This window comes from Ceratotherium simum, chromosome 21 (assembly GCF_057802395.1).
Source record: "Ceratotherium simum simum isolate JZ-2026a chromosome 21, ASM5780239v1, whole genome shotgun sequence".
Taxonomy (NCBI): Eukaryota; Metazoa; Chordata; class Mammalia; order Perissodactyla; family Rhinocerotidae; genus Ceratotherium; species Ceratotherium simum.
This window is the reverse complement of record NC_141920.1, coordinates 49,462,691-49,534,779: the sequence shown is the minus strand read 5'-3', so window position 1 is coordinate 49,534,779 and position 72,089 is coordinate 49,462,691.

Here is a 72,089-nt window from a genome sequence, read left to right as displayed (position 1 = left end):
AATTCTACTCCTAGGTATTCCTCAAGATATAATAAAATTTCTTTTATTTACAATAAAATATGTATAAGAATGTGGATAGATGCTATACTCAAAATAGTAAAAAAACTGGAAAACCCAAATGTCCATCAAAATTGTAGTGAACTCATACAATGGAATTCTACTTATCAATAAAATGGAGTGAACTAATGATGCACACAACCATATGGATCAATTTCAATATCGTTATGTTGAGCAAAAGAAGCTTGACCTAAGAGTACACGCCAGAGCACGATTCCTTCTGGACAAAGTTGTACAAGAGGAAAGCTGACCGATGGCGACAAAAGGCAGCTGCCTGAGGTCAGGTGGCCCGGGACAAACTGCGAAGGTACACAAGAGAATTTCCTGCAATAATGGAGATATTTTTAAAATATTAAACAAAAATAACCAAGAAAATCATACAAAACATAAAATAAAATAGTATGTGTGTACTACCTGGTATTAAAACATATTGTAAGGACATGATTAAAATATTTGCACAAGAGGACATAAGAATCAGTGGAATGGATAAAGGCACAGAAATAGAATCTAATATTTACACATGACAAAGGTAGCATTTCAAATTATCGTATTGCTCAATAGCAATCTCTAACATAACTGTTTAACTTTGGAAAAAAGTTTAACTGCCCATGCAATTCACCAGAAGAAATTCCAAATGATGACATCAATTTGTCCATAAGGATGTTGATTAGAATGTTATTTATGTGAGAAAATGTAACAAACATCCAAGTGCCCACTAATACACTTGATTTAAGAAACCACAGTAGAGCTAGCAATGGAGCTCGGTTTGTGTTCTGGGGCACCGTGGGAGAGTGCTTGTGTGTTGTAGCCAGTGAGTTTGACCTTTATTACCAGCACCAGGGTGTTAATTTTGGAAGGTATCTGAGATGTGACCTGCTCAATGCCCTCATTTTACAGAGGACACTGAAGCTCCAAGAGCTGTCACTTGTTCTAGTTTACAGCTAAAAACAGATTCAGACCAGGATAAAAATTTTAAATCCTATTCTCAATATGTTTTATGATAGTCACATTAAAAAGGAATTGTTTGTTGTAAAAGAGAATTTGCCATAACATTCTTTTAAATATGTGCTCCTATAGAACATTTAAAAGAAGATTTATTTGTAACCTAATTAAGGGGGAATATTGCAGGAACACAACTGCCCATACACATTCTTTTTACAGGATTACACACACACTCAGCAGCATGGTAATTATTTTTCATTCTAGTCTTTCCAATGTAATCGCCAAGAAATCTGCTGAAATATATAATTACATAGCATTTTTAACTTTGCTACAAAGTAAGAGTCCTTAAGTAAGAAGTAACATTTCCCAGTTTTCTCCAGCATGAAGGAGAATCCTGATATTTTGTAAAATCAAAAGCCTGCAATCCAGGTGATTTCTGCTTGACTCCTGGGAGAGGACTGCCTCATTGCCCAGGACCGTCCAGTCTCAAGGTGATTGCTAGGGGTGAGGCCATGCTGGGGCAGCTGCCTCACTCTGTTTCCTAGGGGGATGGCAATGCTGTCCTTCCGGCATGGTCCTGCCCTGGTGGGTGCTGCGTCACATCTGTGCCTTGTTCTCTCTTCTGCTGAGAGGGCAGTGTGGGACTCGCGGGACTCTGTACTACTTACCTGCAAGCTAGAGATGCTGGTTGTGGGCTCCCTCGCTGGTTGAATAGGTAAAGCATAGGTGAATTTTTAGGGCAGTGAAACTCTTTTGTTTGATACAGTAATGGTGGTTACATAAGACTATGCATTTGTCAAAATCCATAGAGCTTTACAATGAAAAGAGTGAAACAATGTATGAAATTTAAAAATTATTTAGAAAGTTGGGAGAATCCTAGGATGGAATACTGATGTGATAAAAGAATATAAGTGTTACAAATGTATGAAACAACCTCACTGAAGCCAGGGTGGTAGGAAAACGCTGACCTAGGTAACAGGAAGTGAGTGGAGTCTATGACACTAAAGGTGAAGGAACTGCACACACACCCTATACTCTAGCTGATCAAACTGTTTGCCATGGGTGTGGGGGTTAATATTTCTGATACTGCTATGCGTGTGTACCAGAATTGAGCAATTAGGTAAACAGATGGTGAGTGGTGGAAGCCGCTTCCTCGCCGTTGGAGTGGGAGTTCACAGATGAGCAAGCAGAGAGGCGAGAATGATCCACATGGTAACAGATTCAGTTGGAATCATCGATATGAACTCATGTGTAGCTTAATACAGATACAGGTGGCCACATATAAAATGTTTATAGGTATGTGTATATATATGGGTTAGTGTCCATGCACACATATTTCCTTGCTCTGTCACCTGAGACAGCTAAGAAGAAAACATACCAGCAGCAAGGAGCACACTTAGAGCACAGATCTTGGTTTCAAATACCTTCTCCAATAAAAGGAACCAGCGCTTCTTGAATGTGAGCTGTGCATTACTTCCTTCCAAGAGGACAGTGTGGAAAGGGGAGAAAAAGTGTCACTTTACAGTGGAGAAACCTGACACATAGGACCTCGCCAGGTCAACATCTAGAGTGATATGTCATGTTGATAGAGTGCACCTTGATAGATGTGATAAAAAGGCATTTTAACTCATGGAAACAAATAACTCTAATTTAGTCATGAAAAAAACATCAGATAAATCCCAATAATGGAAATTCTACAAAATACCTAACCAGTACTGCTGGTCAGGAGTAGGGACATGGGAGAATAGGAAAGATACTTCAGGCAAACACTAACCAAGTGAAAGGCAGCATTGCTATGACAACATTAACAGAAGAGATTTTACTACAAAAATTTTGTGGTAAAATGGAACATTAAATATTGACAAATGTTTAAATAAGAAATATACAATAAATCAAAACTTTTAGGTACCTATAAAATACCTTAATGTGTTTACGTATGTATACGTATGTATGTATGTGTGTGTGTAAAAAACATATTTGATAGGTCTCCAGGGTAAATGGACAAATCACTAATATAGTGAGATATTTTGACCCACATTTTGCTAATTATTAAGGGGTTACCTAGACAGAGAATTAGTCGGGATTTAGAAGATTTGAACCATACAACAAACACTCTTGATGTAATGGACAGAGAATATGTGCTTCTCTCAAGCAAGTATAGATCACATTTTTAAAAAAAATAACCACAGATTAGGCCATAAAGACATGTTCAACAATTTTTAAAAAATTGGTATCATAAAGTCTTTCTTTCTGAGCAGAACACAATTAGATTAGAAATCAATTGCAAAAAGAGAAATGAAACGTTATAATCTTGGTAAATTAACATACTTCTAAATAACCCATGAGGCAAAGAAAAAGTCAAAATGAAACTTTAAAATTAGTTACAACCAGACATTGTAAAAACACTACATTCTAAAACTTTTTTGAAAAAATATTTAAGAATGAGGAAGGAACATAGATGCAGCAGAGATTAAAACAATAATTAAAAGATAATAAAAAATACAATTTACAACTCTGCCAATAGAACTTAGATCAGACGGAAAAAAATCTAGAAAAACAAACTTTCCAAAAGAGATTCAAGAATGAATAGAAAACCTGAACAATGCAGTAACCACAGGCAATTGAATTAATATTTCAAAAATTTCCCATAAAAGAAAACACTAGGCCATTCTACATAAAAGTTAAACACACCTCTCAAAGAACAGATTATCCTCACATGACAAAACTCTTCCAGAGGAGAAAAAAATAGAGATGACTGCTGAACAATGGCTACCTTTATATCATAATCTAAATAGGAAAGGATAAGAAAAAGAAACTGTGGGTTAAACACAACCATGAATGTAGACGCAAAAATCCTAAACAACATATAAGATCACCAAATAGAGCAATTTATTAAAAAGTTAAAATATCATAATCAAGTTGAAGCTTATTCTAAAAATGCTGGAAGTTGTTTAACGTTATAAACATTTTTAGAAGGAATTCACCCCATGAATATATTAAAGAAGAAAATTCTAATAATCACCTCAATATGTACTGAAAAAGCATTTAATAAAATTTGATATTTCTTCAAGATAAAAACTCTTAGTAACAGAAAAATAGAAGGAAACTGTCTTAACTGATAAGGAGTATCACCTGAAATCCCCCAGGGAACATCAGTTTCAGTGGAGAAACTTTTCATGCATTCCTTTTAAAACAAGGAGCTGGATCAGGATTCTTCCTAATGCCACCTTTATTCAACACTGTATCTGAGGTTTGCATAGGCATAGTGATGAATAGAAGTTAAGAACTAGAAAGGAGGGAAGAAAACTAACACAATGTAAAAAATGAAAGTAGTGGAAGCAATTTACAAGAGTTACTAATAATCAAAGTGTCTAAGAATGATGAATAAATAATAAATCAATTGCATTTATATAGATAGTATGCAATGGATAAAAATGAGGAAGCCTTGACCTACTAGTTATCAAGACATTACAATATTACAGAAATTAAGACAGTGTGGTATTAGCACATCAAGGCATATGGCGATCAAGGAAACAGAACAGAAAGCCCAGAAATGTGTGCATATATGGAAATGTAATACAGGATAGAGATGGCCATGCCTATTAGTCAGGAAAGAATGGACTATTTTTAATAAATTGTACTAGGAAAATTATCCATATAGAGGGGGAAAATAAACCGCACCCTACCTTACATGACACAGAAAAATAAACCATGATAAGATAAAAGATATAAATACCTAGAGTAAATTTTAAACACTTTTAGAAGAAAAATTGAGAATACCTTTAAGATTTGGGGATAGAGAAGGGTTTCTTTTAAAAAACATATACAATGCTAACCATCAAAGAAAAGATTGCTAATCAAGCTAAATTAAAATTAATGACTTCTATTTATCAAAAGACTCCGCAAAGAATGTAAAAATACAAGCTATAAGCTAGAAAATAATATTTGAAACATACAATAACAAAGAATTGATATCCAGAAACCAGAAAGAATCTCTAGAGGGCAATAAGAAAAAAAGAGCAAAAACTCAAATCAAAAAATGGCAAAACGCATGGACTTGCCTTTCAGAAAATGGATGGAGTGGTGGTCCAAGAACAAAAAAATGACCAGAGAAATGCCCTTGACTGCCACACTGAGCTCTGGGTTGCGACCACTAGATGGGCACAGATTCGTGGAGGTGGAGCCCCGGGCAGCAGCTGGAGTTCTCATCCAGTGCTGCGGAGCATACACACCAGAACAGGAACTTCGCAAAGCAGCTTGGCGTTACGTTGTAGAGTGAATCTGTGTGCGCCCCGAGACTCAGCAAATCCGCCACAACTCTGTGTTCTAGAAAGACTTCCCAGTGCATCAGGAGACAAGACCAGAGTGTTCATGACAGCATTATCCATAGAGTATTGTAAAAACGCTTCAACAACCTATTTTTTTTAAAGGGGAGCTAATTCAGCAAATGCAAAAGAAGCTTTCATCCTTATTGTAATCACTTCCAGTGTTTCTTTCTCAATTATTCCTTCTTTTAAAAATTTTTTAAAGGACTCATTGCAATTTCAAGCATAATTTCTGCTGAATTTTTTAAAAGGAAATTTCCTCCCCTTTCTCGATCTTCAGAAGTTTTGTTTTATACAGGGCAGACACCAGGCGCTCTCAGAGAATTTGGGCAGGATCTTTCCCCCTCAGATGTAGGAAGCTGAACTTCACCTTCATCTTTAAAACAACAGTGTTAAGTGATTTTGCCTCTTTGTTTCTATTCTCTCCTCTTCAGTTGCCTATATGTTCACCAGAAATTTTGCACACATGGGTTGAGTCGCTTAAGAAAGCACTACTTCCTCTCTGTTTCCTCAAACGGCTGACTGATTATTTTTAATTTCACACAAATAGTCCTATGGATGGGATCCAAGAAGGCACTGTCTCAGGGAAGCGACCACCTGGCTGGGCAGAATGGGGTACTGCAGTGGGTGGGTCCCCTGGAGTCATACAGGCACCTGGTTCTCTGGCCCAATCTCCTTGCCAGTCCTAGTGGTAGATAGTCAAGCACGGGGTGAGACGTCTTTGCCAACAGCAGAGGAAGGGGAAATCAGAGAAGAAAAGCCAAGGCAGTTGACCTCCTCGAAGTCATGTAGGAGTCACTATTATGAAGATTTTGTAAGACTATGACTTTCCTAATATTATCATGATGGCAATCTTGTGAAAGGGGCAGAAGAGACCGCTGGATGCCCTCCGGTGGAATTCTGCACAGTGTCAGGCAGGACCCTCCACCTGTGGGGGTTGTCTGATTCGGTGGGTGAGTGCCTCTTCCTGTCCTTGGTCAGGCGATTTTGCAATTCCGTTCAGATAGAAGTGGGTGAGTGGAAGGCTGCTGGCAAGATAGGTGTTTCGTGTCCATTATGACGCAAATGGTTCATTTTCAGAGCAATGCAAATATTTTTTCCCCTTGGGCAGTTGGAGTTGATTCCTGGTGTGAAGAAAGGATTATCCAAACATTCTGTTGTTGTTTTTTTTTTCCTAACATTAATATTACATTTTAGCACCTAAAATATTACCCAGTTTTGCATCTATTAGTGAATTCATCTCAGCATCCAGATTGCCTATTAGCTGTCTGTTCTTTAGATACTCCTTTGAACCTGTTTTTGTATCTTACATTATTAATTCATGAACCAAATAAAATTATTAACACATGTTTACATTTGCACTAAAATCATGATTTTGCCTTTTTGAATATTATCCTTTAGGAATTTCTAATCATTGCAAGTTAAAAGAACCCAAATATTGCAAACCTTAAGTTTTATCAAGGATGTTTACAAATGTTCCACTTGGTTCTCTCAGAAAACGTTAGAAGGATTAGTTACCATGCTCCATTTTGCAGATGTGGAAAGTGTGGCTCAGATGTTCTAAGCTACTGGCATTGGCCTCAGGTTTTCTCAACAGGCTTGCAGTCTTGCCTCTAGAGACTGTGATCTCCAGACCAACAGTGGATTCTCAGCCCCACTCCACCCCTAGTCAATCAAAAACTGGGGGTGGGAGGGAGGGCAGCAGTGTGTGCTGTGCTAACTCCTCCAGGTGATGCTGACGCCCACACTCCAGTCTGAAAACCACCACCCTAAAGCTGCACGGGTGAAGCCCCCAGGAGCTTTAAAGAGCTGCTGACACCCGGGTCCCCAGCTAAAGGTTCTGATTTAATTGGTTTGGAGTGTGGCCTGGGTACCTGGAGTTTTATAAAGCTCCCTGAGTAGTTCTAACGTGCAGCCAGGGTTGCAAACTGCTGCGTTTTAGAGTGGTAACTCCAACTCAGAAACACACCTTATGGTTTTGGAGCACTTTCAGCTTGCAATGTCTACGAAGTTTGGCAGATCGTTACTGGACAGATATTGGATTAGGTGGGATAGTTCTAAATGCATTTCATGAAGAGATTTGATTTCCCTCTGCACCAATCATAAGGATCCTTATCATAAAAGAATAGGGCATGCCCCTCTCACTGAAGAGAATAAATGGAATGTTCTTTGGGTTGGAGAAAAAAATAAAAAGAATGTCATTTGGATTGGCCCCATATGGTTCAGTTACTTCTCAAGATAGCACAAATTCGTTTTAATTTAATGGATTTGTTACAAATTTCCTGAAAAGCTTTTTCAGAAGGAGGTTGTGGATTAGCAGCTCAGCATCCTACGGAGGAAGTCATTATGTAGCAAGCTCCAAGCTGAGATAATCAAATAATAACTGACAATTTATAACTTTCAAAGTAATATTCTCAAATATGGAATCGTGAAAGGGAACGTTTGCCAACAGCATCACTGCTGTGGAGATGATTAGTTTCTCAGACAACAAACAGAGCACCCCCTTCTCTGTGGCCATCTGCCCTTGCCTCTGAGATATTTGGGCAGTGGGCACCAGTCCAAGTCATTTCTCCCGCTGTAGCTTCCCCTACTGTGCCCCACACCATGATGCACAACTTCGGGGACCCTGTAGGAATATTTCATTTACTTAATTGGTAACGAAAACTAGGAAAGAGATGTGCTAACTTGAGTAACACCAGAGTGGGAGAGTGTAAGAATGTCCCATATCTGAGACAAGAGATGGCTCAGGAAAATGTTTGTTTGGGTCAGAATTAACACAGTAACTGAGTCAATCACTTCACTCATCATGGTGATTTTCTAAAGAGGTTCTAAGCCAAAGGATCTTCTAACAAACCCCAAAATGCAATCTTGGAATTTTGTTACCACCCCAAATTCTCATTACTTTCTGAGTAATATTTTAAGATTTGCAGTTCAAAATATAAGTAGGTTTTTTTCCACGTCAAAATTTTACAGGCATACCTCGTTTTCTTGTGCTTCACAGATAATGCATTTTTTACAGAATGAAGATTTGTGGCAATTCTGTGTCAACCAAGTCTATCGGTGCCATTTGTCCAACAGATTTGGTCACTTTGTGTCTCTGTGTCACATTTTGGTAATTCTCACAATATTTCAAACTTTTTCACTACTATTATATTTGTTATGGTGATCTGTGATCAATGAGTTTTTATGTAGCTATTGTAATTGTTTTGGGGCACCACAAACCATACCCATTTAAGACAGAGAACTTAATAAATGTTGTGTGTTCTGATTGCTCCACTGACTGGCTGCTCCCCCATCTGTCTCCCTCTCCTTGGGCCTCCCTGTTCCCTGAGATGCAACAATATTGAAATTAGGCCACTTAATAACCTTACAATGGTCTCTAAGTGTTCAAGTGAAAGGAAGAGTCGCACATTTCTCATTTTAAATCAAAAGCTAGACATGATTAAGCTTTAGCGAGGAAGACATGTTGAAAGCTGAGATAGGCCGAAAGCTAGGCTTCTTGTGCCAAACAATTAGCCAAGTTGTGAATGCAAAAGAAAAGTTCTTGAAGGAAATTAAAAGTGCTACTCCAGTGAACACACAAATGATAAGAAAGTGAAACAGACTTTTTGCTGATATGGAGAAAGTTATAGTGGTCTGGAGAGAAGATCAAACCAGCCACAGTTTTCCCTTAAGCCAAAGCATAATCCAGAGCAAGGCCCCAACTCTCCTCAATTCTATGAAGGCTGAGAGAGGGGAGGAAGCTGTAGAAGAAAAGTCTGAAGCCAGCAGAGGTCGGTTCATGAGGTTCAAGAAAGGAAGCTTCACCATAACATAAAAGTGCAAGGTGAAGCAGCAAGTGCTGATGTAGAAGCTGCAGCAAGTTCTCCAGAAGATCTAGCTAGAATAATTAATGAAGGTGGCTACACTAGACAACATATTTTCAGTGTAGATGGAACAGCCTTATATTGGAAAAAGATGCCACTCAGGACTTTCATAGCTAGAGAGGAGAAGTCAATGCCTGGCTTCAAAAAATTCAAAAGACACGTTGACTCTTTCGTTGGGGCTAATGCAGCTGGTGACTTTAAGTTGAAGCCAATGCTCATTTACCATTCAGAATATCCTAGGGCCCTTAAGAGTTATGCTAAATCTATTCTGCCTGTGCTCTATAAATGGAACAACAAAGCCTAGATGACAGCACATCTGTTTACAATATGGTTTACTGAGTATTTTAAGCCAACTGCTAAGAATTACTGCTCAGAAAAAAGATTGCTTTCAAAATATTACTGCTCATTGACAATGCGCCTGGTCACCCAAGAGCTCTGATGGAGATGTGCAATGAGATTAATGTTGTTTTCATGCCTGCTTACACAACATTTTGCAGCCCATAGATCAAGGAGTAATTTTGACTTTCATGTCTTATTAGTTAAGAAATACATTTTGTAAGGCATAGCTGACATAGATAGTGATTCCTCTGATGGATCTGGGGAAAGTAAATTGAAAACCTTCTGGAAAGGATTCACCCTTCTAGATGCCGTTAACAATATTCGTGATTTGTGGGAAAAGGTCAAAATATTAACATTAACAGGAGTTTCAAAGAAGTTGATTCCAACCCTCATGGAGGACTTTGAGGGGTTCGAGACTTCAGTGGAGGAAGTTGCTGCAGATGTAGTGGAAATAGCAAGAGAACCAGAATTAGAATTGGAGCCCGAAGATGTGACTGAATTGCTGCAATCTCATGATAGAACTTTAATAGATGAAAAGTTACTTCTCATGGATGAGTAAAGAGTGTGGTTTCTTGAGATGGAATCTACTCCTGGTGAAGATTGTTAAAATAACAACGAAGGATTTAGAATGTTACATAAACTTACTTGGTAAAACAGTGGCAGGGTGTGAGAGGATTGACTCCAATTTTGAAAGAAGTTCTACTGGGGGTAAAATGCTATCAAACAGCATCGTACGCTACAGAGAAATTGTTTGTGAAAGGACGAGTCAATCAATGTGGGAAACTTCATTGCTGTCTTATTTTGAGAAATTGCCACAGCCACCCCAACTTTCAGCAACCACCACCCTGATCAGTTAGCAGCCATCAACATGGAGGCAAGACCCTCCATCAGCAAAAAGATTACAACTTGCTGAAGGCTCAGATAATGGTTAGCATGTTTTAGCAATAAAGTTTTTTTTCTTTTTTTGGTGAGGAAGACTGGCCCTGAGCTAATGTCTGTGCTCATCTTCCCCTATTTTGTACATGGGATGCCGCCACAACATGGCTTGATGAGCTGTGAGTAGGTCCACACCCGAGATCCAAACCCGCAAACCCCAGGCCACCGAAGCGGAGCATGCATACTCAACCGCTATGCCACTGGGCTGGCCTCATCACTAAAGTATTTTTAATTAATGTATGTACATTGCTTTTTAGATATAATTCTTTGCACACTTAATAGACTACAGTATAATGTAAATATAACTTTTATGTTTTGGGAAACCAAAAAATTTGTGTGATGCCCTTCAGTGTGATATTCCCTTTATTGCAGTGGTCTAAAACCAAACCCACAGTATTTCTTAGGTACGCTTGTATGGGGATATCTGACAGACTGTAACTGGGTGTTAAGAAATTTTATTCTGTTGAGGAAAATTTCTCTCATTCTCAAGAACCATATCATCCACCATGGTTGCTGTAGCTTAATTCTATCTTGCAATAAGTTCTTTTTATAAGCAATTATATCTTCATACCATCAGATTTTAAATATATCTGTGGAATTCACTAATCTATGCATATCTTTAATTCCTAATAATAATGTGTATGTTCCCTGACAATAGGGCAGGGCAAGGACAATGTGGCTTATAGTTTTAAATCCATCATTGTTTCTTAGATACATAGTAGGCACTTTACGCATATGACGGCTCTGATTAGGGAATCTGTATGAATTCACCCACTGTGGTCACACAATGCCTTAAATTCTGGGGCAACTTACCTTCAAAACCTTGCTCTTCTACAAACTACCTATGTATCTTAGGCAAATTGCATGACTTTTGACTCAGTTTCCCCATCTATAAAATGGGGATTATAGTTGTATCCGTCTCACAAATTTGTTTTGGGAAGATTAGGTTATTTAATGTGGTTAAAATACTTAGAACAGAGCTGAACACGTGTTAAAGAATCAATAAATGTTAGCTAATAGCAGTAGCAGGGTGGCAACTCCATGGGGAGATTTGATTTCTGGGATCCTGAAGGATACTTTGCCACTAAATGTCTCCTGGATCTGCTTGATTTGGTGTCTGAAATGAAAATTATTTTATTTTCTCTTGTGGACTGAGTATCAACAACTACGAGGATCTGTTGAGGAGCCCCTAAGTCCTGTGCCCCTACCATCCCCACACAAGGTTTAATATTTAAGCCTGTGGTTTGGGCTGGTCTCACCAATGAGACCAACTAAAGCTTCATGTGGTTTGAGTTCCCAATACCTTCCCTGTGACCAGTAGAGGGCCTGGGAGAAAAGGGAGCTTAGTTTAAATGGAGAAAGGAGGGGAGAGTGCTGAGCAGAGAAATGGGGCCCAGAGTCAGGTGGTGGAAAATCATGGCTTCATGATGGAGCAGGTACCTAGGAATGTGGAATGCTGGCCCCATGTTAGGTTTCTCACGGACACACGTTAAAGGTAAGAACAATCGAATGTATCAGTAAAATAACTAATTAAATAGTAATTAAGTTAGGATGCAAACACCAAATGCAAATGCACCAAATACAGTATACCAGCATCCCAGCAGGGAACACACGCAATGGCATACTCAAATTAGGATCACTTGAGCTGAGACCATTAAAGGGAATATTTACAAATTGTAAGCAAGGTATTTCTTTGGCCACCAGGTTCTGGAAGTTTCTGGCTGGCTGTCCTCACAGTGCCATTTGAGTCCCCGCCTGCTGAGATAAGTTAACGCAGTTAGAGAATGAGCTATGGGCACTGTCACATGACAAGGAAGTTCTCACCTGCTTCCGTTTCCTCCACTGTAATGACATTTGGGTAATTCAGAAAGGAAGTGCAGGATGGATCTTGAGGTTTCTGATGTCAGATCTTTGACACTGGCCCGATGTCTCAGTAAACTCTGTCTTTGGAGTTTATTTTTATCAAGCACCAATTGAGCAAATAATGCATGCATCCAGTCATTCACTACTTGATGTCATTTCTTCTTCCTCAAGAATTTGTAATCTTACGGAAGAGATGTAACACAAAACAGCCATTTATGAAAGCAAATCTTTATGGTCCGGCAGGAAGAGGGTTGAGATGGGGTACAGAAGACCTGAGCATCCTGTCCCGGCCAATGACACATTTTTGCCCTTATTCTTTATCCTCTTTGAGATTCATTTTCACTTACCTAGGTGAGGGCAGTGGCCAGAGGACAGAGGATGGGGACAGTTGGGAACATCCTGGAGGGACTATCAATAATTTTGAGAAGAAGCAGAATGACTAGTGGAGGACTGTGACCTCTGAGACCAGTCAGACCTGGTGGTGCTTCATGGATGAAAGAACACCAGTAAATTAATCTTGGAATAATCGTTTCCTCAGTTGCAAAATGAGGGAACTGACAGCTGTTCTTCAAGGTGACCATAAAGATTAGACATAGAGCAGGTTACCGATTTGCTGACCTGCAGTTTCCACAAAGGCGGTGGCTGTATTTCCTTTTCCTTATCGGCATGTATTCAGCACCTAGGGATGGTATCTCACACAAATGAGAATCTGGTAAATATTGCTTGAATTTACTAAAAAGGTAAGCATGTAGACGTAGTAAACTCTTAAAAGTAGTAGACAATTTATTTTTTATTTTACTATTGTTTAACTCACCTCCAGCTCTGAAATTTTGTGATTTATTGATAGAATTCAAATGAAAACTAACAATAAAAGGAAGGTCTTCTTTATTTCCCAATGCATTGTCAGTCATCTGTTGTGCCAGATCAGTCTCCGGAGTTGAAATCAGTGTCTCTTCATGAGAGCAAAGGCAGAAAGAATGGGACAGAGGAGAGGCGGGGAAGTGCAGAGCTTTAGGAGACTCTTAGAAATGGGCCTTGGGGCACGAGCCTGATGGTCTTGGAACAGTCCTAGGACCCTAGGTCCTCAAACAATGTTGTAAGCGGGATTCTTCCAGCATCCAGTCCTGAGCCAAGGGTCTAGCTGTGAGTGAATTATTAAGGGTGTGCTTCCAGGAGAAACTGTAATGTGATAAGGTATGATAGGGGAGGGGTGCAATTTCAAGTGGAGACCCAGCCTCAGCCTGATCTGGTGGGAGCTCTGGAACATAAATTACACCTCAGTGCTTATCTGTTCCATCTCAAAACCAGGGGTTTGGGATTTTATACTTCTGCTCCAGTCAGTCACTGGCTCTCTCCCAGAGGTGTGGAGAGGCAGGGCTGTAAGCTTCCGGTCAATTCCACCAGCTCAAAGGAAGTCCTTTGGAGTTGTGAGCAATCTGTAGCAAAGCACAAGAACTTGGGGCATGGGTGTACAAAATCATTAAGGGACCCATAGGGATGTGGGTGGGGCACCAATAGTGTCTGATACTAAGGCAGCTGCCTTAGACCGGAGCTGTGAGAGCCTGGATTCCTCACCAAGTCTCCATCTCCAATCGTCTGTCTGGGAAAAGGCACTGAACGCATGATGCCAACACATCTCCTCTTGGTCTAATCCACCCCGCGGAATACTGTAGCATGGGCACAAGGGGCCGCTTGAGCAAGCAGCCTCAAGGGGATGAGGGGGCTCTTGCAGCAAAAGCAATTTCTCCCGAGCCTAGGAGAAGGAGTGAAGATGCCTCCTCAGGGATAGATTCCGGAAAGATGAGGCGTAAAATATAGAGGAGGAATTGTTTCTGAAAAAGACAGAAAATGCATCACAAGGGGGATCAGCTACTGGTCCCATGAGTCTAGGTTTCTTTCTGAGAAGCTCTCTTTAGGGACCTCTTTCACCATCTCTGAGCCTCCAAATAGAGCCAGCGTTAGTGATGGGATGGGGAGAGGAGCTTGCAGGATATTGCAGTTACTGTCCAACTTCTACCAGCCGAGGTCTGTGCGGGGCTCTTCACACAGTCTGTCTCTCTCATTGCCTAGGGCATTCTTGTGAGATAAGCAGCAACCTCTGTGACAGGTGAGAACGCTGTGATGAAATAGCCCAGGCATACCTCAGCAGGTTATTGTAGGCAGGATTCCAAGGGCAGTCCATAAAATTCCAAAGCCTGAAGCCTTCACCTCAGCTCAAGAACACTTTTAAGTCTAAAGAGCTTGTCACAACAAGGACTAAGTCATCCTTACAGTAGCAGTTTGAATTAAAAAATAAACTTCAAATGTCAATTCACATTTCAATTTTTAGGCAATTTCTGGTAGCAAATCCAAACTCTGGTAGCAAACCAAATCTGACATGGGTAGATATTTTTGGTGAGGGCTGAATATGGGATGATTTTTATATTAAAGTGGTTGATCTCTACTCAGTGGCCAGAAAAAAATGCATTTCTCTGGAGTAGCCTGTTTTCGCATACCATGTAAGAGCTGGTAATTGCATAAGCAATCATGTCACACTAAGTGATGAAAAGCAGAATCTAGTGTGTGGCTTATCTGCAGCAGGTGGACAGGTGTTCAGGATGTGTCCTTTGTATATTAACATCGTCTCGGGCTGTGTCTGACGTTTTATCTTTGCCTTGATTACTAATATAATAATAATTTGTTTTCTAGCTTCAACCCTTTCTTGAATAATTATTTCTTTTAATTATAAACCATAAATATAATTTAGCCAGAATGTTCTAATGTTAACAATACCAAGGGCAGTAGATGAGCCCTTGTTCCACCCCTTTGTCATTGGGACATATTTCTATTAGTGCATGTATCATATTAGAATAAAATCCTCCTATTGTAGCCTGTTTCCCACTAACTCACAAGCGCTTTAATAGCAGGAGCCAGATTTTATGCGAATCTATATCTTTCTGTATTACGTGCAGAGCACACGCCTAAATAGCTGTTGTTCAGTACACAAATGGTCACTGGGGCATGGCTCGTGCCAGTTGATCAGTCTAGACCAGGCACTAGTGATAGTTGCCACTTCAGGACAAATTATCCCTGTGGCTGAAAACCTGCCAGTTATTATTTTGGTGTATAATAGGATAAATATGTATTTAATTAGTAGAAAAAAGAAGTCACAGCAAACACCAGCAATGTTGTCTATGTATAAGACAACACATACATTCTTCCTTCCTTAAAAAGGAGGGAGGAATAAGCATGAATAGACATAGAAACACAACAGGAAGAAGAAACCAAAATGATAATGGTGGTTATCACTTGGTTCAAAAATTATAGAGGAATCTCATTTTCATTACACCATTCAACTATGTCCAACATTTCTAATAATAAAAACATCAGAGATACAGTAAAATATCCAAAAAAATATGTAGTTAAAAATGAAAGAAAAAATACTTAAAAATAAGAAGGAAGAAGGGAAAACTTGTTGCAAAGGCATATGCATTTGGCAAGATGTGTATCTCTGTAGTGAACATTGTTTCCTTGACAGTCCAATGGTAATTAAATATATCGTCCCCCCAGAGGTACATGCAGCATATTAAATTTTTACATTAGTCATTAAAGATTTAGTTTTAGAGTCTCCCTCTTGACAAAACAGTCTTCCAAGTATTAAATTTTACTTTGTAGTTTAAATTATTCTCTTCTCTTCTTTCTCAACTTAAGTCACTTATTTGCAACAAAACACTGAGTGAAATGTAACCATTTTAATGAATAAAGCATGAACTCTGGAGAATGCAGCCCTCATGCTGTGCATGTAATGAAATCTATTTCTCTTTGATGATCTCAACTGAAAAAAGTTAAGAATTGGGGATGTGACTTTAAATTATTTCTTGATGTATCTGTGCTATTTGCCAGGGAGGAAAAGTAAACAAGATCGTCTATCAGGGTTTCCCAGGGTTGTCCTCGGTGTCAGGCCCCTGGAATGGATGGGTAGGAATATTTCAGGGAAGATGACTGAGTGCTAATCTTAGAAATGAAAGGGGGGAAGTGCTTTGTTCCTGTTAGCTATTGTTTTAGAATAAAAAGGCTCAAAATCTAGAGAGGAAACAACAATTGCTCTACTTTGCTCTCAATCAGCGGGTCAGGAATTCTGGTTTGGCCCAGTAGGGTGATTCTTCTGTTCCATATGGCATTGACTAGTGTTACTTGACAGCATTCAGTTCATTAGTAGCTGGCCTGGTCTGGAGGGTCAAGGCAGCTTTCACTTACTTCTCTGGTTCTTTGCTGGAGATGGCTGGGAGACTGGACTCAGCTGATCCCTTCTCCATCTCCGTTTCATCTCAAGGTCTCTCTGTGTGGTCTCTGTAAGAGTATAGTTGGTCTTCCATGACAGCGCAGGACTCCAAGTGTGAGTGTTCAAAGAGATGGGAAATGGATACTACCAGCTTCTTAAGATCTGGTCTCAGAAATTGGTGCAGTGTCACTTCTGCCATTACCTCTTAACCAAAGCATCCATAGAACCCACTCAGATTCAAAGAAAGGGGCATAGACTCCACCTCTTGATTGAAGGAGTGTCAAAGAATGTATGGCTGTCTTTAATCCAGCATATTCTCCTATAGCAGCATTTCCCCTATAAATAGGATGTCCCATTCTTATTGTCTCTAAGCTGATACATCAGAAATCCTTATTCCTTCTAGAGGCTGGCCAGAGTCAAGTTAACCCACTTTTGCATGGGGCTGGATAACGAGAAAGATTAGAGTCAAGGTTTGACATTTGCCTCTGTTTGTTCCAGGGATATCCTTTAAAATCCTTAATTTAAAAAAATTGTTTAGATACTGTATATCAAGGTCTATGATAAAAACATATTGCCTCCATATATGTTTAAATATAAGCAAAACTGAATGACTATTACCCTGTTTGAGATAATTCATCATATTTTCTGGAGAAAAGTTCTACCGGGTTTATCTTGAAAAGAAATAATGCAAGGTTGAATTATTTCAATATGTATCTAACGTATACTAGTTGAGTCTTTTTTTTTTTTTTTTATGTGCCAGGCATTGTTCTAGCTTCTGGAGATCTGTTGATAAGATTTTTGAAGTCATTGCCTTCATGGAGCTTACATTCTAACAAGAGAGACAGCTAATAAGTAAGTAAATACATAGACATGTAGTTTCAGGTACAGTAAAGTGCAGTAAAGAAAAGTAACAAGGTGATGGGCTAGAAAATGATATGGAGGCAGGAAGAGGGCATTTTTTCTTGCACGGTGAAGGGGGCTGTCCTGGCATGTGACATTCAAACAGATATGTGACTGAAATGAGGGAGTTAACCATAGGGCAACACTAGAAGAGAAAATTTTCTTTGATTTGGAAAAAACAAGAAACACAAATCTCCTGAGGCAGAAATAAACTTTAACTGTTTGAACAGCACAGAGTGGGTGAAGCAGAGAATTAGGAAACTCTTAGTTATTAAGTGCCACATAAAGAATCAGCCCCAAACTCCGTGGCTTAAAACAATAACAATTATCTATTATGTCTCATAAATTCTGTTGCTCAGGAATTCAGGAGTGGCTTGCCTGTGTGGTTCTGGCTCAGAGTCTCCCAGGAGGTTGCAGTCAGGTCATTCAGGGCTTCCACCATCTGCAGGCTTGACTGGGGCTGAAAGGTTCGCTTCCAAGGTGGCTTACTCACATTGATAGCAAGTCTGTGCTGGCTGTTGGCTGGGAGCCTCCATTCCTCACAACGTGGTAGCTGAGTTCTAAAGGAGAGCAGAGAGAGAGAAAGGATCCAGGAGGAAGCCACATCCTTTATATGACATAGCCTCAGAACTCTCATGCAACATCAGCTCTATTCTACTCTATTGCTCAAAGCCCAGGTTCAAAGGGTGGGAAGAGAGACAGGGATGGGATAAATATGTAGGTTGGACCATCTTTGGAAAATACAGTCTACTCCAGGTGGCTAGATAATTTGAGGTCTTGGGGGCCATAATAAGTTAGGATTTTAGGGCAAGTGCAATGAGAATTCTTAAAGGTTTAGGTGGGGAAGTACCATGGTCAGATTTACACTTTTAGAAGTTTGCTTTAGATGATGTGTGCAAAATTGACTGTAGAGTAGGAAGACAAGCGGTTTCTAATGTTGTCCTGGAAAGAAAAGATCTTGAATCAGCCTCCATTATACCTGTGGCTGTGGCAAGAAGTTTCAAATTTCGGAAATGTTTTGAAGTTTGACCCAGTAAGACTTGCTATTGGATTGGATATGGTATTTGAGAGAGGAATTAAAGACTATTCTTAGGATTTGGGCTGGAGCAAATAGGGGAATGGTGCATCCTTTACTGAAATAGAGACGCCTGGGTAAGGAGCTGATTTAGGAATGGTGTGGGAATTCAAATTTCCAGGTCGGGCATGTCTAGTTTTATGTCTATTGACAGGATGAGAACAAGGAGTTCTAGAAATGGGCAATGCAGTGTGCAGTGGGAAAGTCTTTGGTGATCCTGATAAGACCTTAAGAAGACATGATTGGAATAGATTGAGGAAAGAATAGATAAGAGAGAGAAGACACAGTTAGGTATATATGTCATTAAAAACAAGACAATTGAGAAAAGTACAGAGTTTTACTGAAGGATTAAAAATATTCAAGGAATTGAAATCATGCAATCAACATGCCGTGCTTTGAGACCAAAGGGCAAAGTGATAATTTTCTAAGTAGCTAATAATATCAAATTACCTACATTAATAGTCTACCTACAGTATGCACACCAAAAAAGTCATAACATTCCCATATCATTGAAGATGATTCTAAAGAGGACGGACTTGTTACTATAGTCAGGAAAAGTCAGAGGAAGAGCTACAAATAAGATTCTGCTTGGGGCCGGCCCAGTGGCATAGTGAAGTTCATGCGCTCCACCCGCTTCAGCGGCAAGGGGTTCACAGGTTAGGATCCTGGGCATGGACTGATGCACCACTCATCAAGCCATGCTCTAGAGGCGTCCCATATACAAAGTAGAGGAAGATGGGCACAGATGTTAGCTCAGGGCCAATCTTTCTCAGCAAAAAAAAATAGGAAGATTGGCAACGGATGTTAGCTCACCGCCAAGCTTCTCCTCACAAACAAAAAATAAATAAATAAGATTCTGCTTTCCCATCTCCCAATTTGAAATCCTAGGGGTGCCTGTGTGCATGAGTGCATGCACACACACGTGAGGGAATCATGTTTCCTGGCATTTTATGCTCTGTGAAAGGTGATTGAGTACAAGATTTTTGCCATAAAAATCCTTCCTAGGTCTTGGGAAACTGTGATTACCCAGCATGTGGCTGTCTTTTAGCTGTGTGACAGAAGCTCAGGAGGCCCCCACCCCAGTGTGTTCTACTTCTTAGTTGTATATCGCTTACAGGGATCATTCAATTTATTGTTATTCTTGACCTAAAGTTTTAATGCACATAGACCCCCACCCCCAAACGCTGATACATCCAACTTAAATTTACTGAGCACCTATTGTGTGCCAGGCACCGCTAAGTATTGGCAGTCAACATCGATCGTGTCCAGCAGAGAAAGAAGGATGTGCAAAGGCCTCAAGGTGGGAAAGAGTGTAGCCCAGGGTTGATTACTAGATACAAAAGAGGGTCTCATCTTCAATGTACATGTGTTTATATCCTTCCAAGCATTGTGGACAGCCCTGACCAGAGTAGGGTGAGTGAATAAGAGGCTGCTTTTCTGACTGGCCCGGAAGGAGCCTGAACGTCCAGAAGTTGCCCATAAACACCATTGGGGAGTCGGGGCAAAGAGTGCCAGGCAGATGTGTATGCACCACAGACCCAAACAACTGGTACCTCTGTGCAGGCCCGACTTCTTTAAACAGGAAGTTCCTCTCCTGCTCCTGACTTTGCTGAAACCTTGGAAGCCCTGCATTGGGAAGATGCAGAAGGCACATGTGCTCTGGGCACCAGACTCTGGGAGACCTTTTCCCCAGGTCCAAACCATGCTGACTTACAGTTGCAATCCTTAGCAAAGAAGGTCTTGAGTGGAACCTTGACTCCTCGATTGTTTGTTTTACTTAGTCTCAGTGTTAGTTGCAGGAGAACAAATCTGGCCTTGTCCCTGTTCATCACATCTGTCTCTGAGCTCATCATCACCATCCAGGCCTCATAAACTCTGTGCTTCCTCAGAGGCTGCATCAATAAAAGTTTATCTATTGAACAAGAATTTAATTTCAGAGAAGACAAATTCTGCTCCCCTTTAATTTAGAATAGCATTGACATTTTAGAAATAGATAGATAGCTACCAGAATCAAACTTTAACAAAATGTTACTAACAAAATTGGATTTTCTTAAGGCTCCATAAAATGTTCAAACTATACAGCTGTGCAGTCTCTGAAAAATCTATGCTGAGCTCCCTGACATCAGGCTCCCTAGGCGAATGAAGACTATTGTGGCTGCTCTTGGCGGAACTTCCTACCCTGCCCTGCCCAGATCATTAAGGTGATCGGCACACAAGTTCAGGTTCCTTCAGAAATAACAAAGACCAAAACAGCATGGTACTGGCACAAAAACAGACACACAGATCAATGGAATAGAATCGAAAGCCCAGAAATAAACCCACACATCTATGGACAGCTAATCTTTGACAAAAGAGCCAAGAACATACAATGGGGAAAAGAAAGTCTCTTCAACAAATGGTGTTGGGAAAACTGGATAGCCACATGCAAAAAAATGAAAGTAGACCCTTACCTTACACCATACACAAAAATTAACTCCAAATGGATTAAAGACTTGAATGTAAGACCTGAAACTATGAAACTTCTAGAAGAAAACATAGGCAGTACGCTCTTTGACATTGGTCTTAGCAACATCTTTTCAAACACCATGTCTGACCGGGCAAGAGAAACAATAGAAAAAATAAACAAATGGGACTACATCAAACTAAAAAGCTTCTGCACAGCAAAGGAAACCATCAACAAAACAAAAAGACAACCTAACAATTGGGAGAAGATATTTGCAAACCATACATCTGATAAGGGCTTAATCTCCAAAATATATAAAGAACTCATGCATCTCAACAACAAAAAAGCTAACAACCCAATTAAAAAATGGGCAAAAGACCTGAATAGACATTTCTCCAAAGAAGATATACAGATGGCCAACAGACACATGAAAAGATGTTCAAAATCACTAACTATCAGGGAAATGCAAATCAAAACTACAATGAGATATCACCTCACGCCAGTCAGAATGGCTATAATTAACAAGAGAGGAAACAACATGTGTTGAAGAGGATGTGGAGAGAAGGGAACTCTCATACACTGCTGGTGGGAGTGCAAACTGGTGCAGCCACTATGGAAAACAGTATGGAGATTTCTCAAAAAATCAAGGATAGAACTACCATATGATCCAGCTATTCCACTGTTGGGTATTTATCCAAAGAACTTGAAAACACCAATTTGCAAAGGTACATGCACCCCTGTGTTCATTGCAGTGCTATTCACAATAGCCAAGACTTGGAAGCAACCTAAGTGCCCATCAAGGGACGAATGGATAAAGAAGATGTGGTATATATACACAATGGGATACTACTCAGCCATAAGAAACGATGAAATCCAGCCATTTGCGACAACATGGATGGACATTGAGGGTATAATGCAAAGTGAATAAGTCAGAGGGAGAAGGTCAAATACCGTATGATTTCCTTCATTAAGTAGTAGATAATAACAACAATAAACAAACACATAGGGACAGAGATTGGATTGGTGGTTACCAGAGGGGAAGGGGGGAGGGAGGAGGGTGAAAGGGATAATTCAGTACATGTGTGTGGTGATGGGTTGTAATTAGTATTTTGGTGGTGAACATGATGTAATCTATGCAGAAATAGAAGTACAATGATGTACACCTGAAATTTTTACAATGTTATAAACCAATGTTACTGCAATAAACAAAAAATAAACAAACAAACAAACAAAAAAGAAATAACAAAGACCAGTAAACGTTCCCTAAAGTAAGTACTTTCTCAAGTTCTTTGTGTTTTCTTAGCTCTCAACACTAAGGCACTAAAATGCACCTAACAAACATATCTCCTTAATATCATTGTTTCACAGATGGAGAAACTGCTCTCTAGAGCACATGCATGACTTGCCCAGGGTCACGCCTCAAGCTGGAGGCAGAGTTAGGGGTACAGTATCCCTTCAGCTGCCACATCACCCATTTCAACTGGCCATCAGAGCTGCAATTTAAAAATTGCCAATTACAATGCTACTTCAAGTGCTTTGAATTTCATTAATTTAACCAACATTCATTGACAGCTATGGGCTGGATACTGTGCTGGGTGCTGGGAGCCTCAAAAGGGATTAGACACATAACAAGACGTACTATCTGCTGTGGACTGAGTGTTTGTGTTCCCCCAAGTGTGTGTGTCCTAACCCCCAATGTAATGGTGTTACGAAGTGGGGCCTTTGGGAGGTAATTAGGTGTAGATGAGGTCCTCACACTGGACCCCCCATGATGGAATTAGTGTCCTTAGAAGAAGAGGAAGAGAGAAGAGAACGCCTTCTCTCTGCCATGTGAGGCACAGCAAGAAGTTGGCAGTCTGCAAAGCAGGAAAAGAGACCTCATCAGACCCCAACCATGCAGGCACACTGAGCTTGAACTTCTAGCCTCCAGAACCATGAGAAATAACTGCCTGTTGTTTAAGTCACCTAGTCTGTGGTATTTTGTTACAGCAGCCTGAGTGGACTAAGACATTACATTTCTGCAAGTGCCTCATGGTTCAAGGAAAAGAACAGTGCTTAAATTTTAAAGACCCATTTTAGCAAATGATGATCCATGTAGCATTCCAACCCAGGAAGGGTGTTTTGATGACTAAGAGACAGATGATGAAGGTAAAGCACTGAGCTGGTTTTCCTGGTTTCTGTCTCCCTGCAGGCCATTTTTGCAGTAAATAGTCAATAAACTTTAGCTGGCAGTAGCAGCTGTGGTTAGTTGGTGTAGCAGCAGCAGCAGCAGCCCGCCCTCCTCCCCGGAAGTGTGAGTACTATTAGTAACGTTCTATAGAAGGAAGGGTGCCTCTACCAGTCTGCCTTGGCATACCATCTCCAGTGAATGCCTTTGTTAGGCCTGACCAAATATTTGAAAATTTCTGGATTTCATCAAGAGTATAGAACATGTTTATTGCTGTGTCATGCTGGGATCTTCACTAATGACGATTTTTTAAAAATTCGGTACTACCATGCTACTTGTGTCAGTGAAAAATGAGACTATGACATTAAAGATGGCCACAGATTCTCTACCATTTCTCCCATTAAGAAGTGGAGAACATATGTGCAGCTATGACATACAACTATCTACTGGGGCTTTGGGGGGAAAATAAGTAAATTAATTAATTAAAAAAAAAAAGAAGTGGAGTCCAATTCCCCTCTCCCCTACCTGAATGTCTCTGGCTTCAGTGACTTGCTTGACCACTTGAATGCTTGCATGCAATTGAAGAGATGTTTTGGTAGTTGTATGGCTAGATCATGAGAAGCCTTGCAGCTTCCACTGGGTCTCCTGGCATGTTAGGTCTTGGATGCCTGGGTCTCCATGTAAGAAGTCCAACCTCTCCCCTAGAGATATCAGGAGGAGAGACCATGGGATGACCTGGAGGGAATCAACAGAGCTTGGCCTCCCAAACATGTGCACCAAGGCAGCAGGCATTGAATAAACCTGTTTTAGACCCATCAGACCACTCAGTTCACCAGCTGAGTACCACTGAGTGCCCCAGTCACTTCACTTGCAGCAGAAGAAGCTCTCAGCTGAGCCCTGCCTACATTCCTGACCCCCAAAAGTGTGATGTATAATAAAATGTTGGTTAGAAGATGTAAAACACTGAACAGTGCCTTGTTTTGACACATTTAGGTTGTTGAGGCCTTAGCTCATACTCTCAGTCTTTCAGCTGGAATTTATAGATGGTACTTAGAGATGATACACAAATCAGAAAATGTTCTATTGTTAACCCCATATATACTAAAGCATTGGAATTTACACCTATTTGTTACTCTATATCATCAGGCCTTGTTCTTCAAGACCACCCAGTTTTAGAAGGAGCGATCAGATGGGAGGCTTCTTAATTTCTGTGTCTGGGAGTGCCCCTCCACTCAAAATCGGGCACCAGGACCCTAGTGGTTTTTGCCTTAGTTAAGGATGTCCTTACAAACATGAAGACATTTCACATTAGCACTACAGGAATAAAAGTTAAACCATGCTTGCTTTTGTATTTTTTATTTTGTTTTTATTTTTAAAGGAGAAATGAAGCAAGTTGTATTTTTATACTTCTTTTGGAGTCAGATACTTGTTCATTTGAGCTGTTGTAATGCCTATCCCCTTATAGTTTTATCATAAAACACTATCCAAGAGGATGTGCAGATTTTGTGGGTCAGGAATGTTTAAAACTGTTTTACCTTAGAAATTATATATTTACTTTTAGGAGGGTTTTTTTTTTTTAATTTATGTGCATTTTATGAAAAATAGGGTCTGTAGATTCAGGATTTATTTATACTTACAGTCCTTCAAATAGAAGATTTTTCACAAGAAGTAAATTTATTTGGTCCCCCAAAAGATCTATGCTAGGCCAGATCAGGTTCTTAATTCAGTTAAATGCCCCATTTTCCGTTGTCCATGCAGGTTGGTGGAGAAATATGAGGTCCTATCTCTGCTGTAGGGAAACTCAGCACTTTTTTCTAAAGATAAATAATAAATCATTTTCTCAGCAGGTTTAAATTTTATGAAGTGTTCAAAAGTCAATAAAATTTATGGCTCTAAGTGGTCTAGAAGAATCTTGAAAGAATTTATCCCCTGGCCATTCTGAAAGTTATGGTCCAATAACATAGATTTGTGTCAGTGGTTTCAAGACCAACACCCAAGAAAGACTATGAGACATCTACCAGATAGTTGGTATTGACAAAGAGTTGAGTGTTTCAAAGAGCAGAAGAGAACCCTTTGAGTTCACAATCCTTTAAAAACTAATTTCATGTCTTCAAATGAAGAACTGTAGACTTTTAAGAATGCAAGTCCCCAAAAGTAAAACTACATGTACTTTAAATAAGAAAGAAAGGAAACCTTGCCTGATTTAGTGAAAAATCAGATTTTTAGAATATTTTTGAACATTAACATTTTCAGAAAGAATAGTATACTCATTATAAACTAACATAAATATCAATTACAGGACTTCTATTTCCAGGAAGATTGAGTAGATGTATTTGGCCTTATTCCTCTCAATAAGTACAACTAAACCCTGGGCATTATATATGAAACAAACATAGAAGACTCATAAAAGTGGAGAAAAGAAGACAAACTGGCTAAGGACCTTGAGACCCAAGGAATGACATGGTACTGAGTTCTCTTGGTTTTCTTTCTGCCTCATATACTCCAGACTTGGAGCTGAAAAAGTTAGAAACCCAGATATGCCAAACAGTGCAGACAAGAAAAACCCCAACAAAAGCCTGCCTTTTGTCCAATGACAAACAAAGGATAAAGAAAATGTGTTATATACATACAATGGAATATTATTCAGCCTTAAGAGGAAGAAAATTCTAACACATCCAACAACATGGATGAATCTTCAGGACATTATGCTAAGTGAAATAAGCAAGTCACAAACAGACAAATACTTATATGAGGTATTAAATTCACAGAAACAGAAAGTAGAATTGTGGTTGCCAGGGTAGTGCAATGGGAAATGGAGAGTTGTTGTTTAATGGATATAGAGTTTCGGTTTTGCAAGATAAAAAAGTTTCGATGATTAGTTGCACAACAATGTGAATTTGTGAATACACTTAACATTACTGAAATGTACTCTTAAAAATAGTTAAGATGGTAAATTTAGGTTATACGTATTTTACCACAATTAAGTATTTAAAAAAAGCCTGCTCTCTGTAGCCAAAGATCCAGGAAAGGACCACCTCTCCCCCATCCTCCTCCCCGCAACACACACGTTCAGCTAGGATGGTGTTAGCAAAGGCTGGGTAGGGTTCTGGTACTTTTACCCTTGCTAAACAGTAACCAAGCCCATTCCCCTGAAGGTGTCAGTGTGGAATCTGGACTTCCATCCTCACCTGACAGGAATGCAAAAACACACCCTCTTTCTCTGTAGCAGTGGTGTCAGAGGAAGTCAAATAAATCAGAAGAGATAAATAAGATCTGGAGTCTCATAACATATTAACAAAATATCAAGTCAAAATGTCAATTAAAATCACTCTTCATACCAGGAAGTAGGAAGATCTTAAACTGAATGAAAATATAACCAATAGACCCCGACACCAAGATGATAGAGCTGTTAGAGTTATCTGGCAAAGATTTTAAAGCAGCCATTGTAAAAATGCTTCAACAAGAAATTACAAATATGCTTAAAACAAAAGAAAAAATAGAAAGTCTCAGCTAAGAAATTGAAGATAAAAAGAACCAAATGAAAATTTTAGAACCAAAAAATATGACTGAAATAAAAAGCTCAGTGGATGGGCTCAATAGCATAATGGAAAGGACAGAAGAGAGAATTAGTGAACTGGATAATAGAGCAAAGGAAATTACCTAACCTAAACAATGGAGAGAAAACAGACTGGAAAAAAAAAGAACATAACCTCAAGAACCTGTGGGACTCATGCAACAAAATGTCTAGCTTTGATATCATCAGTCTTCCAGAAGAAAAGGAGAAAGAGGGAAGAGCTGAAAAAGTACCCAAAGAAATACCTAAATTTCTCAAATGTGGCAAAAAACATAAGCCTATAGATTAAGAAGGTGAGTGAAGGGCTGGCCTGGTGGTGCAAGCGGTTAAGTGTGCACACTCCGCTGTGGCAGCCCGGGGTTCGCCAGTTCGGATCCCAGGTGCACAGGGACGCACTGCTTGTCAGGCCATGCTGTGGCAGTATCCCATATAAAGTGGAGGAAGATGGGCATGGATGTTAGCCCAGGGCCAGTCTTCCTCAGCAAAAAGAGGAGGATTGGCAGATGTGAGCACAAGGCCGATCTTCCTCACACACACAAAAAAAGCTGAGTGATACCCCCAAAAGGGTAAAGCCAAAGAAATCTACACTGAGACACATCAGAGTCAAACTTTTGAAAACTAAAGACAGGGAAAAAATCTTAAAGAAATGAGAGAGAAACAATTGGAATAACAGTGTATTTGTCATCAAAAACCTTAGAGGCTAGAACAAAGTAGCACAACAATTTTTAGGTGCTTAAAGAAAAGAATTGTCAACCCCAAATCCTATACCAATTAAAATATCCTTCAGAAGTGAAGGAGAAATCAAGATTCTCAGATGAAATAAACTGATAGACTTTGTCACCAGCAGAGCTATCCTAAAAGAATGGCTAAGGAAGTCCTCCAAACAGGAAGGAATGATTAAAGAAAACACCTTTGCCTTTTATTAGGAAGGAAGAAAAAAACAGTGAAAATAGTAAAAAATATGGCAAATAAATGCATTTTCCTTCTCCACTTGTGTTTCCTAAATTATATATGACGTTTGAAGAAAAATTATAAATTGTTTTTATGTGATTCTAAATGCAAATGAGGAAATATTTAAGACAATTGTGTTATAAAAGGGAAAGGGTAATGGCACATAAATGGAGACAAGGTTTCCACAGTCACTCAAATATACTACTTCATCTCACTTGATGACACCATTGGAATCTGAGAAGATATGTATATTTAATATAACAAATGTAATACCTACAGCAACCACAAAAAAGCTATACAAAGAGATACAGTCAGAAACACTACAGACAAAAAGATAAAATGGAACCCTAAAAAAAATGTACAAGTGACCCAGGAAGACAAGAAAAAGAAAACAGAGACAAAAAACCAGAGAGAAAAAACAGAAAGCAAAAAATAAAATGTCATTGTGTATATATACCATATCTTCTTTATCCATTTGTCCCTTGATAGGCACTTAGGTTGTATCCAGGTCTTGGCTATTTTGAATAATAACGCAGTGATCACAGGGGTGCATATATCTTTACACCTTCGTGTTTTCATGTTCTTTGGATAAATATCCAGCAGTGGAATAGCTGGATCGTATGGTAGTTCTATTCTTAATTTTTTGAGGAATCTCCATACTGTTTTCCATAGTGGCGGCACCAGTTTGCACTCCCACCAGCAGTGTATGAGAGTTTCCTTCTCTCCACATCCTCTCCAACACTTGTTGTTTCCTGTGTTGTTAATTATAGCCATTCTGATGGATGTGAGGTGATATCTCATTGTAGTTTTGATTTGCATTTCCCTAATAATTAGTGATGTTGAACATCTTTTCATGTGCCTATTGGCCATCTGTGTATCTTCTTTGGAAAAATGTCTGTTCAGATCTTTTGCCCATTTTTAAATTGAGTTGTTGGTTTTCTTGTTGTTGAGATGTATGAGTTCTTTATATATTTTGGACAACATGGACGGATCTTGAAGGTGTTACGCAAAGCAAAATAAGTCTGAGGGAGAAAGTCAAATACCACATGATCTCACTCATAAGTAGAAGATCAAAACCACAACAAACACATAGATTCAGAGATTAGATTGGTGGTTACCAGAGAGGAGTGGGGGAGGGAGGAGAGTGAAAGGGGTGACTGGGCACCTGTGTATGGTGAAGGATGGTAATTTGTCTTTGGGTGATGAACATGATGTAGTCTACACAGAAACTGAAATATAATGATGTACGTCTGAAATTTATATAATGTTATAAACCAATGTTACCTCAAGAAAAAAAATTGATAATCATAGACAAAAATAAAAAATAAAATGTCAAATTTAAACCCCAATATCAATAATTACCTTAAATGCAATTTGTCTAAATACACCAACTAAAAGACATGAATTGGTAGAGTGGATTATAAAATATTACATAAACATATGCTATCTAAAAGAAATTCACTTCAAATATAATAATATAGGCAAATTAAAAGTAAAAGAATGAAAAAAAATATATCATGCAAATAGTAATCAAAGGAAGCAGGAGTGGATATATCATTATCACATAAAGTAGAGTTCAGAGCAAAGAATATTACAGAGACAGTGAGGAACTGTTTATAATAACAAGAAGGTCACTCTACAAAGACAACTTAGTAATTCTAAATGTGTGTGTACCAAACAACAAAGCTTTTAGGTGAAGCAAAAACTGATAGAAATGAGGGCCGGCCCAGTGGTGTAGCAGTAAAGTCCACGTGCTCCGCTTTGGTGGCCTGGGGTTTACAGGTTCGGATGCTGGGTGTGGACCGATGTACCACTTGTCAAGCCATGCTGTGGCGGCATCCCATATAAAGTAGAGGAAGATGGGCACGGGTGTTAGCCCAGGGCCAGTCTTCCTCAGCAAAAAGAGGAGGATTGACAACGGATGTTAGCTCAGGGCTGATCTTCCTCACACACACACACACACACAAAACCTGATAGAAATGAAAGGATAAAGAGACAAGTCCGTAATTATAGTTGGAGTCTTCGACACCCCTTTCTCAACAATTGATAAAAATACCCAGAAAATCAGCACATTTGTAGAAGAATTCAACACCACCACCAACCACCACTGTATTCATCCAACAGCAGCAGAATACAGATTATTTCCTAGAGCCCATTGAGCATATACCAAGATAGACTATATCCTAGGCCATAAAACAAACCTCAATAAATTTTAAAGAATTAAAATCTAACAGAGTATGTTCTATGACCACAATGGAATCAAACTAGAAATTGATAACAGAGAGATGACTTGAAAATCTCTAAACACTTGGAAGCTAAAATTACACTTCTAAATAATCCATGGGTCAAAGGTAAAGTCTCAAAGGAAATAAATGATACATTGAACTAAATGAAAATAAAAATAAAACTTGTGGAACAGAGCTAAAGCAGTGATGAAAAGGAAATTTATAGCATTAAATGCATTCAATAGAAAAGAGAAAAACTCTCATACCAAAAATCTAAGCTCCTAACTCAAAAACCAAAAAAAAAAAAGAGGAAAATAAACCCAAAACAAGCAGTGGAAAGGAGGCAGCAAGGATAAGAGCAGAAATAGATGATATGAAAACAGAAAAACAAGAAACAGTAGAGAAAAATAGTGAAACAGAAAGCTGGCTTTTTGAAAAGTTTAATAAGTTTAACAACCTTTAACAAGGCTAACAAAGACAAGAAAGACTCAAATTATCAACGTAAGAAGTGAAACCGGGGATATCACTACAGACCTTACAGACATCACAGGGATAATAATGGAATATTATGATCAATTCTACTCGTATAAATTTGACAACTAGAAGAAATGCACCAATTCCTTGAAAAACAAAAACTGTAACAACTTACCCAATAGGAAGCAGATCATTTGTATAGTCCTATAACTATTAAGTAAATTGAATTCATAGTTTTAAACCTCCCTGAAAAGAAATCTCTAGGCCCAGATGGTTTCAAGGAAGAATTCTACCAAATGTTTATAGAAGACTCAACGTCAATTCTACACTATCTCTTCCAGAAAGGAGAGAACACTTCCCAGTCAATTTTATGAAGCCAGTATTACTCTGATATAAAAACCAGACAAAAATAGTACAAAAAAAGAGAAAACTATACACTGATATCCCTTATGAATATACAGCAAAAATCCTTAACAAAATATTAGCAAATAAAATTTAATGATATATAAAAAGAATTATACATCATAGCCAATTGGGTTTATTCCACAGAGGCAAATCTGGTTCAATATGCAATATTCAATCAACACAATCTACCATATTAACAGTGTAAAGAAGGAAAATCACATGATTTATTAACTGATGCAGAAAAAAGGCATTTGACAAAATTTAACACCTACTTATTATAAAAACTCACAGAAAAACAAAAGGAATAGCAGGAAAGTTCCTCAACTTTATAAAGAGCATCTACAAAAAACCTACAGCTAACATTGTACTTAATGATGGAAGACTGAACTGAATGCCTTTCCCCTGAGATCAGAAACAAGGCAATGATATCTGCTCTCACTATTCTTATTTAACAGAGAAGTTGGAAATTGTAGCACTTGCAATAAGGCAAGAAAGGGAATTAAAGACATAGGGATCAGAGAGGAAGAAATAAAACTGTCCCTGTTTGCAGATGATATGAGTGTCTATATAGAAAATCCCAAAAATCCTTCAAATAAACTCCTACAACTAATACATGAATTCATCTGGGTCACATGATACAATATAAACATACAAAAATCAACTTTATTTTGATATACTAGGGATGAACACATGGAAACAGAAATTAAAGACACAATATCATTTAAATTGCTCAACAAATTAAATAATTAGATGTAAAATTAACAGAACATGTACAAGACATGTATGCTGAAAACTATAAAACACTGATGAAAAAAATCAAAGAAGACCTAAATAAATGGGGAGACATACCATGTTCATGATTTGGAAGACTAAATATAGTAAACATGTCAATTCTCCTCAAATTAACATATAAATTTAACATAATTCCTACAAAAATCCTGAAAAACTTTTTTAGATATAGACAAGATTATTCTAAAATTTATATGACTTTCCGTATAGTATATTATCATACTATAATATAGACAAGATTCTAAATTTATACAGAAAGGCAAAGCTGAAACAGCTTTGAAAAAGAAGATAAGGTGGGAGGAATCAGTCTGCCTATTTCAAGACTTATTATACAGCTATAGTAATACAAACAGTGCAGTGCTGGTGAAGGAATAGAAATACAAATCAATAGAACAGAACAGGGAAAAGAACCTTGACCTAAGTTTCACATTTTATGCAAAACATAACTCAAAATAGGTCACAGACTTAAATGTAAAATGTTAAACTATAAACTTTTGGCACATGGTAGTTTCATGAATATCAGCTATTGTTATTACACATGGTATATTTCTTAGTCCGTTTTTTAATCCTGTGTACTAATTTTTGCATAGTCTTATCTGTCATTCACTCTCTAGTTCTTGTATTTTATGTGTCTTCCTTATCAAATCTTAGTTGCCAGCTCATTCATTGCTAATTTTAGTTATGACATTATAGGTACTAAAGTGACCTAAGAGATCAGTTAGCCATCTTCTGATTGAGAGTCACACAGCTGGTAAAAAAAACTAGCAATTAAATTCCAATATGACTGCAAATATAGTAATTTTTCCAATACAATTGAAATAACCAAAAATCTTTAACGATTTGCCATGTTAAAAACAAAACAACTATAAAAATTTTGGGGAAAAAAACAAATAAAGTCTTCTGGACCTAGGGCTAGGCAAAGAGTTCTTATATTTGACACCAAGAGCACAATCCATAAAAATAAAAATTGATACATTGGACCTCATCAAAATTAAAAATTTCTGCTCTTCAAAATATCCTGTTAAGAAAATGAAAAGTTAATCTATAGACTAGGAGAAAACATTTGCAAACCATATATTCAAAAAAAAAAGTGGTATCTAGCTATATATATTAAAAAAACTCAGAACTCAACAGTAAAAAACAAATAATCCAATTAGAAAATGAGCAAATGACATGAAATGGCAAATTAGCAAGTGAAATGATGTTCAACATCATTAGTCATTAGGGAAATGATAATTAAAACTACAATGAGATATCACTACGTACCCATCACTACGTACCTATCAAATGGCTAAAGTAAAAAAATAGCGACAACATCAAGTGCTAATGAGAATGTAGAGAAATTGGATCATTCATACGTAGCAAATGGGAATGTAATATGGTATAGCCACTCTGAAAAAAAGTTTGGTATTTTCTTTAAGAGAAACTAGACCTACAACTACCATGTGATTCAACAATTTTACTCATAGGCATTTGTGTATGATAATTTATGTTCACAAAAAAGCCGAGCTGACATGAGTGTTTACAGCAGCTTTGACCATAATAACCCTACACTGGACACAACTCAGATGTCCTCCAGTGGGGGAATGGCTAAACCAACTCTAGTATATTCATATCATGAAACACTACTCAGCTATAAAAGGGAAGGAACTAGTGATACATGCCTCAACCTGGATGAATCTTCAGAAAATTACTCTGAATGAAAAAAGCCAATCCAAAAATGTCATATATTGTATAATTTCATTTCTATAACATTCTCAAAACGACAAATTATAGAAATGGAGAACAGATTGTGATTGCGAATGGTTAAGAAGGGAGAGAGGATGAGAAGGAAGTGAAAGATGCTACCCAAGTTGGCAACATTTGGGATCCTTCTGGTGATGGAGATCCCCTGTATTTTGACTGTATCAATGTCGATATCCTGGTTATGATACCGTACTACAGTTCTCCAAGATGTTACCTTTGTGAGCATCTGGGTAATGGGTATGTGGAATTCCTCTGTGTTATTTCTTACAACTGCATGTGAATCTACAATTATCTCAAAATAAACATTTAATTTAAAAATTAGCTAAAATGGAAAAGATGGAAAATACCAAGTATTGATGAAAATATGGAGCAATGGCTCTCTCCTGCCGTTGCCATGCCATAATTGGTGCCATACCTTGTTAAACTGTTTGGCAGTGTCTATAGAGCTGAAATTTACAAATTAGCAATTCTACTTCTAGGTGTTCACCCACCAGAGATGTGTTCACCTGTGTCTACAAGATCTGCACTGTGATGTTCCTGGCAGTCTTATCTGTAATATATAAACACGGGACAATGCAGATGCCTATCACAGGAGAATGGATAAATTAGCAATGGTGCATTTACCCAGTGGATACTATGCAACAATATAATAGAGTCACCATCCATACACAACAAAATGCATGAACCATGCAGATATATCATTGGACTAAAGAAGCCAAACACAAGAGATCACATGTATATGGTTTTAGGTACATAGAGTTCCAAGACAGTCACATAAAGTGCTATGCACAGACATCACGAAACCCCTTGGAGGGGCAGTGACTGGAGGGAGCACACGGGGGCTCCGAGAAGCTGATACTGCTGGTTATGTTCACTTTGTTCCCATCAAACTCATTCTAGATTTTGCACTTTCCTGTGTGAATTTTATAGTGCAATAAAAATTAAAACCTCAAGTCAGGTATAATTCAGTTGAAATAGCAAGATTTTGTGCTATTTTCTAGGGAGGAAAGTCAGGGCAGCCACATTTTCCCACGTGACCACCGCTACCCAAGTGCAGGAGCCGGGGAAGTACCCTCGAGCACCTGCAGCCTCGCGCTCGCCACGCGCTCTGCCCTCCCCAGCCGCATGCTCTGGAGCTTTCCATTCTAGTAACCACCCTCACCTGGGATTGTCACTGACCGCATGGTTGTTCTTTGTGTACTTATTTTAAACACTTTCAAGTAATTTTTCTTTGAAGGGGACATTCTGATCCTCTCAAGTTTAGGTATAGACAATTCATTAATTCATGTACTAGATATGGACTGAGGGCCTGGATACCTTGTGCCATACACTGTGCAAGGCCCAGATTGAGAAAAGAGGACTAAGGTCAAGCTCCTATCTTGAGACACACAAAGCTGGTGAGAAATACACCACGGGCTCCACATGCAGAGTAATGGAAGAGAGGGAAGTCCCCAGGCTCTGGGAGTGTGGAGGCTGGTACGACCTCCTGGAGAAGTCTGGGGTGAGCCATCAGGGTGGGTCTTGAGGATTGATGGGTGCTCAAGAAGGCCACTCTAGCTGACCTGCCAGTGTGAGGTTTGGAGGTACACAGAGACATACGGAACTGTCAGAGAAGTGTCTGCTCATGGAACAGAACAAGGTGGAGGACAGGATAACAGCTGGAGGTGAGGCTGGAGAGGGATTCTGGGGTGGAGCAGGCCTAGTGTTCTGTGCTCAGGAAACTGAGTCTTATGGGCACTGAAGACCCGTGGAGGCCTTTTAAGCAGGAAAGCTGTATTAGTCTGCTCAGGCTGTCATAACAAAATACCAGAGATTGGATGGCTTAACAGCAGAAACTTATTTTCTCACAATTCTGGAGGCTGGAAAGCCCAAGATCAAGGTCTGGTATGGTAAGGTTTGGTTTCAGCTGAGGGCACCCTTCCTGGCTTGCAGACAGCTGCCTTCTCCCCATAACCTCACATGGCGAAGAGAGCTCGCTGGTGTCTCTTCTTATAAGGACACTAATTCTATTGGAGTAGGCCCCACCCTTATGACCTTATTTAACCTTAATTACATCCTTAAAAGCCCCATCTCCAAATATAGCCACTCTGTATGTATTTTATAGCGCAATAATAATGATAACAATAATAACAAGGGTTAGGGCTTCAGCACATGAACTTTGGGGAAGACAAACATTTGGACCATACCTGAAGCCATGGTCAGATTTGCCACTTGAGAATGCAGACCATCAAGTGTGAAGGGTGACCCCAGTGCCACCATGCTGACTGGGTAGGGAGGTGAGGCTGGAGATAATTAGGTTCTGACAGAGTGGGGCAGGGTTCAAAGGTCAAGAGTCATATCCTTTGAAAAGACTTGGGGATCAACTGAATGTGGGGACAGATTAAGAGACAAATGTCCAAGGTTACTCTGAGGTCCCTGGATCAATTTTGCTGGGAGCCATCCCATCACCTGAGACCAGAAAAGAGAAGCTTCCTGCCCATGAGCCATGGGTGGGTTGTTGCTCTGGGATGCATGCCCTCGTCCAAAAGAAGGTGTGGTGCTGCAGGAGGAGAGCGGGAGGTGCTGGGTCTGCTTCACGTTTCCTGGCAGCTCGTGGGCATGCTTACTGATTGCCAGGAAGGCAAGTCTGTGTTAACACCCTTACGAGGTGGGCACTGTTGTTCTCACTATACAGACCAGGAAACCGAGGCAGAGGTTAAGTTTCTTGCCTGGGATAAGAAGTGAGGTCAGGATTCTGACCCTGGACCTGGCGGCATGACAATGGGCAGCAGAGGAGATAGGGCTGGAGAATGAAATCCTGGCATGGTCTGAAAACTAAAACGAATCAGCAAAAGATTTCCAGCAAAGGCAGGAGAAAGCTTCAGGGAAGGAGTCAAGACTGTCGCCAAGCAAACTACCGACAGGCAGTGAAGCAGAACAGTTTGATTTTGGAAGGAGGAGAGGGTTGGAGGCCTTAGGGGAGCGGGTCTACGGCCGTGGATTAAGGGATTCAACCTCTACCCTTCTGCCCTTGCTTTCTCCAAACAAAGGCTCTTTCCTCCTGGTATTATGTGCTTGCGTGCGGCCCAACTTACTCCCTGTGCAATCTGAAATGCGAGGGGCAGCCGCCTGCCGGACTGCTGCCCAGGGCTCCAGAGATGAAAACGTGAGAGCTGCAGGAGAGGAGCAATAGGCCCACTGGGGCAACCTTTCCACGCAGAGATGGAGGTTGCCGGTGTCTCAGGTCCTTCCTCCCAGCCTCTGCCTCCCAGAAGAATTGCTCCTTAAGGACCTCTGGCCTTGGAGCAAAGGTTAGACGTAAGAGGCACAGTTCTGAGAAGACCCAGGTGCTGAGGCAGCAGGGGCTGGGGTGAGGACAGTGGATTCCAGGAGGGGTGTGATGGGGGCAGTAATGGGTGGTGAATGTGGAAAGCAACTGGGAAGTTTCCAGAAACAGACCAACTTGACATTTCTGATTAGGCCAATCACAAATGGCTTATGATTCCTACAGCCAAAAACTATAGGCAAGAGCTTTCCTACTGAAGTAATACTCATATTTTTTCATTTTTTAGATGTTGGTATGGAAGACTGGTGGTAGGGAGTCATACTGATTCAATCAACGAGTTAATTAATATATTTTTGCACACCCGCCCTGTGCCAGACCCTATTATCTACAGTGGTCCAAACAGACAGACCCCTGCTCCTGGAAGTTCCATTCTAATCCTTACATCTTCTTATCTTTGAGTCTTGGTGCCGAGCCCAGGTAAAGGCGGCCCCATACTCTGCCGATTCCACATGCTCCCACCTGCTGGGGAGCACCAAGACCACACAGGGCTCTCTAGGCGATCTTCCAAACCACGGCCCCAAATCCTTTTGGTCAGGTACCTCGATGAGGAAACACTCCAACGTGTGTACGCTAAGTTCTTTATAATAAGGACCATGGACTCCTGCACTCGGTATACTGTGCGCTGGGGTACCTTATAAAGCGTGCATTATAGGAGAATATTAAAAAGCTTGAGATGAAAATGTAAACAGACGTTCTATTATTTTTGTGTAGCCCCATGGGTCAACTTGAGTACACGGCTTTGAGACCCTATACTAGGGCCCAGCTGGCTGAACCTCCAGGTTCTGCCTCACCCGGGGGAAATCTGGGTGCCAGAAACAGATCGTGCTCCAGGCCTAGTGGAGATTTTATCTCTGGAGCTGGAATTTATTTCCCTTCTTTTCTTTCTTTTTTTTTTTGGTTCATTTCTCTTATTTGTATTTCATTCTGGCAAGCTCTGAAAGAAAACAACATCAGGCCCGGGATACCTCCTAGGGATATGTCAAGATGAAAAACGATCTCCTCTCAAGCTTTTTTTTCCAGTAAAATAAGCTCCCTTATCCTGAAACTTCCCTACTTATTCACCCTCTGACCTTTCCCCACAGCTCGATGCCTGAGGCCAGTTTCTCACCCCCCAAGCTCCTGTAGGAGGTTTATCAACTGTTGGCTAGGCTTGCCTTGGCTGTGATTAGAGAAGAATGATGAAGTCCATAACCCAAGTTCCTTCCTTTCCTAAGAAGCCACTTTGATTTCTGACCCCGCCCACCCCACCCCTCAGGCCCCTGATCCTAGCAGACAAGAGATGAGGCGAGGAGGCCTCAACATGAGCATCTCATTTCCGGCCTTCATGAAGGCGGCTCCTCCATTTTTTAGACCTGAGTATTCATCGAAGTCGTGGGGCAGAGACGTGTGAAACGCTCTGGGTAAGAGCTGCACCTCTCTAACTTTGCAAACAATGGACGTATCGTCATACGTTTGTTATTCTGAAATGCAAGGAAAACGAAAGTATCAGACATTGAAACACACGTATGAACTGCATGGTCTGCAGTCTTCCAGTTGGGAATTTTGAGTGCTCAGAACCAAACTGGGGGGTGCTTGCTGGGTGTCCAGCGGGGTCCTCCTAGGAGCACACAGCATCGAGCCTGTCTCTGAGAGCACCTTTGTGCAAAGTCCTCCTAATGCCATTGAAGATACACATTCCACGTTGAGAATACCTTTGGGGCCAGCGGGGTGGCGTAGCAGCTAAGTTCACGTGTCCTGCTTTGTTGGCCCTGGGTTTGCCAGGTTCAGATCCCAGGTGCAGACCTACTCACGGCTTATCAAGCCATGCTGAGGCGGTGTCCCATATAGAAGAGCTACAACTCTTGAACCATGAAACACAACTATGTACTGGGGCTTTGCTGAGAAAAAAAAAAAAGAAAAAAAGAGCAAGATTGGCAACAGATGTTAGCACAATCGTCTTTATTTTGTCTTGTACTTATTTGTGAAATACTGAAAAACACGAAAAAATAAAAGACAGTCATAATCCCAGCCCGCCAGAGCGGGAAGCACATTCAGAAGGCGAGTCGCCCCTCAGGAATGCGTTTACTTTCATTTTCCTGCAGCCTCCAGCATCGTGATTAGAGAATTGGAATCCTAACCCACCATTCAGGAAGGAGAGGCCCCACTGACAGCCCACAGCGGGGGCAGCGGGGGCAGCGGGGGCAGCGGAGCGGCAGCCCTCATCCCAAAGCATTAGCTGCGGCCCATCAATGGGGTGGGGTCGTTTAAGGGGAGGACTGCTGGCCCCTCTCTCCTGGGGTTGGGCCCACCTCCCTGAAGTGGGTGGACTGGGTGACCTCCTCACACCCCAACCAGGTGGTGGAGTCCTTGCAGTCGCTTCCTTACACACAAGCAGTGATAAAACCCTGCTAATGGCATTACCATCGTGTCCTCCAGCGCCTCTGCACCACCCGTGCGAGGGTGAGAAACCAACAGCCCCGCAGAAGAGAAACCACAATGCTTGCCAAGATGGCCACAGCGATTCCTCTGTACACACACACTTAGAAACACGTAGGAACACGCAGAATCTCTTCATTAGAATCGGGCCTTTTCATTCATTTATCATGATCAGACATTCTAACCTGCAACTTGTTACATGACCAGCAATTTATTTCCCTTCTCTGGGACACAACTGTCTTGTGAGAAAATAAAATCAGACAACTTCCAAACTTTCATTTTGAGGAATGAAAACCCTTTCTTCGGAAGGATGCCCCCCACTAGGATGTCCAATAAATATTTGACGCTGAAGAAAGTGGGGTGGCATTTCTTGAGAACATACTCAGCCCCTCCCACCACTCCAACCCCACTCTCTGTCCCTTGGCCCTGCCCTGGAGGTAGCTTTCTGGAGGTCTGAACACCACTGAACCAGATTATCTCAAACGCCCTTCCACTGTCTTCTGGGCAATGGAGCCATCCAGGGCACTGCTAGGACAGTCTACAGGTAACAAAGCAGTGTTGGCATCCACCAAACTGCCCATGGAGGCACCCTTTCCACCCAGGCCACCTGCATGGCATTTTTCTGACAAGTGACCACAGGTGATCACAGTAGCCACCGCTCAATGGATTTTGCTCGCTAGGCTTTATTCTCTCCATCTTGCCACCACTTCTCCCACCTGTATCCCTGCCCCGGGACTTAGAACAGCCCAGTGCTTAGAGCCTCATCAAATCATCCTCCCTGGTCAATGGCCTGCTGACATCACTTCCCAGTAATGTTGGCAAGGTTTGTGCTGACATGTACAATAGACTTCAATGAAGTAAATACATTGGCTTTGGAGAACCCGTGTGAAAATAAAAATGTTTACTTAAGGATGAATTTAACAGGTTTAAATATTAATTAGTGTATTAATATGAAATATTGATGGGCATGCCTTCAAATATTAAGGTGCAGCACTCCAACCACTACCCTGTATTTTAGTTCTACTTTGAAACCAGCATTCCCCTTTCAAAACATGTCCTTCACTCTTATCTTGGGGACACTCACAGGCTCTTTGCAGGGCAGCAGTTGGGTCGTAGGTACTCAACATGAAACATATGCTTGGAAACACTCCTCATCCCGAGATGTGGAGCGTGTGGATCCACAGGGAATTCTGGGGCTGGGGACTCTTCTCTAAGTCCATTCCTTACTGAATACCAGACCTCCCTCATTGTTTTTGCAAATACAAGTTTGTTTAGAGAGGTATTTCTTTTCTTACATGGTCAGCCTCCTGCCTAGTGAATGCCAGAATCACACACTTGCATGGCAAGAAAGGATCTTGAGATTGTATAACCCAAGGCCTTCACTTCGCAGTTGTAGAAACTGGCCACCAGGGAAAGTGACTTGACCAAGGAGATGTAGCCAGAGGAGGCAGCACCACCTTGATGGGGGCAAAGGGGGCTCTGACTGGGTTCCATGATTTAGAGGGCCCCCAGCCCACAATTCATGAAGTCTGTGTGCCCAAGGGAGCTTCCCGCCTGGAGCCTGTACCCACATTCTGGGTACCCAGAACCCCAGAATCCCCTGCTCAGTGGCTTGTATCCTACCTTCCTATGCACCTCTAGGTCAAGGTGCGGCCAAAGTATGGCTGTTTGTGGCAGGTGTGAACATTTAGAGTGTCCGTGTGTGTACAATCCCCTCACATGATAGAACAGCTCTCTAGCCAGTGCAAGAAAGTGGGGGGAGGGCTGTAGTCAGGAGCAGAGGCCAGACCCAGTTCAAGCCACATCACCCCTTCTGCTGCAGAACTTTAAGGAGTTCGAAAATTCTAAATTAAACCTGGCTTTCCAGGTCCTTGTAAAGGTATATTGAACCATGTGAGATGATAGAACCTATTTTCTGTAGCAATTTGTTGACTTCATTTATAATTTTAAAATATTTGGACACATGGCACGTGGGCTTCTATTCGTGCTCTTGTTTGGAGCCCTGCACAGGTGAGGGGCAGGCTGGATCAGAACCCAGCTCCCTCGGATTGAAGCCATTGCCGCCTTGCACGGAGTGGCCTGTGTAACAACTCATGAAAAATATGGTGGAGTATTGAAAACAAAACTTGACTTATAACTAGAGGACCTGAGATCGAACCCTTGTTCTACCACTCTCTACTTGTATTACCGGACAAGTTGTTTGCCTAAACTGATGGTAAACTATCTTCTGATCAGCAAAAAGGAATAGCACCTAACTGACTTGCGGAATGTTCCCCAGCAGCCAAGTCTGAGATGAGGGCTCTTGGGAGATGATTTACCGAAGGAAGACTCTCAGGAGAAACCTACATGGGCATGAGAGAAGCAGGTCAAGGAAGAGGAAGGAGCTGGGCAGAGATAGAGGTGGTGCGGGCGGACGCCAGCTTCAGCCTGATCCTGTGGGGCCAGGGAGCTTGAACCGCATCACCGAGTTGGTTCCTCCGTCTGAGGCTGCAGGGCTGGGCCCTCGAATACTGCATCAGTCACTCAGACCCAAAGACGGACCTGGGAACTTGCATTTGAAAGAGCACACCAAGCAAAATAACCATCAAAGAAATAATCAGAGTACTTCACCGACACCCACACACTGCCCTCTCTCCCTTACCCCACTGCACACCCACTGCATACGCACGGGGGAAAACCAGAATCTGCTTTTCAAAGCACAACACTATAAACAAAATGTGAGAACATCTGGCAGTAATTTCTGAAATTTATCAAATGCAAAACAACCACAGACAAAGCCAGGAAGAAGGCGTGAGAGATAGCTCTATGTTGATAACGGGAGATTTGCTATTAACACAAAAGAAAATGCAAAGTAACCACAAATACACTGTTTACTTTGAATTTGTTTAATTTATTAGCGTTCTCGAGCTTTTTCTCTAGTTGTGTGACTTCACCTTGCTTTACCTAAGATTTCTGATTATAAATTAGAAGAGCTGATATCCCATAGGAGTTATGCTTCCTTCAACATTAACCTTGATGCTAGGACAAGACGACAGAGGCAAATGGAGGCAGTGCATGAAGCAAAGTGAGCATACAGATATGCTAGTTGTTGAAGCCTGTGTCGGCAGGTGGCCTGGCCTCCTCACTTCCCTCTCAGAAACAGAATCTCTTTTTATGATCTCATATTATACAGGCATTTCTAGGTTAAAAAGCTCCAGAGAAACATCAAAGATGTGAAAGGCACACGAAATTGACCCATCTAAGAGCAACTTTATTGGCAGTTACTGTTCAATAAGTTAGGGCGTGTGCCATCGGGGCTGCTATGCCCGTTGCTCTTTGGTGCCTGACCCAGAATGGCTCCCATCCATCCTTTCCTGAGACCAAGAAGCCAGAGAAGGCCTTGCTCCAGGGCTGGGCCCTCTGGGAAGGTGCCAGCACTCTGGGTGGGGAGTTTCAGACTGAACTCACCAGGATGTTTGTCTATAGGGCAAGTTAGAGGAAGCAGAACAGTAATCAGAAATGTGGGGTGGAGGTAGACAACTGGAATCCAGGGAAAGTTATAAATAAGGACACCAAGATGGATCTGGGGCCAGAGCAGAAGGATTCCAGAAGATCAGTGATACAATGAAGCTCGTTAATTAGATTGAAGCTTGTTAAGTAGATTGCATCATTGGCTCTGATTCTTCACTTCTCCATTTATCCATGCCCTTTGCCTCATAACATTGCAGTTCCTCCTGCTAGAGGGGTGTGTCTGTTTACCCTATGACTCACTTCAGCCAGTAGGATGTGGGTAGAAGTGACAGTGTATCTGTTTGCCATGTGACTCACTTCATTGATGGGATGTAGGTAGAACCGTCTGCTCTGTGGCCTTGCCTAGAGGCCTTGGATGTTTTCTGTTGCCTACATGCCTCTGCCAATGAGAAGAACACCCCAGCTAGCCTGCTGGTCCAAGGAGGATGAGAAACGTGAGAGGCAGGGCTTCTCCCACTGCTGCAGTTGGGGGCAGAGTTGCCCAGTCAGGCCCAGTCCAGATCAGCTAAACCCCAGCTGACCCACGGACACTGAGCAACACTAGGCATCCATTGTTTCAGGCTGCTGAGTCGGGAGGTGCTCATTACACAGCATAATTATGGCAGTAGCTAGCCAGTACAGTCAGCTATAAGGATCCTTTCAAAATGGACAGCTGAATGTTTTTCTTTTGCATGTGACTTGCCTAGAGTCATGTGGAAGGAGAGAGTAGGTGGTAGGTGCGGGTCGTGACACTTCTTGCCAGTGCTATATTACAGCTCTCCAGGACTTCACTCAAGCTCCACAAGAAACCCGAAGGAACTCGGAGTTTTCTTCATTTCCCTGGAGAGATTTCTCACCTGGTTAATATTTTTTTTCTTTGTTTCCTTCCTTCCTTCCTTCCTTCCTTCCTTCCTTCCCTCCTTCCTTTCCTCCTTCCTTTCTTTTTCCTTTTTTCTTTTGTTATTTCATGTAGCTCCATGCTAGTTTTCCACTCATTTAGAATCCTGAATATTTGTCTCTGAATCTTGGAGTCATGATTAACCATCTATGATTTTGAATGACTATTGGGAAATGGTCTGTCCTAACTTTTAACTTTGGCCTAAATCCAGTCACATTAAGTAGATACCATTAGTTTTAATCTTCTCCATAACTAAAACCATTTGGTGCACTTGCCCTGGTGATTCCATTAGGAATCAGGATTCTTTCAAATCTCTTTGCACTGAGAGAAACAGGATGACCCCAACTGCATGGAATTAGAATCAAATAAATTTAGAATTGGTGGGGATATCAAGAGCTCATCTTATCTAGAGAAGAAATATAAATTTCAGAGAGGTTGAGTGCCCCTCCCACACAGCTTACAGATGACAGAATCCAGTACAAATCCTGGTATTTTGATTCAAACTCCAGTTTCTTTACTAAGGATGGAGAACCCAGACCTCAGTCGGTTTACCACTCATCAATCATGATGCCCTTTTCTGTAAGACTGTTCAAATACCCTACTTCTATTTGAAGAAAGCCTGGGTGCCACTGAGGCAGGATTCCCCCTAAACACTGCCTCTATGTACAATAAGCTTGCATTCTCTGTGCTTTTCCCTCCCCTGGGCCAAGAGAGTTATAAGGTTCAAGAAGTACGGAAACATACAGACTGAGGCTTAAAGTCCTGAAGGAATGGAAGATTGTTAGTGTGGCAGAGTTACCATTTCTTACCTAATCTTGGCATTTTTCCAATGCAGCCTTTAAAAAAAAAAATGGCACGGACACCTGTGAACACCTACACCTGGTGCCTTAAAGAACCACCTTAGGATATGACAACATTCCTTTCTTTTCCCTAATTTCAGCTGCCCCACATGGAGAACTCAGAGGCGCGGGGACATTGAAAATCCTGTACCAACACCCACCTTGTAACCTTGGTCTCTCTGGTTGTTGAATAACAGAAAAGGCCTAAGTCAGAATGGCTGCAAGAGCCATGGGGGAAATTATCTGGTTCCTTGATATCCACCTATATCATGGGAGCAAGTGATAGGAAAACTCAAGGCCTGCTGTGGAGCTACCCTCTGGAATGTGTCATCTTGTGAGGTCTGTCCCGTTTTCCTCCCAGTTCAGCCCCTTCTGAACTGGCTGCCCACAACAACCTACATTCCATCATAAAGAGAGATTCCTACTAGGAGGAGAGGAGGAACGTTTCTACAAAGAGATCTCAGCCCACAATGGATGGGTGTCTGTGGGGCCACCTAATGATGAGCACTGATCAATCAACAGGCGTGTCCTTCAGGATCCTTAAAATTCTCAGCACTAGGATAACTGCACACAGTCAGGCCAAAGATCAATAGACACAAGTAACAAGATTACGAAAATCCCTCAGAGTAAACGCAGAACATCAGCAATACTAGATCCTCCTCATGCTGTCCCACCACCAGAAGAGCAGGCCCTGTGATGAAAAGGAATGCAGGCTTATCTCCAGGAATGCAAGGAACAAGCAACGCAAAAGAGGCAAGTTTGCAAAGCCCAGTGACCACAGGCCTCTGCCAGTTGTGCTGGGTCCCGTCACAGCGTACCCCATTTCCACTTGAGTGTCACCCTCTTTTCTGTATCTGCAAACTTTCCATCTCTACTGGACCTTCAACCTGAGAATCTAAACCTGTTCCAAACTCTCCCTTGACACACATGAGCACCAGAAACACACACACAAGCCTCCAGTCACCAGGTACCATCCTGCCTTCCTGCAGGGCTGTTTCTGGGAAGAATGGGACACAGAAAGTTTAGTTTGAGAAACCCAATGCCATGCTGTGGTCTTCCTCTCATCTGACCTTGCCGTGGCTCTGACAGCAGTGAGCCCTCTGGCCTTCGTGAAAGGTGCTCATCTGGGGGACTGCCACACCTATATGCTTGGTTGGACTTCCCAGCTTTGGTAGGTCCTCATCTCCTCATGGGCTCTCTCTCCTCCTCCTGAGCCTTCAATAGCACTGGTCTACAGGGTTCCTCCTTGGCCGGCCACTAGTCCTCAATTTGCCTCCTTGGAGCAGCCTCACCCACACCACAGAGGCAGCTGCCCCTCAGGTGGTGGACAGTCCTAGAGCTTTGGCTCTGCCCAGAGTTCTCTGCCTAGTTCCAGAACCATCTCTCCAACCTACTGATGTCCTTGAACTGCCTCAGACACCACATGCCAAACAGTAAACTTATTTTCTTTACCCAACTTACTTTCCTCTTTGAAAGATACAATCTATCTTCTTTTTTCTGAAGCCAGAACCCTGAGAGGATCACAGTCTCCTTCTTTTATTCACCCCAGCATTGAATCAGTCCCAAGTCATATAGAGCCTGCCTCATCAATTTCTCATGTACACATCCCTCCTTCTCTGTTCTTGCTGTGTGCCTTACTCATAAATCCATCGTTTTCTGCCTGGATTCCCACAGTATCCCACCAGCTGGTATCTGTGCCCTCCAGACGGGCACTCTCCCAGTTAATTACCCACCCTGCCTCCAGCACAACCTATTCAAACTGTAACTCATATGGTGTTGCTCCCAGCTTTAAAGCTCCAATGGTGTTCAGTAGGTCTCAGGGCACGGTGCAAATGCACAGACACAGCAACAGCAGGTCCAGCCCAACCTGTCCCTTGCCTGCCTCTCCAGCCTCATCCCTCACTACCCCCACATGCCTCTGTGTCCCAAGCTGCACTGAATTACTTGGAATTTCTTGGATTTCTTGAGCAGTTGCACACTTTACAGATATCATTTTCGTGCTTGAAACACACTTCTGCATCAGCCCTCCTCCTCCCTTATTTTCCCCTAGGTCAGCCAGGTCAGCCCCCCCAGTCTTTCAACACTTGGCTTAAGGGCCGCTTACCTTGGGGAGCTTTTCCTGGCTTCCATGGGTGTGGTTGAATGCCCCACCCATGTGTCCCTGCAGCGCCTTGGAAACCCCTTTATCAGCACACCTACCATGAAATACTGCTGTCATCACAGGCTTGGGTGTCACCCCCATTTTTCTACAAACTCCCGGGAGGTATACGCTCCCAAAGATGTCCATGTGCTAATCCCTGAAATCTACGTATATATTACAGGACAAAAGCGACCTTGTAGCTGGGGGTAAGTTAAAGACCTTAAGATGGAGAGTGTCCTGGATGAACCAGGTGGGCTCCGTGTAGTCACAAGAGCCCTTAAAAGTTGGAGAAGAGTCAGCATGTCAAGGGGAAGTGAGCCTGTGGAAGAACAGTGAGAGAGATGCAATGTTGCTGGCTCTGAAGATGAAGGAAGGGGCCCTGAGCCCAGGAATGCAGGCAGCCTCTGGGAGCTGGAAAGGGCTGGAAAACAGATTCTTCGCTGGAGTCACCAGAGGAGAACACCTGGATTTCAGCCCCGTGAGAGCCGTGTCAGACTTCTGACCTCCAGGTGACCACGTGCTTCTTAACTGCCCCGAGAATCTAGCTGCCATTTCCCCGCGCCTTGAAAAGCCCCACAAATCCTGTGAGACTAACGATGTGGCAAGCAGCTTCTGCAGGCTTTGGGTAGAAAGTCCCCTCTGCTGTTGGGCTAAATGACGCCCCAGTCGGTGCTCCCAGCCCTAGTCTCACATGACACTGCCACAAATTCATGGACCACACAACTCTCCTCCCGGATGGCCGGACGGATGGATCAAGAGGAGAGAGGCCGATGTGTTCTTCACACTTGTACAGCTGAGGCTCACGGATGCCCTGTGTGTGATCTGAGCATGTTACAAACCAGAAAAGGGACGAGGTGCTGGGATCTCCCAGGAGGCCTGCTGTGGCATGGCTTGCTCCCGCTGCGCGCCCGGGGCCCGCACTCGGGGTGCGGTGGCATCCATGCAGGCAGGCTGCTTTGCTTCCTCTGGAGTTGCACGGGGTTTAGAAGGCCTGCATGAGAAAAATCTCAGCTCCTTTTTCTGCCAGATCAAAGGGAGTTTTATTTTTATATTAGCACAATACAGAGAACCGAGAGGACCCAATGCTCGTGTTTGCATTGTGATTGCCCCGCGTTGTGAATGTTGATGGCACAGCTCTGGTGACGCTGAGCACGGATTAAAGCCTGTGTTTTGTTGTTGGAGGCTTTGATGTTTTCCAAAGGAATTTTGTTATTATTTTTCCAATTTGCCCTTATCTTAGCTGTCCTCTGCATGAGAAATAAGCTTTTGCATCTGGGGAGCAGGGATATGCTTTTTTTGAGTGGACTCCTGGAGAGCCGCACAGAGCACCCCTTCTGAGGGTGAAGGGGGCAGAGAAGAGTGGCATTTCAGAATGTTTGTTACTAAAGATTGTTGCAGCAATTTAGATCAAAACTCTTGCTGAAATATTTGAAAACATTGTGGAGAATGGTAACCAGTGGCCTACAGAGAAATAATGTGGAATGACACGCAGTGTGATTTTTGGAGACTCAGCTCTCTGCTCAGGTTTAAGTTGACAGTTTCACTTAGCACCTTCTGTGGGTGCCCAGTGTCGGCTGGGCCCGCTGAGCTCCAACAGCAAGTACTGTGTGCTGTTGCCCTCCAGAGCTCACCGTCTTCCAAGAGGGTCACCAGTACCTGAGCCATGGGAGCACCTCACACCTAGCAAGGTAAGGTGAGAGCCCATAACCTTAACCTAGGTAAGCTGTGACGGCGAAGTGTAAGTGCTGAAAAAGGAGAGAGAGCATCCAGGGCCCAGACGGCGCCCCAAGGGTCTGGCAGATGGGCGCTAGAGAGGCCAGCATGCTACTGGAGAGCTGGTTACAATCTGAATGGTTACAATCTGGGGAGGACCGCAGGGGTCCTCTCAGCGAGAGAGCCTTTTGTTTCATTTTAGAGAACCTCCCACAAAGAATGTCTGAAACTGTAGCAGGAAAGACTGTGTGGGCCCTGACGGAAGGGAGAGAAGAGAAACGTGCAAAGAGGTGATGTGCTTTGAGAGATAACATCGTAGTAAGTTGAGAATTGTCTCCAAGCAGCTTGAGAAAGAGATGGTTTTCAGGAGTTGGAAGGAAGTTTTAGAGAAAGGAGTAGACCCAGCTGCAGAAAAGGCTGCGGGGGGTCCTCAAAGGCAAGTCTGGGAGATCCCCATGGTCGAAAGCTGAGGAATTTTAAGTAAAGGTGACGCCAGTATTTACTTTTTATTATTTTCCTATTCTGCATGTGGTCTAACCACCAACATTTACCCCCAAATGCTTGTTACACATTTCTGCATTGTGTTGGTGCTGCTTTGAGAAATAAAAGAAGGCAGGGAAGGTGTGCAGAGTGGGGCAAGGGGGAGAAAGGATGGTAGACATGGGATGCAGAAGATCCAGCAGGCTGGGGGGGCCACATGATGGGGAAGCAGCAGGCTGGGCACAGGCAACACAAGAGCCCACAGGAAATAAACCCTTTCACCTGCACATCTACCAGAGAAAGTAGAGCCGGGTGCTGGTGGGGGACGGTAAGCCCCTGCAATTATTGGGTAGGGAATATCCTGCCAAGAGAGTCTTGAATACATGTGTTCAAAATGAAAAGAGAAAATACATGAACAGCAGTGTGGAGACAGAGCTGCAGAAGTCTTGTGAAAGGAGAGAGGAGAGGGAGAGAAGTTTTTCGGAAGAGATGGCTTTGATCTAGACCCCATGTGTTGATGGGGTGGGATGATGTGCTGTGGGGTCCAGATCCAGTTGGTCCACAGTTTCTTCATCTGTGAAATGGGCTTAATAACATCCACTTACTTATCCTAGCTTTTGTGAGGACTCAATTCATTAAAAGGTATGAAACTATTTTGAGAACTCTGCTGTACACAGGTGAGGCCTTATTATATGTCAATACGACACATTCGAGACAAATCATGGTGTTTTCTTTTCTGGTTTCAAGGAATCCTAGATAACTATAATTCAGCAATTTCTTCTTCCTTTCAGACTCTGTTATTTTTAATCTTGTTTTTGTTTTACATTAGAAATAAGTTCGTGCTACCTTATCTGCTTCCTACATGTTAGACTCCTTGACAGTAAGGCCCCTATGGAGGCGTTGATTTGTCCCAAGCATACCTGTCTTGGTCTTGACTCCCCAGAAGCAGAACCTGCGTTAGGGATGTGAGGAATAGCGGCTTTTGGGGAGGCACTTCCTGGAAGCACATGTACAAGAGTGAGGTGTGTGCTCACAGGGCCATCACCATGGGCAGCTGGGGCTCGGTCCCACTGGCATCCCGTGGACAGAGTGGAACAGGCCTCAGAGTTGTCCCTCTCTCTCCCCATCACTGCTGAGAACTCTTCCCCGGTTATTAACTCCCCTGGAGCTTCCGGGCTGCCCAGACCCCACCCAGGAGAAAGACTCCAGATGGAAGCCACAGGTGCTGGCTGTCACCTAGCAATGGTGAGTGTGAGGGTCTGCATGGACCCCCCCTACACAGGTAAGACAGTTTGCTGTGAGGAGGAAGGAAGAAAGGAGAGGCAAAGAGAGAGGACAAAGAAAAATGGGGTGCAAGATGGCAGACAGGCGGTGCTCTTCCAGCCCTCTCAGGACCGTGTGCTCTGGGAAGGGGGTACAGATCTGCCCCGTGAGCCGCAGCATCTTACAGACCCCATGCATTCTTTGCCAGTTTTTGACAAAGTGCATAAAAGTTAAAGTAGAAGGAGAGGTAAAGAATGTGTGTATGAGGGAGTGTGTGCCTGTGTGTGTCCCCAGAAAGATCTGACAAGGGGAACTGGGAACACAGCCTCCTCTCAGCCACGTTTGCAGCAAACACACAGGTGCCTCCGAGTTACTGCTGCCCTGCCCACTGCAGAAGGTGGGGAAACCTGTTTAGTGAGCATTGAAATGAACCACAGTCTCAACGGTGTATCACGCTTTTAGTGCATTCTAGAAGCCCAAAGGTGAGTTCAAGGTCATCAGAGGGATCAAGTTGCCGTGAGTCATACAACTGGGTTGGAGCCAAAATCTGCCTGTTTCCATCGCCCCAGAGGACTTCCTGGGCCTGGCAGGAGTCCTGGATGCGGGGTGTCACCCAGACTTCCTTCAAGACAGCAGCCCAGTAGCTAGAGCCTTGGCCGCTGATGGCTCACAGCCTAGGCCTTCCAGAAGCTGCCCTTGGATGAGGGAACTGCCTTGCTCGAGGTCAGGGCCCTCTTTGAGGGTGCCCTGCATCCAATGCCTCATTGGCATATGAAGGCGTATGAAGCCTTCGCCTCCATAGACCCCAGCTCTGAAGGTCCATCCCAGCTCCGAACTCCCCATGAGGTCAGCCAAGGGTCAGTCCCAACCGCGTTGCAGGTCAGTGTCTCCCTCTGTCCAACCTTGGGACTGGACACCCAACCCCCAGGATTGTTCCTGAGAGCTGGCCCCCTGCACCTCCTGCATCACATCTGCTCCTCAGGGAACCAGACCTGAAACCCCAGGGAGCAGAGTTCAGGTTCCTAGGAGGAGAGCCCCTGCCTGGGACAAGACTGGGCAAGGCCCATCCTGGGACATGCTCTCTCCCAACCTCATGGCAGTTCAACAGAACACTTCTCCTTCAACCACACTCCACCAGCCTAGTCCCTTCCCAGAGAATTCTGAGCCGAATCTAGCGTGGCGGGGAAGCCCAAGTTAACGCAGCTGGGTGCATCTCTTTGCATCTCTGAGTGGGTGGATCTTGACCACCCTCTCTGAGCAGGAAATGTGATTTACATAGGAGTTAGACTGATGCTTCGCTGGAGCTTCAGGTGCATGCTTGGTATTGTACCTGCATTGCTTCCCTTCACTGCGCACTCCCTAGGGAGGGCAGGGACAGGGCTTCGGAAACCCCAGGACAGAGGGCCAGTGAGGTCTGACTTCTAAGCACTGAGGATGAATAAACCATGAGGAGACAAATCCCCAAATCCTTGCTTCCCATGCAAACCTGCATGGTTGTCATGACCTGCACACAGGAGGGTCGATGTAGTGGGTCAGTGTGGCCCGGCAGAAATATATTCTGGGTCCCCCTCTAAAACAAAGATCTGAGAGGCTCAGCTGCCCCAAATGCACATCAGGTCAGCTGAAACTCCAGGACTCGGAGGCCCCTCTCTGTTTAATCAGGGCTAAGAGTGCCAGTTCTGGGATCAAGAGCCGGACTGCAACGTCTTAGCTGCATGGCCTCGGCAGGGTTCTTAAGCTCTCCCGCACTCACTCAGTAACCCTCCTGTGAAATAGGGGTCAGGATAGCAGCTATACCATGAAAGCTGGGCTCAGATGTGTGAGGATAAAAAGAGCTGAAATGTTCAATTATTAGTCTAATGCCTAATAGTGATGAAGGAACACCCAATTTATGTAAGCTGGTGTTGTTATCTTGTGACCTGTGTTTTCTACTTGATGGGGATGTTAATCTAATTTCTCCTAGGATATGGTTTTACTATTTTGGACCAGAGTGAGGGACTGGGGGTAAGTGTAGGGATTTCAATTTCACCTTTTTTACCATTTATGGCTTTTACTCCATAGGACAGGGGACTGATGTGAGGTTCTGCCAGCCGCTAAACATATCTATCTCCATTCTCTATTCAGGACCAGGGAAACGACCACAGCTAGTGGACTTGTGGAGATGAGCTCGAATAGGTGTCCACTTATCACCTGACTTCCATGAACCTCCCCTCCAACCAGAGGAGCAAGGTGACACTTCAGTCCTTGAAAAGTCGGGGTGTTCCCTCTCCTAGTGCATACTGGGGAAGGACTGCAGACATATGCTGTGATGGCTCTGCACGTCCCTCCTCAAGGGCCCTGCCTTCCCTTCAGTCCCTGGCTCTGGGTCTGTGAACTGACCAGTGGAGCAAATAGCTAGTAATCTCACCCCTACCTGCCCCTATGAGCCGTCACCACTGGTCTTTGCAGGCCAGAGCCCCCAGTTGTCTTTCTAGCACTGCTGCCCGTTATGATAAATTATTTCCTCCTTGCCTCTGGTCTTGGCTAGTCCACAACCACTCCCTGCCAACCCCAGCCTCCCAGGACAGCCGCCACCAAAAGCACCAGTGCCTGCTCGCAGGCTCCGGTTGCTGCGGTGGGGGAGTGTTCTCTGGATCTCCGGGGCTGTCCGTTGCCTTCCTTGCTTCTGTGTCCGGGCAGTTCCAGCATCTCCACTTCATATCGGTGGGCGTCCTGGTGTGTGACTCAGGGAGCTAGCCCAGAAGAGTGCCAGGACTGATCCAGTGTCCTCGACTGGGTGGTGATTACCGACGCGCAGGCAAGGACCCGCCGTTGATACGTCCTCCCCTCTCCACCGCACAGTTCTCTTCTGACAGAGCCCAGGGGACTGCGTCTGCTGACAGCAAGGATTGGAGGAATCTGGAGGTTATGACTTTTTCAGGCTTATCCACACAGAAGGCCTTATCCTACGTTTCAGTTGCCTGTCATTTCCCGTAAGGGCCCTGACTTGTAACACGGGAGAAACATTTCGGTGTGTCCCCTGCAACTGCAGGACATGAGGCCTCAGGCCTTCAAACATGCCTGGAGTTGACAGTTGAGACATCAGAGTTTATCTTTCCCAAGGTTCCCCATGCAATTTCCAAAAGCCAACCAACTCCACACACGTTGCCATTACCACTATCCCCAGACCACTCACCCAGCCCAACCAGTAGACCCACTGCTCACCTTCAATCTGCACCACATGTCAGTCAGCCACAGGTGATGGCCTTGCTAACTGATGCCTCCTGTACCAAAGTTATCATAGTGCAGTGACTGCGAATGGGGTCCTCTTGACATCTGGGTGGTGACTTAGCCTCAAAAACTAACCCAAGACTGTTTGCTAGATTCACTCCTGGTACCAACTGCCTTAGCTTGTGCTCCCCAGAAAGAAATGTTTGAGACAAAAGCTAATGTGTGAAGAGTGTGTTGGGAGGTGGGATCTTAGAAGGCAGGATTGAGAAGCAGAAGAAGTAGGCATGGAATGAAGAAAACCACAGTATGCAGTGGGCAGTTACTGTGGGTGAATATTGCTCAGTCTCTTTCTCAGGATTGTCCCTCTAGGACAAGAAAGGTAGAAGTCACTCCCCATTGCTTTTGCTCCCATTGATCAAGGGTTACTTCATGGTGCCTTAACTCCCCTGTGGCAGATGGTGTTTTCCAAAAGTGACCATAGTAAAATGTCTGGGCCGCTTTTCCAGAACTTTGTCACTCCCCATCAAGGAGTGAAGTCTTTGTCCCCTCCCTACAGAATGCGGTGGAGATGACATGGCATGGCTTCTGAGGCTAGCTCATAAAGGCGGCTGGCTCCCTCCTGTCTCTCTCAAGCTCTACCCCTCAGAGCCCGCCCACCACGCTGTGAGGCAACATGAGCACACAGAGGCCACGTGTAAGTGTTCTGGAAGACACCCCTGGTGAGGTCCCAGCCAACACCCAACATCAACTGCCAGACCTGCGAGTGAGGTTTCTCAGCCTTCAGCCACCCCAGCTCAGGTGAGAGGAGAAGAAATGTCTCCACGAAGCCTGCCTGAACTGCAGGTTCTCGAGCAAAATGAGTGTGGTCATTGTAACCCGCTGTGTTTGCGGTGACTGTTATGCAGCCACCCTAACTAGAACGCTCCCCAGCGCTTCTGTGCTGAGGGCCAAGTGGGCATCGCACACAGCTGTGTCGGAGGCCCCAGGGCAGGAAGTGAGGGGCATGGGGCCCAGCCTGAGGCCGCACTGTAGCGAGGTCAGTTGTGGGCTCCGTGGAGCTGGTCACTGAGCAGTGAGTGGAGTAAGTCATGCTGACAGGATCTGAAGAGGATTTCCCAGGCAACACCGTCGCCAAGACCAGGGGAAGCTGCCTGTCTTTGAGCTGCTGTGTTTGTTTTCTTTGCAGAGGACCAGGAGTGTGATCAGGGCTAGGACAAGTGGTCTAGACAGACATTCAGGAATTGTTCTTACAATCCTAGAGCAGGTAAGACTTTGGGAAAACAGTTCCCTTCCAGCCTTTTTCCAGGTCATCACTGACAAAAAAGGAGGTGAACTTCCATTTTCAATAGGCTTCACATTTTCGCCATGAAATTGAGCTTTATGTCAGGATGACTGGATACTTTGGGGCTGATGGCTGGGTTCAAGAACTAAGGCCTATTCACATTCAGGTTTTCAGAAAAAGGACTCCTGCCAGCCAGGAATCATGCCTGTGAATGCAATCCATTTACTCCCAGGGGAGAAACATCACACCCAGGAGTTTTCAGGGGCTGGCTGGAGTTTGACCAGAGGGACAGATTTTTCATCAATGGCCTATGCAGGTGAACTTAGATTGTTTAATGATAGGCTCAGAAACCCTAGGCAAGTTCTTAAGGAAAATGGGGCAATGGAGGAAGAGCCAAACCAAGCAAGATGCAGGGAAGTCTGACCCCATGCGGTGCATCTGTCCTCTGCCGTGGAGGAGCAGAGCAAGGCTTACAACAGCCAGACCCCCGGTGACTCTGGGGCCACATCAGGACAACTTTGAAACAATCTGGTCACCCCAGGCTCAGGTCAGCTCAGGGAAGGGGTAGGAGAAGCCAGTCCTGGCCACTTGTCAGCACGTCCTCAATGCCCAGGGACAGATGGGAAGGTGGCCCCAGGGTAAGGCTGAGGTCCCAGAGTTTTGCTTTTTGTTTTTGTTCCTGATGAGCATGAACCAGAGAATCCAGTTTGCTTGTTTTTATTTAATTGTGGTGTGGTGTCCCTACTGTCCCAGGTGTGAGGTGACCTGAACTGCATTATCTGTCTCCATCTTTCCCTTGTTCATAGGAAGTGACCACTTCAAAATTCCACTCAGGGAGGGGAATGATTTTACCCAGGATCTGACTACCACTGTTGTTGTCCTGGTTGTTTTCTAGCATTTGATTTCTAACCCTGGGTGGGTAGTACTTTTCCAAATAGATAGCAGACAACTTAGAAAGGCACTTTTCAGAAGGAAAAAAAAACCCAAACAAACAAACCCTAAAAAACAACTGGGAATCTCATTCTTTGGAGAAAAGAGGCCAAGTGTATTCTCTCGCGTGACATAAAGAGAACGTGACGTGTTCTAACCCAGCATGGCTGTGCTTCAGAAATCAGGATCCCCATGTGCCACTCTTTGAAGAGTCGTCTCTCTCTCTGGCTTTTCTTCCCCACTTCTTGGACAATGTTTCATGATCTCGTTGAGGTCTCTGCTCACCTGATATCTTGAGTTTTCCCCCTGAAATACCCTTGGACTTCTTCCCTCTTAACAAGACTGTACCCTAGTTTGCTCATTTAAATGAAAAACTCATAAGCACTTTTGATTTTCTAGTACCATTTTCCTTCTGCTCTAAGAAAATCCCTACCCTGAGTTAGGGTCAGAGGAGAAACCCACAATTTTGGGGGAAACCCACAACTGTGCAGATTAAAGCCATGAAACCAGCCCCAACTTCAGTGGGGTCCCTAAAGCTATCTGCCCACTCCTTTGTCTTTGCTTATTAGGTCCCTCTTTTATTTCTAAATATTCATTTTTGGCCTCTCGCCCCCTTCTCAACCAGGCTCAATCCATTCCCAGTGTTGAGCCCTGACCCTGAACTCACCAAGGGGCCGAGATACCCAAGTATTAACTCTGTCAACTTCCAAACCTTCAACCCCAAATCTTATCCACAGGCCGCCCATCCTTGCTTCCTTTCCTCTGCTTTTGGAGGATGGGCCATTTCCTCCTCCTCTGGTTGTCAGCCATTACCCCACCGCTGTCCTTGATGTCACTGGCCTACCATGACCTCGCTCTGACACATCAAAGCTCAGGCTGCCTGGAAAGGTTGGAACGTTAGCTGAGTGACCGGCCGCCTGGCAGATGAGTTCCAGAGAGTCTGCAAGAATCCGGGGGATCACTTCATGATCCTGTGATCTCGCCTGTGGACCAGAATGACACAGTCACTGCCTCCCTGGGCAAGGCAGGATTCAGTAACCCCATGTCAACGTTGCTGTCCGCAGAAAGATTGTTTCCATTCCTAACCTTCTGCTCCCATCTTCTTCCCGCTTCGCTTGTGGAAAACACTGTCTTCCCTCGCCGCAACTTATTTACGGAAATCAGTTCTGTGTTAATCAACAATTTGGTGTAGCCATCCTCAGCTGCCTCTGTACGTTGCTTGATGAAATGTCTATCATCACCTCTCACAGACCTGTCACTCCAGGAAAAATAGGTCTTTACACACATCAGCAGGAAAAGGGGACTATCCAGGGAAAAAAAAAAGAAACACAAATAACAATGACACAACGAGGCATATAATATGATTGATGATACATTTTAAGAAAACTTTATTTTAGAAGATAAATTAATGAAATCTGAGGCCTGACTTGGGGGCTTGGAAAGTAAACTCATTCAAATAAAAATATTCTCAGAGACAGTTATAAAATTTTTTAAAAAGTAAGATTCCTTAAAACCCTAATTCAAACCTTTAGCACCACAGGAAAAACCATTTTGAAAACTGGACGGTGCCAGGAGAGGTTGGGTTATAAATAACAGAGACTAACTTATCTTGAAATAAAAAAGGATGGCCCCAGAAAAGCAGAAAATGTGGAGGGTAGATAGAGGGCGGAAAGAAAATCACCGTGAAGAGATATGTGACTAGCGCTGAGAGCTGGGTGCCTGAGCAAGGCCTGGTGAGAAGCAGGCCTGGCAGGCGGGCGGGGTAGGAGGGGGACCGAATGTGGGTGTGACCCAAATAATAGCTGACAGAGCCCTCGGACAGAATTGCCGAGACACACGATCCTGCTGAGGAGCTGCAAATGCACACCGACGGGGAAGCCGGGCTGAGGACATATTTTTCCCTCATGATCAATAAAATGTAATAAACTTGTATTTATGTTGATGATGATGACACTGCCTTATGTTTGTATGGCTCACTGTATTTCAGACCACAGCAGAGAAGCACACAGACGGCGATGCAGTGTGGTGGGAAGATGCCTGACATGGGAGTCCGGAAACTTCTCCATGCAGCTCACCAACTGAGTGCTGTGGACCGGCTTCCTCTCCCACCCGGCCGCAGTCCACTCACTGCTGAACAAAGGTGTCTCTGAGCACTGGGTCTGGGGTTCCCAGAGCACCCTGAAATTGCACACGATGGTGCATGTGTGCAGTTGCCAGGGGGAGGGTGGGTCCGTAGTTTCACTGGATTCCCAAAGGGACAAGAGGCACAAACACAATCAAACACCCTTAACTTAGATCAAGGAACATTCCAGCTCACTGATACTAAATGTAATGGAAGACCATGGAAATGGGGGCTTCAAACATCTTTATAAACATAAGAAACTTAATAATTGGCAATTTAAATACAAACCATCTATTGGATGAATAGTCATACATAATGCTAATATAACCAGATTATAAGTTTACATGGAAATGTCTTAATTCAGATTCCCCCAAAGGCAGACACCAGGATGTGCAGGGAGGGACTCCCAGGGAACATCAGAGAGGGATGGAGAAGTCAGGAAGGAAAGGTGGTGCTGATGACCATGTTATTGGTGGGGGCAGGTGGGGCTCTATCCTGCTGGGGGCTGCTAGTGACCCTCAGGATGCACCTCAGAAATGTCCCAACAAGGTGGAGAAGCTGGCATTAATGTATCCAAGGACTCCTGTCCCTCATCAACTGAGGGTTGCCCCTGGAGCAAAGAAATCCAGCTGCTTTGCTCATGGGTCCAGGGGCTCTGGTATGGAGGAACCTTCAAGTAGAGAAGCAGAGACACACGAGCATGCAGGCAGCAGCCGTCAGCACACACAGGACAGACATCACAGCTTCCCATGGCCTCTGGGGAGCTGAGAGGATATGAAGTGAAGCATGAGCAGACTTGACCTGGCACATGGGTCTTGATTGGTCCCTACTTGATGCCTGCCACCACAAGCCACGAGCCTGTGAGGCCTGGAACAGATGAGATCTCTGTGCCTCAGTTTCTTCATCTGTAAAATGGGAATCCATGCATCCAGTAACATACTGAACACACCTCATGTGCCTGCTGGTCTAGGTGCTGGCGGGAGGAGGTGACCACACAGGTGACATTTACATCCTGGGGGTGGGGGTGACTCAGAGAAATAAGTAAATGCACTGAAGTGCAGTAGGTCAGGGGTAATGAGAGTAGAGAATCTTGGGTTTGGGTGGGAAGGGGGTGTTATTTCAGAGAGGTAGAAAAGGAAGGCTTTCTGGTAAGGCGACCCTTGAGTGCAGTGAGAAGAATGTCCTAGAAGAGTGTTCTCCTCGGAGGAAATCTGAGAGAGTAACTACTCACGGAGGATGTGAGACCCAAATGATTAGTGTACGCCTAAAGTCAGAGATGATGCCCGGCACAGGAGAGAATCATGGGTATTATTATTATTATTTTCACTGTATTATTATTACTCTTATTTGAGAATCCTTTGATCTAGGTCTTCACTTGCAAAGCAGCCAAACTCTGTGTTGAAGGTAGTTCTTGGGAACAAAACAAGGACGTCTCACTCCAGGATGCTGGGACCAGTGGAACTGGATGGATCTCTGAATGTTGCTGTGAAGCAACTACAGAAGAAGGCAGGCATCTTCTTAACACAGGGGATCAGGTGGTTGGAGGTTGTAACTGATTGGGGGGACAGCTGTCACAATGCTGTGTCACAGAGGCAATGCTGCCCCAGAAGGGGGACTGTCTGGGACGACCAGACCTGGAGACATTGTCCTGGAGAGTGGAGGAGGCCCGCTCTGGGCTGACCGGTGTGGCTGGCCTAGGCCATGTCCCTCTTCCCATAAGCCAGCTCTCCTCAAACTGAGCCCGTGGAAAAGTTGGCCCTGGGCATTTTTGGCTCTGGTGTGTTCTCCCATGTCCTCCTCTCTTCTCCGAGAACATGCTCTTGCGCCTGTGTCCAGAAACACGTTTCAGAAGGCCAGCATTGCTTCCAGTGCCCTGGGGAGGAAGGAGCTAAATGTCTTAGTCTGTTTAGGATGCTGAAACACCTGTCGTAGGCTGGGGGCTTAGAAACAACAGAAACTTCTCCCACGGTGCTGGAGGCCGGAAGTTCAGGTTCTGGGTCTGGTCAGAGCCCTCTTCCTGGTTCATATTTTTGCTGCCCCAGCACTTGATGGAAGGGGGCTGGGAGCTCTCTGAGGCCCCTTTTATGAGGGTACAAATCCCATTCATGAGGCCTCCACCTTCATGACCTAATCACCTCCCAAACGTTCAATCTGGAGCACTAAGCATACAGGATCTGGGTTCAGATCCATGCCTCGGGGGCCCCTGAGGCAAAGGTAAGTTAGCGTGAGATTTCAAATAGGTGTTGCCTATCGTTATCTCTGTGCTGTCAGAATAACCCTGCTGTGGAAAGATTTGTTAATCTGTTTACAGGAGAAATGCTGAGACCAGCAGATGTGCGGCCGGGACAGAAGCCCCTTCTCCCTGCCTGAGGCCCCCAGCATGTGTCTGCTGCCTAGGGGAGAGAGGGGTGCAGGGCTCTGGAGCGTGGCCTGATGGCCATGTGCAAATCCCTTCTCTAGGGTCTGCTAGGCTCCAGGCCACAGCCGTGCCCTTGTGGACGCGCAGGGAAGGTGGAAGCCAGGGTCGGGGAGAAGTGTGGGCAGCTGGGAGGAGGCAGGGGTGAGAGGAGCGGGAGCAGTCTTTCACGTGGAGTCGGGTGTCAGAGGCAGGGTAGCGAGGTTTTGTGGGGGCACAGGTCCCAGTGCGTCTGAAGATGTCCTGTCCTGAGGCTCAGGTCCAGGAGCGGATGATGGGATGTTGTTTGTTCCAAATTTCTCACGCTTCTTTGTCAGGAAGGAACCATTATTAATCCCATTTTAAAGCTAAGAAAACTAAGGGAGAGAAAAATGAAGCCTTTTGTTGAGGTCCCGGAGCTAATAGGTGGCCAGAAGCAACAAAACCCATGACTGCCTGATATCAGAGCCCAGCATCCTGCGGATTCCGCCTCGCTCAGTGCCTCCACTGTGCCTGACTCCAGGCACAGGGCAGTTCTTTGGAGGGGGATTTCTCCAAGGCCCCTCTGTTCTTCTTATAGCCATGTAATGTTTATGAACTTGTCGAAAACAAGACAACGGGCCCAAAATAGAGTCGCTTATGCTAAGCCCCATGTCACCAAACTGAGACTTAATTAGTTTCAGCTCTCCCAGAAATGGAATTTTAAACCAGTCAATCAGCAACTGCCTGATCTGCACCAGGTAGGTGATCTGCCTGACAGACCCCTGCCGTCCCCTGAAGGAAAGGGACCTGCAGTCACCAACCCGCTTCTCTGCCTAGAATAACCTCCCTGACCCTGCTCCCGTCTGCCTATAAAGTCGCTCATTTTGTCCAGCTCCTCGGAGGTCCTTTCTGTCTGCTAGATTGGATGCTGCCCGATTCATGAATCACTGAATGAAGCCAATAAGCCCTTTAAAATTTACTCAGTCGAATTTTTTTTTTTTTAACTAACTTCCATTTAGACAGGAATAAAATGCAGGGCAGAGATAAAATCCACATGAGTCTTGTTTAACTTGATTAGTGCTGGCTCTGAAGGATCAAAGGTCTTTGTAGCTGTGTTTGCCCCTCCTGGTACCCGCCGCCGGCACATTTCTCCGTGTGAGTGATGGCGTGTGTAGCGCCGCTCGGCCTGATTCTCTCTCGTGGACGACATTGATTGGGTCCTACAGAGCGCCAGGCACTGCTGCGGATCCCTGCCTCCTTCTATCCTCAGAACACGATTCTTAGCCCCATTCACAGGGGAAGATCCGGGGCGCAGACGGGGCTGATTTTCTCAGGGTCAGGCTGCCAGTCCGCAGGGGAATGGCCTCCCCACCCGCGGACCCCAACCAGGGACTTCTCTGTTACGCTGTGCTGCTTCTCAGACCGAGGCTGGTGGGCTCTACAAGCACTGATGCTGGTGTGAATCTTCATCCACGATTTAAAAAAAGACGAATCTAAGGAATTGTGAAATAAGAAAAAACAATAGGAGACAGAGTGAGAACGTAAGAAAGCCAGTTCCCCCAAATGCAGTTCGGGGACAACTACACCAGCAAAGGGCAGGGCCGTTCATGAGTGATTTCCCTGAGGGCAGGGGAAGAGAGCGCTGGGGTGTCTACTTTAGGGAGAGATATTTTCTTGCGGGACTCAGAACCTGAGACACCCAAAAGAAATTTCAGAGAATTTTATGATTTGAATGGGGGAGGAAAACAATAGACATGAAGATGGATGATATCTTGTGGAAACTTTCCTGCTCCAGTGCAGGTGGGTGTGGTGACCGGTCCCTCCTGGTGCTCTCCCTCCCCAGGCAGGCCGCAGGTTTGCCCTTGGACAGCTCAGGCCCCAAGGCAACAGGGAGAACTGGCCCTGTGCAGTGACGCCGTCTCCTTCTGCAGGACGGGGAGCTGCTTATGTGGAGCTCATCCTCACGAGGAGGACAGGAGAGAGGGACGCGGTGCTTCCCAGCTGAATGAGGAAAACGAGGTGGCACAAGAAAAAGCCACCCCCTCTTTCCTGTGGGACCCAGCCCACACTGGGCTGGACCGTTAGGAGCAAGCTGGGCTGCTTCTGCCCTGCCAGGTGCTCTGGGCCTGACCAACCGCATGACCCTACACGGGGCCCTGCCTGCCCCAGGCCCACTCTAGTGTTTTATTCCCCTAAAATGGAAACAACAAGATACGTATTGAGCCCCAACTGCAGGAGTATAAAGATGAGACGTGGATAAACAGGGCAGCCCACACACCCCTCCACATTAGTTTCCTGGGTCTGGCATAACAAAGTACCACAAATGGGTGGCTTAAAGCAACAGCAATTTATTCTTTCACAGTTCTGGAGGCTGGAAGTCTGAAATGAAGGTGTTGGCAGGGCCACGCTCCCTCGAAAGCCTCTAGCAGAGGATCCTTCCTCACCTCTTCCAACTTCCTGCAGCCCCAGGTGTTACTGGCTCGTGGCAGCGTCTCTCCAATCTCTGCCCCGTCTTCACACGGCCTTCTTCCCTCTGTGTCTGGGTCTCTGTGTCTCTCCCCTCTTTCTGTAAGGACACCAGTCGTATTGGATCAAGGTCTACTGTAATGACTGCCTTTAACTTGATTATACCCCAAAAGACCCTATTTCCAAAGAAGGTCACATTCACAGGTACTGGGGTTTAGGCCTTCAACCCAAGTGCTTGTTGGAGAACTTTTTGGGAGCACAATTCAACCCATTGCACCCTCCAGTAGGAGGCCTCTGAGGCTCAGTGGAATCTAGGCCTTTTCCAGATTTCCCTGCCTGATTAAACTCCAGGTGCCATGATGGTAAGTTACTTATCAACACACCCTCATTAGCCGCCTTCCCTCCTGCCTGCCCCTGCTCCCCTGCCACTGTTCCCTCACCTCCAAAATAAATTTTTCTTGACCTTGAACCCAACCTAAGACACATACTACAAGTTCATAGCTTTGGTGGAAGGGAGAGTGGGGCGTGGGTTGGGATCGGCCCCTTTGAGAGTGCTCCAATTCCAGGTCTAGCACCAGGGGGCCTGTGGGGCCAGGAGAGCTCACATCCCCGATGGAGTGAGCAGGGCCTGGGCTATGCCCAGGAGCTGGGCAAGGGGCAGGCTGCTCCCTTCAATGGCAGCCGGCACAGGCCTGGATCATCCCACGGAACTGCTGGCCTCTGTGACCTGGGAATCTGCTCAGGCCCCAACTTGCCCACCCCACATGAATGCCCCCTTTTAATAGCTTGGGACCCTGGTAAGCCCCTCACTGTGAACAGTTAGATCTGGTACTGCCTGGAGGGTGAATCCCCCACCTGGGAGAGGAGGGCGGTCAGAGCCACTCTCCTCTCGGGAGCCTCCCCTGTCCCACGGCATCTTACTCACACTCTGAAGAGCAAGCACACATTTTCCAGGGGGAGAAGCAAGAGTACTTCTGAGCAAAAGGACCCCAAACAAGAGGCCTTGTGTGCCCAGGGCAAGCGAGGGTTTGCTGCTGCTGTGCCACGGGAGTGTGGTGCAGGTCTCAAGTGCAGACCCTTAAAGAGAAGCCCCTACAGGGCACACATAGACCTCAGGGGCTTGTCCTTCAAGCCATAGGAGCCATGGAAGCTCTTAAAGAAACAAAGGTGCCATCTGTGTTTCAGAAAGCTCTCACGGTGGTGTGGGTGGGAGGGGAGAAAGAGAAATGGGAGACTGGCCAGGAGTGGGAATCAGGGAGCTCCTGAATAGTCCAGGGAAGAGAGGCTGGGACCCTGAAATGAGGCAGGGGGTAGGAGAGAAACAGACTCAGGGCTGGGATCTGGACACAGTTCTGCAGTCGAACATAACGAGTTTGATTCCTGAATGTGGGGCCAAGAGAAGGAGACTGACGTTCCTAACTGAATGATGAGGAAGAGGAGGAGGAAAAGGAGAAGGATTTGGTAACTGATGTGGAGACGTGGGTAAGTCGTGGAGGAGGGCTTCGGATGTGGTGACTGGAACTCTGCTGTTCTCATTCTCTGCACTGGCAGTTTCACCTTAGAGCAATCAGTTGGGAACCTTTACAAATTCCAGCTATGGAGTATGTTACCCAAGAGCATTAAACTAAACCACTGGGTCTCTGAGTGGCTCCCAGAGCAGGCAGCAGCATCACTAGGGAAAATGGCAGAAAGGCAAATCCTTAGGCCCCACTGCAGCTCCCTGAGTGTCTTAGCAAGCTCCTGGGCCAGGCTGGAGACCCACTTTCCAACAGCAGGCTGCCTCTTGAGTCCTAGAGGGAAGTCCCTCCAGTTCTCCCCTCCTCCCTCCATCTCCACCCTGCCTTGCTCACAGCCCATCCTTCCAAGCACTAATATTGGACACTCTGCTGGAAAAAACATCCCTTTCGTGGTGGACAGTTTCCCTATTGGACATCTGCCAAATTCTGAGGACATTCCTGAAGATAAACTTAAGGAAAACAAAATTCAACCTGGGGAACGAGGCCCCCCACCTTCATCTGGCAGGGAGCTTGTGGTCACAATGAGATCCTATTGAGTGGCCAGGGAGTGGCCCCGGGAAGCAACCTCCTGCCACTAGGGTGGGAAGGAGACCGAGGAGGTGAAATGAATGCTTTTGCCCTTGGGTGCTGCAGCCTAAGGAAGGTGAAGGGTCCCCGTGGGGTGGGCAGGATTGTGGCATACTGCTGGTACTCGGAGGGCAGGGGACGTCGTGGCCCTGCTGATGAACAGCCCCCAGGGGGCAAGAGCACATCAAACAAGAAAAAGAGGAGATTACTCCCTTACAGAGGCCATCAAAAGCCCCCAGATGGCCATTTCATTCATGTAAAAATAGGGCGCAATCTCAGGCTGTCCCATTAGGGCTTTCCCAGCTGCCTGCCTTCAGTGTGCACACGGAGGAATCCGGAAGGGACCCCAGGCTGCAAGGCACAGGCATCTCTCCCCGCCGCACAGCGTCACAGAGCGGCCGCAGAGCCTTCAGTGGCTGTGGAGTTGAATGAGATGCGACTGGGAAGGGCTCCTACCTGCACCGTGGGAAACGCCTGCCGTTAAGTCCATGCCACCCTGAAGAGATTGTAGACAATCATGTGCTTAGGATCTCTGACCTAATTAGTGGTTCCTTAACCAATATAATTTCTTTAAGCATTTAAAATGTGAGGAGCCGGGCTGGCCCCCTGGCTTTGCGGTTAAGTGCTCGTGCTCCACTACTGGCCGCCCGGGTTCGGATCCCCGCGCGCACAGACGCACCGCTTGTCAGGCCATGCTGAGGCGGCGTCCCACATACAGCAACTAGCAGGATGTGCAACTATGACATACAACTATCTACTGGGGCTTTAGGGAGAAAAAGGGAAAAAAAAGGAGGAGGATTGGCAATAGATGTTGGCTCAGGGCTGGTCTTCCTCAGCTAAGAAAGAGGAGGATTGGCATGGATGTTAGCTCAGGGCTGATCTTCCTCACAAAAAAAAAAAATGTGAGGAGCCACATGCTCACTTTCATCCACTTTTTAAAATAAACGATATAATATTTTCTTGATCTTAGGAAATTAGAAGAAATTCATTCAAAGAATTAAAAAAATTTTTAAGTGAGTCAGCTGCCAACAGCCCGAAGAGAGAACGGCTTGCGTTGGCAAGCAGGAGAAGTGGGAGAGCACGGGCAGGGACTCGGGGACACCATGTCCCCTCCCTACAGAGCAGCCATGGGGGCTCTGGGGACCGGGACCTGGGCCCCGGGCCCTGCACCTACTGCTGTGTGTCTGGGGAGTGTCCTCACCCTCCGAGCCGGTTTTCAATTCTGTGACTGGAGACAGGCCCCACCGAAGGGATGTGAAAACCACACAAGACACAAAAGCAGGCTGCCGTGGTAACGACAGCACCTCAGAGTAACCAGTGTCCCCCGCACTTGACACGTCCACGAGTCTTCACACCTCCCTGCTCCGATCAGGGCACCAGCAAGGACAACGCTCGGGGTGCCCGAGGCACAGGCGGCTTGGCTCTCGCTCTGATCCTGCAGCACCTGCTCCGAGCCCACGGCGCGGGTGAACTCTGCCACCGCCTGCAGAGCCCAGCGGGGTTGTGGATTTCCGACAACAGCCTGGCGAGGGGCTGGGACGGCATCTAGGATGCAGAGACCATGGCCCAAGAAGTCTGAAACTGAGCGCGAACAAGCCTCCCTTCATTCACACCCCATGGTCTGAAGCTGCACTGCCAATATGGTAGACATTACCCTTGTGGGGCTATTTAAATTTAAATGTGAATTAAATTAAATTAAAGTCAGCTCCTCAGTCCCACCAGCCAAATCCAAAGTGCTCAGTGTAGCTGTGGCTACCGTCTTGAACAGCGCAGATACAGAAATGTCCCTCGTGGCAGCTCAGATGGCGCTGGTCCCCACTCACTGTGATTGCCAGGTGTTCTCTGCTGCATTCTAGCGCTTGCATAGGCGATGTCCACACCCAAGAGGGCCTGTTATTATGGCCCGGAGAGCAGTGTGAAGCCGGCAGGGCTCGGCCCCGCAGGGGGGCGCACTGTGCCTGAGCCTCCTGCAATCTCTCAGTGTCCTCAGGGCCAGGTGTCATTGTCCCCTTGGATGGATTAGAAAAGAGATCCTACTAAGCATAACAAGTATGTCAACTTGGCTCCAGGCAGGGGTTCCATACCCACCTTGGGCCTTTCGAATACTTGAGTAAGCTCTCGTCCCAGCCTGTTGCTTGTGTCCTGCTTTGGCAGAAGGCTGTGGGTTGTACACTCTAGCCAAGAGTTTGACAAGAGATTCTCACATACTGAGGTACACAAGATAACTATTTGAGTTCAAAAACTGATTCGGCTTGAACTAAAAAGCCTGACTTATGGCCTATCAAACATCCATTGTACATCTGCTTAACCATTAAAAAAATGCACTCTCTTGAGATAAGAATGCATACTTCCCCTCCTATGCCCTATTGGTAACGCCCAGCCTGGATTAGTCCCTTTCCTGACCTCAGTCATGTTGACCTGCTAATTTGCAACTGAATACATCTCTGAAATTTTGAAGAAAATGTGTCCTGGGTGTGTTTAATGTATGTTCTTTGTTCTAAAAGGATATGAGACTGTATTGAAAACTATGCTTCTCCGCAACACTTTCTAAGGGCTTCCCGGGTTATAATCCTCACTCCAGCTCAAGTAAACTCACCTTATTTCTCTTATCTATAGAATGGTCATTCGTTCTTTTGTGTCAACAAGTTGCTCACTGAGGACAGGGACACAGCCTGTGGATCAGGGCGGCTGGCACACGGCAGGGCACACAGTGGGGTCCACGCTGTCCACCTTCGGGATACCCAGCTCATTTGCTCCCTGGTCGGCTGCTAAAATCTGGGTAAGATGCTTGATATTTCTGTAGTTTGATTCCCCCCGGTGATACTGGACATCAGTTTATCCCAGATGTCTGATAATAACAGAACGTGTAAATGAGTCCTTTGAGATTCTGAGCAAAGCTGTGCTATAAAGATTACCCAAGTTACTACCCAAGTCACAATGTCCTGACTACTGAGGAGCTTAATGAAACCCAAATCAAAGATGTGAAGTACAAACCAGAAGCTCTTTCTTTTTTCTTTTCTTTGTGAGGAAGATTGGCCCTGAGCTAACATCTGTGCCCATCGTCTTCCTCTATTTTGTATGTGGGGCGCCACCATATCATGGCTTGATGAGCAGCACATAAGTCTGCACCTGGGATCCAAACCTGTGAATCCTGGGCCGCCAAAGTGGAGCTCACGAACTTAACTCTGCGCCACTGGGCTGGCCCCTCTTTTTTCTTTTTTTTGCAGTACAATGCCTTCCTCCAAAGGTTGCAGCGTGATTTGTAGCTCCTGCCCAGAGCTGCAGCACCCAGGTAGGAACTGCTCTGTCCAGTGACACCCAGTGAGGCCCTGAGGCTCAGAGACCTCCTGGAAGCCCCTGGGACTCACTGTGAGGTCACCCAGAGCAGCTCCCATGGTCTCCAGAGCTGTTCTCTGGACCTGAGTTTTCTTATATGTGAAGTGGGACAAAGTCCTACACAGGGTTTTAGTACAGAATGAAGGAGGTGCACGCTAGGGCCTGACCCACAGGAACCACTCAAGCAGCGCTGGGGCCTCTTCACAGGGAGACACATGCAGAGTGAGGGGCCTGCACATGAGCTCCCTCAGACCGTAAGTGAGCATAAGGGAGGCCATCTCGTTACACTAAATGGCCCAGCATGTGTGACTACTCGCTGTGTGACTACTTGCTGCGCTGCATGTACTCCAAAAAAACACATGCTCTCCTAATTTATGGCCTTCGCTTACCTGTGTACTCCCCGATAGCTTGATAAATTAAAACTTTGTTCTATGAGTTTCTCTCCAGGACCAGGCTGGCCACAGGCGGGAAACACACCTACAAGTCATCCATCACAGCTGACAGAAGAAGGGAACAATGTGATGCCTGGAGCCTGTCATGCCTGGAGACCAGCATCCCTGGACCCCCTCCTCACTGCCCATTTTCCCTATATAACTGCCTCAAGATTCTGTAATCTTTAAAGATGGGTTTTTGTGGGCTGGCCCCGTGGCTTGGTGGTAGAGTGCGCGCTCCGATGCTGGTGGCCCGGGTTCAGATCCCAGGTGCGCACCGAGGCACCACTTCTCTGTCCATCCTGAGGCCGAGTCCCACATACAGCAACTAGAAGGATGTGCAGCTATGACATACAACTATCTACTTGGGCTTTGGGGGGAAAAAATAAAATAAATAAAATCTTTAAAAAAATAAATAAATAAAGATGGGTTTTTGAGACATTAGTCACCTGTCTTCCGATTTGCCAGCTAATCTAATTAAATTTCATTTCTCAATCTCTAACTCATTGTGATTAATTGGCTCAGATCATGGCGAGCAGAGTGAGGCCATTGCTCAGTATCAAGACCAAGCGTGCATCTGTGCCCTTCCCCGATGCTGGCCTCCGCTTCATGATGCCCACAGATGCACCTACAGCACCCCCAAATTATACTTGCTTTGATCCAGAGTTCCACCCAAGTCAACCCCAAGTCTTATGCTGCTTCATGGCCTCTGCTTTGGGGTCTGCCCATCCCAGACCCCCCAGACTCACCTGACTCTGTCCAGGTCTCTGCTCTGCTGGTCCTGAGTCAGCAGTGACATCTCAGAGCCACCTCAGATGAGACTGAGACAGAAAGAGGGGCATTGACCGCCCGTGGGGTGGACCTTTGCCCTGAATTAGGAAGCAAAGGTGAGGACCCGAATAGGGGGTGAGTCAGTCCTCTGGGGTCTGCTCTAGTCACCTCCTTCTCCCCACTGGCCACCCATTCTGTGCACTGGGCAAAGCAGCCAGGGGTGGCCTGTCATCACAGGGCCTGGGACAAGAGTCCGTCCACCTCAGATTTAAATAAAGGTTATAGATCATAAAATACATCTGTCCTCCTGCCTTGACAAAAATACCTTCAAATGTGCTATAGTTCTTACAATCCTAGAGCTTCATGCTGGAATGGGGCACTGCCAGAGGAGCCGTCCCTCACCCCACCCTGGTCTAGGGCCACTGCCTTCTCTTCCCACCCGCTGTGAGCTGCCCTGCCCACATGCAGGGGGACACCCTTCCCCCACATCCCAGCTCTGTCCACACCCCTAGGCTAGCCCTCTGCTGTGAGGGTGCAGGAGGGTGCAGTCCCCCCAGGAGGGCTGTTCTGTGGACGGCACCTGCAAGGCCATGGAGGTAGAGTCAGGGAATTTGCACATTCTCTCCTAGCCCCCAAACACTCCCCCAAATTCCTCTTCCCAGAGCCCACCTCTTCCAACACTTCACTACTTGTTACTGAGGTGTGCTGGCATGGGTCTAAATTATATGGTTTATTGCTGCTTCTTGATTCTCCCTTCTAGGCATCCCATTGGCTTCCCACCATAGCAGACAAGAGTTTGGCTCTTTCGCCCACACCCACCCCTACACATATATAATTTCCATTGTCCCATGCTCCTCATATGGTTATATCATAAATTGGGGTATACAAGTTTTTAATGTCTCCATTGTTGTGATTATATAAAGATCATTCATAGGTGCGTCATGTAATATACACAACTGTTTTGCTTTTTGGGAGTACATTTAAAAAGTTTGTTTTCTATGGGGTTAAAACTTATCTTCTGAATTGTCATCACTAATTCATACCCTGACTCCACCCCAATTCTCCAAAACAGGGCTTGGCAAACTGTGGCCTGAGGGTCAACTCTGACCGGATTCTCGCTTTTGTCAACGAAGTTGTACTGGAACACAGCCACACCCACTTGTTTACATTTAGGCCATGGCCCTTTTGCCCATAACGGCAGACTTGAGTGCCCCATAATGTCAAAGCCCAAAATATTTACTATCTGGTCCTTTAAGAAAAAAATTTGCAGACACATGGTGTAAATCATGCAAAGGTAATAATAAGCATTCCACCAATTCCATTTTCTTGACGACAACTCTCCATGGTCTCTCTGACCTGTTCCATTCAAGACTACTTGCTCTCTGGGGTTGGAGCACAGCTGTCATCCTGGGGTCACTTTGTCATCCTGGGATCCTCTTCACCTCTCTCTCAAGTTGTACTCCCTTCTCTCTATCTCTTGTCTTCCTATTTCTTGGTTTAGTCCTTTGTTTTGGTGGAACACATCCTCCAGCAGCTTTCTATGAAAGGACACCAGGCAGATAATTTTTAAAACCTACATGTTGTAAACCATCTACTCTCCTATGTGTGAACAGTTTGGCTAGGAATAGAATTATCCGTTGAAAATAATTTTCCCTCAGAATTTTGAAGACATTGCTCCGTTATTTTCTACCCTCCAAGGTGGCTGTTACTCCCAAGGCTCCGCAACACCTGCTCCTTTGCAGTGACCTTTCATTTTCTTCCTGCCTCTCCTGGGAACCATTTAGTTTCTCTTCTCAGTGCTGATGGGTTTCAGAACTCTCTGTTTCCCGCTCTCTTCCATCTCTTGGCCGCGTTTGCTCTAACTCCTGACTGTTTTTCCCGATCTCCAGATGCTGCATCAGGTGCTCCTGCTGCGTCGTTACTCGTTTGTTTTTCCAGGCGTTTACACGCACTCTGTCTGTCCCTGTTTCCTCCTTGGAGCTTTTTCCTACCTCTCCCGTTAGACGCTGTCGTGAGCATTTTCTGCGTCCCGCCTAATATCCTCTCACCCACCTTTCCTCCAGCCGTTGCTGCCTGGCTCTGCTTTGCACAGCGGTGCCCTGGTAGAGCCCACTTCCCTCGAGCCCTGCGTCTCTCACTCACTGGGCCCGGGGCTTCCCTGCAGCCACAGCAGGTACCCACTGTGAAACCTCTGACTCACATGGCTGCTCCCTGGCAGTGCAGGGAGGCAGCACCCCAGGGAACATGCCGGAAGGTTTGGGGTGTGGAGCTGGTGAGCACCCCCCATCCCTCGTGAGGCCAATTCTAAGGTACCTCCCACCCGACTTCCCAGAGGAAGCCCCGTGAGAGCGAGCCCCAGCTGTCCACAGTGGTCGTCTGTTCAAACGGCATGTTAGAACTCTCTCTCTTTGCCTGTGTCTCCCAGTGTCCCCTCCTCCACCCTGGCATCGCTTTCCCTGCACACACACTCGCTTGGCAGACTCCTCTCAGCTCCTGCTCCATGTGAGGGAGCCGCACCAAGACAGTGCTGTCCCGCGACGCCTCCATCCCAGGGCATCTGCACAAGGTTAGGAGTGCTTTATTCAACAGCAACGGGCGGGAAGATAACAAACGGCAGGGACATAGAGTTAGCAGCTCTGCGACCAGGCCTCTGCCGGTCGCCTGCCACAGGAGGATAAAGGGAAGCCCCAGTTCATTTCTCCACTGCTGAGAGTTATTGCCACAGAGGGAAACGTCCTCCTTAGCAGCTTGCAGGTTAAAAAGAAAATAGCTGGAGTAATGGGAACACTCAATTTGAGTAATTTTTAATTTTTGATTTTGAGTGACTTTGGGCCCTATTAAAATTCATTTGAACAGAATACGTAGAGAATAGAATTAAGTGGAGAATGATGAATCAGTTTCAAACTAAACCTCATTAGTTCTTCCATGTTTTGAAAATGACATCTAGGTTCTGATACGTCTGTAGAAATGACAATCAGTAATTTTAGTTCAAACAGAGAAAAAAATCCACAAATGGCTAAGGAAAGTAGATCAGATGGTTTCCTTTTTAGCATTTATGCTGACTTTAAACAAAGATTCAAGGGGAAAATGTCCCCCAGATGAAGCCAATTATTCAATTTGTATCTTTAATTTCATCTTACAAAGATACTTGTCTTCAGCAGGTAACAGTTTGAACTATAG